The sequence below is a fragment of the Lactuca sativa genome, chromosome 9 (genome assembly GCF_002870075.4).
Source record: "Lactuca sativa cultivar Salinas chromosome 9, Lsat_Salinas_v11, whole genome shotgun sequence".
In the NCBI taxonomy this organism is placed as follows: domain Eukaryota; kingdom Viridiplantae; phylum Streptophyta; class Magnoliopsida; order Asterales; family Asteraceae; genus Lactuca; species Lactuca sativa.
Genome location: NC_056631.2, coordinates 102,085,920 through 102,158,008, shown reverse-complemented (window position 1 = coordinate 102,158,008; position 72,089 = coordinate 102,085,920). Strand labels below are relative to the sequence as shown.

Sequence of the window (72,089 nt, the reverse complement as noted above, 5' to 3'; positions counted from 1 at the left end):
GATGTTTCCGTTGACGTGACCTTGGTGTGATTATTACTAAGTCTTAGTCTGATATTCCTTATGACTAAAGATAATATAGATTCCTCAATAATCTCAATATTTACATTAAGATCTATTAAGTGAGGAATAACCAAGTAGGATCATATCGGAGGTAAGGTCCACTAGGTATACATAGTATACTATTTGGAAATCCTACTATAAACACCTCACTGAATCCAGACTAGACATTATCCTCGTAAGTAGATCAATTAGTATAATCACTTGGAATCACAGATAAATCTGATTTATAGGTTCATAATAATAACTATGAACATAAATATAAGTTACACTTGAAATAAAATGAGTGTAGCTGAACTTATAGAGATTTTAGCAAAAACCAGGAAATTACGCAGACAAAATCCCGTCCAAAAAACTTCTATTTCGTCGAACTCCTAGATAAGCTAGAGCCCCGATAAACTACCCGAGCAACCCAATAAAATAAAACTCAGGAAATATAGAGGTTACTGAGAGATTTTTGGGAGATTTTGGTGTGAAATGATTAAAAATCGGAACAAGTATTTATAGCTGCCAAGCGCGCGTCACGAAATCTTGTCATGCTGGCTACTCTCAGCCTTTGTCACGTGTCTCGCCCAAAACTTGGCATGTCATCTCTTCGAGAAGGTTTCCGCGTGTATTCTTTTTGTTGTTCCATGTGTCACGCCCACGTCATGCCACCTCACTCGGTCTCGCGAAAGGGTCAGCTACCCGACATGGCCACGTGGAGTACTTTGGTCCTGCCATGTCATTAGTCTTTCGGGCGACCATAACTTTCGCATACGAGCTTTGTTTTCTATGATACTTATATCCCCACAATCCTCTCTACAAGCTCTACAATTTTCAATAAGGTCTAATCATCTAATTCTTAATCTAACAAAAAGTCATATTTGGACCGGTTTAGACTGTTAAAGTATATGCATAATGTGTAACTCTATAATACGAAATCCATTCTCAATTGTCTTTATATCGACGGGTTCATATTCATGAGATGTTTAATTCTCGTTTAGATTGTTTTGGCCAACAATCCACCGATTTGAATATCGATTTCTATCCCCGCACTTCTGCATTGAAACTTCAAAAAATCATAACTTTCTCACACGAAGTAAGATTTAGACGTTCTCTATATTCCCATTCCCAGTTTTACAACTATTACGACTTTAGTTTGGATTACGCAGGCTAATAAGCAATCTATTAAAAATTCACTTTTTATGATATGTAGAGTCGTGTCGGTTTAGTCGTGAAACTTCAACGAATCATAACTTCTTCATACAAAGTTGGATTTCAGATTTCTTTATATCTATGGAATCATTGTCACATATACTATAACTTTGGGTAAGATTGGTTATCTTAAATAAAATTCTATTAAAATGTTATTTTTATCGATTATTATATTGTAATAGTCTAGACCGAATCTACGAGTGTTACTATTATCTTCCCTTAGGATGATTACGTCCCAGAGTCATCAGCAAAACAGGGTTGGATGATGATCCCGCAGGTAACTTTTTCATACTAAGTAATACTTGTAACTCCTTAAGTCTCTCCAAACGAGTATCAAGCTCTTGGATTTATTAGTTGTTGGTGGTGCTCAACCTTTCACCCGCTCTTCATTATATGTTGGACCTTAATCCTAACCTTCGAGTTTCAAACTTGATCCTTATTGTAAACTTCTGTTCAAACTCAAACGGGCTTGATTCATGAATAGGTATTTACTTTGACTATCATAATTGATCGATGGGCACACTGTAATAACCTTCCATCATATGATGTAATAGCTAGACTCATGTCTCTTTGATTCAGAAATTTTCATGCAGAATACATTCATTCAATTCTAAAACAGTATAACCACATTCTTGTAGGTGGTGTTTCTAGCTACTAGCTGCTTAGTCTTAATGCCTATTGTGATACTTCTATTGATCGCTTCGATATCCCTTCCCTTTAATCTCTTAACTAAAGTCGGATGCTACATCGAGTTTGGTTCTCGGAACCAACTATCTCACTTTGTAGCTTTTATCTTAATCAGACTTGATTTCCTATGACCACTAGCGTTGGAATAACACTCATCTTCTTAGTCATTTACCGAAACGATGGTAACGATAGACATGAACAAAATGAATTTAATTATTAGTGCCTTAGTAACCTTGTGACTCATCCTAATTCAAGTACAAATCATGTGCTTCTGGTAGTACGTGCCCATACTACCTTCTACACCAATTCATACTTATCACAAGAATTGCCTCGCAGTTATTAAGTCACTTCGCATAAAATTACATAATAACGTAACACATATTAATGTTTCCAAGAAATCATATACAACAAATTTCCTAGACTCCACTAGGATTTCTTCCATGTATATCTTCAACCGTAATTCCACTTCCTAATCCTTGGTATAAATTCTTTCTCGTGTAGTGTTATTTCTACAAGGCAGACTATACCATAATTTATTCTTAACTAACCTATTATGTTGATATCATAATTTCTTATTATCACAATGCAAACATTGTAACATAACTAGAAATTTTATAACTTCTAAAAACGGTTACAACATTTATAAATACTTCATGCCTCTTATATTAGGCTACACATCCTATTAATATATACATATCATGATTACTTTGAATCTTGAACTTTGGTGAAGTGGCTTCCTTCTTCCATCTTCCTTAGGCATCATCTGCTTATGCTTCCAAGATCATCTGGAATTCCCTCGCCTTTGGTGCATTCGATTTGGCAGCTCCATTCTTCTTTGAACATTCATCCTTGATATGTCCGATTTATGTGCATTGTCCAGCATGCTTCACCCTGCACTTTTCACACCACCTTGTTTCATTTTGATCCCCATACTTTCTATTTTTGGGGCACAATTTCGAGAATTTTCTCTTTTTTTGGAGTTTGGAGTCCTTCATTCTTTGTCTTCTCGCCAACTTCAATATTTCCGGCGGTTCTTTTCTTTATCATGTCTTCCACAAATCTTGAAGTCCAAATGGCTACTTCGAAAGTACGTGCTTGTTTAACTGGCACAACGTACTCCCATGGAAGTCCGTGACAACCTAAACCTTTTTCCATTATCGTTAGTCGATTCCGTTAAATAAATTTTGGATTTTTATTATGTTTCGTCAAATTCTTCTAGCTTGGAAAATAATTATTTTTTATAATTAAGTTTTATATACAAGATTCAGAACCAAAATCGCGCGAAAACTCAAGTTACTTCGAAAATCAGCGAAAAACTGGCCTGGCTGTTGTTCACGGCCGTGAACCCGATCACCGTCGTAAACCCATTCACGACATGTGGCCCCTACCACTAGCCATGAACCCAGTCTATAAATATGTACTCCTACCCCTCATTTACACTTTTATGGCCAAAAACACCCACATTCTCTCTCTAACCTTTCAACCGCAAACACAAAAATACCCTCTTTTCTTCTTAAAATCATCAAGAATCACCTTTCGGTGTTGTTGTGGAGCATCTAAAACACGTTTTTCATCGAATTCAGTATTGTTGTTCTTGAGTTCACGGCCATGAACTCATGAAATCTTCATAATTCACCAAGAACATGCAATGAACCCTTCAAACCTTCAAAAGCCGTAAACCCTTCAAGGGCAGTAAACCGTTCACAGCCAAGAACAGTTCACGACCGTAATCCCTTCACTGCCAAAAACAGCCCTACACCATGAATCTTGGCTGCAAACTCACTTTTCCACTTCGATCGAGTCTCGGTAACATTCCTAAACCAAAAGCAAGTGTTTTTCCGACACTATAATTAATGGTTTTGCTAATAAAATGCATATATGTTTCTAATTGTTATTAGGATCCCATTAAGTGTCGCGTACATCAACCCGAGGGTCTTCATTTCCAGTTTCGTTGTCTGACAGCTTCACGCAACTAACAGTGAGTTCATACCCTACGCTTTTATTATTTTAATGTTTTTAAGGGGGATACAAGCTAACCACAAATAGTTTTTATGAACTTTATACTCAGAACTTCTACACGACTAAAACTTTTGCAATTGATTAAATGAAAAGATCACCACTCTTTATAAAATATTCAGATATTTTATCCCTTTTGTAACATACTGAGCATAAGGGAAGTTTTACAACTCGCAACCACAATTACATAGTTTTCAGAAGAATACACGAACCAAGCACTTAATACACATGAAAACTATAATAGGTATAGTTTGGGATTTCAATACACAGTTTTTCCATTTCAGGATTATCCATTAACAATCAGTTAAACTATGAAAAACATAGTTTAGGGTATACATCACTACTTTCCGGATACTAGAGTACCATATTATATGATTATTTATGTATAATTATTATTACTTTGTAAAGTTTACATTCAAATTCAAGTACAAAAGAATGATACAAAACTACACGTAACCTAGTTAATACAAGGTTGTGAGGCACTACTTCAAATTAGTACACTTCGGGGTACGAAACTAAATCCTAACATAGTATAACCAGAGTCTCCTGGAGGGAGAGCGTGAGATTTATGGATAGATGTTTCGCGATTGAGAATCCCACACATGAACTGCTAGCTACAGTTAGGCAGGCATGCTTGAGGTGACAAATGTCATAATATCCGACAGTTGAAGAACGTCGTAAGCGTCACTAGGTCGCATCAAGTATGGTTATACGACTCAAAATAGTATAAACTAACCTTTGTTTTTGGGATTTCATTCTTCATTAGTTTTATTTTAATTAATAAAACCATTATACACTAAACTGGAGTACTCAAGGGGATAAAATACATAGTTTTATTTTAAGTAATAAAACTAATATACATTACTGGTGGTAACCAGGATTTTGAAACAAAATATTCTATACATTACTGGTAGTAACAAAGCATACAAACCAACATTTTTATATACCGCATCTGGATATAGAAACGAACATTCATTGTTAATTATATAACTCCTTAGTTTATGCACCCAGGTTATGCATGAAGAATATCCAATAGATTGTGGAATGTGTGGTTTCCGCCTCATTTCCTGTTCCTTGTTTAGTTGTGGGCTTGGGGCAGATCCACATAATCAACTGTTAGTCGATATTAGTTTATGTATAACTAGTATAAACTAAGTATTCATAGAAGGAACCGATATTATCACTCTTTATTTAAGAAAATATTGGATTTTTTTGGAAAATACAAACACTTTCATAGGTTCTATAACAGGTTTTCATTGTAAAAACATCGCTTATGAACTCACCAACTTAATGTTGATACTCTCTTTTCAAATCCGCTTGTATTCTCTAGATATCAGTAGGCAGGTACTCCCACAGCTTTTGAGAAGACAGAGCGTATAAAGTCACGTCTTTTATATTTTGTTATACTTTTGGTGTATACAAACTTTGTATCAAAAAGATGTAAATATTTTACTTATTCAATGTAATGGTGGTGTTTACTTTGATTACTATGATGCAATTGTTGTGATACTATACATGACGTCCTCCACCCCTGAACATTTCCGCCGTTTCGGTTTGGGGGTGTGACAAAGTTCCTTGGCATACCTATCGATCTTTGCTACTTCGTCTAGAAAAATACTTAGGGCGAACTCCATTTTATTAGTGAAAGCATTTGTATACTCATCAACAGACATACTCCCCTTCTTCAATTTTAGGAGTTGATTATTGAAACTTGAGACGTCATAACTGATATAAAACATAAGCATAACCATAATCTTTATAGGCCTTACTTAACTTATTGTACTATTGGCCTAAACTCCTCGAATCTCTTAGTGGAGTGTATCTTCCTATCGCTATCTGTGATACAAAGAAACTTAATGGGTCAGGCTTGGCATCCTGATGAGCACATATTATTTTCAACCCACAATATTGTAATTATGTAGTTTTCACAATACACAAATAATCCCGATTACCCATTTTCGCTATTTTTACTCTCTAATACTTCTTGCTACTCTTAAGAGACCTACCCTAAAGGATCTCTATGAGTAGAAAATACTGCTTCGGGGAATCCATAGCATTATGTGTCAACAAGGAAACCCTGAGGGGGATAGAGTATCCAGATGAACAATTTTCGTTTTCCCTGAAAAGTATGATCGTTAACACCTACAAGTAGCGAACCTACTAGTGTTCCACCGGACTACCTAGAATAGTAGTGGTCGTCACTTATGCTCTATTAGATGACTGGCATCGGTAATAAAATGTGTCACCTCTCACCATTATTTGTTTTTCCCAAAAACCCTTTACTACCCAAGCTATTATTCTATTTTTCCCAAAACCCTTCACTACCCAATGCGAATATGATAAAGTAATTTATATAAATATAATTTTATCATATTATAGCACAAATATCAAGTACACAGATAGCAAACACAAATAGAATTTAATAGACACTTCATATATATATGTAAGCTGAAAGTAAATATGCACTCACTTGTTAAAAGTGGATGTCTCGAAATTTGGGCAGCGTTTTGCCTTAGCACCTTAACGTTTCCCTTGACGTGACCTAGGTATGATTATTACTAAGTCTTAGTCTGATATTCCTTGTGACTAAAGATAGTCTAGCTTGCTCAACAATCTCAATGTTTACATCAAGATCTATCAAGTAAGGAATAACTAGGTAGGATCATATCGAAGGTACGTTCTGTTTGGTATAGCGAGTATACTGTTTCTAAATCGCACTTTAAACACCTCACTAAATCCAACCTAGACATTATCCCCGTAAGTAGATCAATCAGTATAATGACATGAAATCACTGATAAATCTTATTTATAAGTTTATAATAATGGCAATGAATATAAATATAAGTTATTGATTAGTATCAGAGCTCTTGTTTATAGTTAACTAAGTATACCGAACCTTACATGGTATACAACTATAAACACTAAATGGGCTGAAGCGCTCTTAAACTAAAGTATATGTTTAAAATATATGTCTTTTACAAGAAGTATACAAGTATACATACATACTCGAAGTTGTAACATAGTAAGAACTACATAAAAGTATACATACATACTCGAAGCTGTGACATGTAATCATATGTGGGGCCAATATAACCTGATTAACTATATTTGTCCAAGATATGACCAACATGTGTTTGAGAGTGACTATGGTGTTGTGACAAATCTAAAACTCACCAATTCCAATACTAACAAAGCACGTAGTTAAAATACGATAGGAGTATTTTATAACACTATCTCACTACACAGCGTCGTTACAAGTAGTACAAATCCTTATAAATGAAAGATCTACAATTCCTTGTTTTTGTTAGTACACCTTTATTGTAGATCTCTATTGTCGCTGTAAGGTTAAGATATATCTTTCTTGAAAATATCCGATTCATGATCCATGTAGGAGGCTTATCGTCATTTTCCCCTTGTATCATTTAGAGAAAGATGCCTCCCAGGAAGAGACCCAACAGAAAGAACAACAACCCTCCCACGGATCCGACGCCACCACTTGCTCAGTTCAATCGTGTTATGTTCCAAGCAGCATTTACAACCGCTGTGGCTGCCGCGATGTCGCAGATTAATTCTGGCGGCTCTAGCGGATCGGGAAGTGGTACCCATCCCCTTAATCTTGATGGCGGTCAGGGACACCAGAAGGAGTGTTCATGCAAAGACTTTATGAACGCAAAACCCAAATCCTTTGACGGCAATGGAGGTGTCATTTCCCTCATGCGATGGTTCGAGAATATCGAATCAATTTTCGAGATTTGTTTGTGTTCCGAGGCAAGCAAGGTGAAGTTTGCTTCCTGCACCTTCACCGATAGCGCACTGACTTGGTGGAATAGCCGAGTCAAATTCCTAACTCTGTCGGTAGCCAGTGCCATGGGTTGGGAGAATTTGAAAGAGCTAATATTGGCGGAGTATTGCCCAAGGAGCGAGATGCAAAACTTAGAGCACGAGCTCTGGAACCTGAAGATGAAGGGTTCCGACATTGCTGCATACACTGATAGGTTCTGCGACCTGGCTCTTCTATGTACCGAGATGGTCACCCCGGAAAGTAAGAAAATCGAGAGGTACATATGGGGATTAACACCCCCAACTCAAGGGAAAATATTGGCTGCAAAACCTCCCACGTTTGGCAGCGCCAAGTGCATGGTGTAGACTCTAATAGATCACGGGTTGATCATGAAAGTGTAGCAGCCATTCCCGAACCACCAAAGGCGAGTGGTGGAAAGAAATTTTTTTGGAACAAGCGGAAGGGCCAGTCTTCGCAAGATCCCTCCAAAAAGCAACAAACAGTGGCAGTCCACGCTGCTACTACCCCTGCTGCTGTTCCAACCGCCCAAGAACTTGCCAATAGATATGTTGGTTCTCTCCCAAGGTGCGACAAGTGCAATTTTCACCATCACAGAACCTGTCATGATTTGCAATGCATGAAATGTGGAAAAAAGGGGCACGCGTCTCGTTTCTGCAAGACACCAGTCCAACCAACTAATCAGGCTCCCGGAGTTGGAGTGGGTCAAGACTGTTATGGTTATGGAGAAACCAGGCACTTCAAGAGGAATTTCCCAAAGTAAACAGTTGGCCACACAGGAAGAGTGTTGGCCATGGACCAGGAGGAAGTAGTCGCTGATCCTACCGTAGTTACGGGTATGTTCCTCCTTGACAACTCTTATGCGTGCATTCTTTTCGATAGTGGTGCGGAGAGGGGCTTTGTTAGTCATGCATTTAAACATCTACTCAAACATAAATCCCAACCTTTAACCAAAACATTTATCGTCGAGATGGTTATGGTAAAAAAAGAGAGCACTAACGATGTATCCATAGGTTGTACCCTTACCCTAAATGAGCATTCTTTTCCAATCGACCTTATGCCAGTTTCCATAAAAAGATTCGATGTCATCGTTGGCATGGATTGATTGAGCCCCAATCGTACTGATATCCTTTGTTATGAGAAATCCATTCATCTCAACCTGCCATCTGGCGAAGCCCTCATTATCTATGGTGATAAACTCAACTCAATCCATCGTATTATTTCCTGCATCGAAGCCCAGAAATATCTGCGAAAGGAGTGCCATGCATTCCTATCCTATGTCGTTAATGAGAAACAGGAAGTTAAAGACCTCGAGAGCATCCCCGAAGTCTGCAATTTTCCTGATGTTTTCCCTGAAGATCTTCCTTGAATCCCTCCCAAGCGCCAAGTCAAGTTCTGAATCAACTTAATTCCCGAAGCTACCCCCGTAGCCAAATTCCCCTACCGTCTAGTGCCGACATAAATGCAAGAGTTATCCAGCCATCTCAATGAACTACTCAGCATGGGATTCATCAGACCAAGTTCCTCACCATGGGGAGCCCTGGTCTTGTTTGTGAAAAACAAAGATGGGTCCTTTCGAATGTGCATAGATTAGGATGAACTGAACAAGCTTACCATCAAAAACTGTTGCCCTCTTCCCCGAATTGACGACCTCTTCGATCAACTTAAAGGAGCCAACTACTTCTCGAAGATAGACCTGAGATCAGGGTACCATCAGTTACGAGTCCATGAGGGTGATGTTCCTAAGACAACATTTTGGACTCCGTATGGTCAATACGAATTTGTAGTGATGCCCTTTGGTCTAACCAACGCATCGGCGGTATTCATGGATCTAATGAATCGGGTGTGCCACCCCTTCCTAGACAAGTTCGTAATATTATTCATTGATGATATACTTGTCAATTCATAGAGTGAGGGATATCATAGATAGTACTTGAGGCTAGTGCTTGATACTTTAAGGGCGGAGAAGCTATATGTGAAATTCTCTAAGTGTGAATTTTGAATCTTTCCTTGGTCACGTGGTTAGCAAGGAAGGCATACATGTGGAACATTCCAAAATCAAGGCAATTTAGAACTGGTCAACACCGAAGACGCCCACAGAAATCCGTAAATTCTTGGGACTTGTTGGCTATTATCGCAGGTTTATCCAGGATTGCTAAGCCTCTAACCGTCTTGACTCAAAAAGGTGTAGCCTTTAGTTGCGGAGAAAATCAATACACTGCGTTCCAAAAATTGAAGCATGCCTTATGCAGCACACCTATCTTGTCTCTGCCAGAAGGGGCGGAAGACTTTGTTGTGTACTACGATGCATCTAATCAGGGCCTAGGCTGTGTGCTCATGCAGCGAGGAAAGGTTATTGCCTATGCCTCGAGACAGATGAAGGTACACGAAGTCAATTATACAACTCACCACCTGGAGTTGGGAGCAGTGGTCTTCGCACTAAAAATTTGGATATATTATCTCTACAGAACCAAGTGTACTGTCTTTATTGACCGCAAGAGCCGACAACACATTTTCGATCAGAAAGAGTTAAACATGAGGCCACGGCGATGGGTAGAGCTACTCAACAATTATGAGTGTGAAATACGCTATCATCCCAGCAAGGCCAATGTGGTAGCAGATTCCCTCAGCCAGAAGGAGTATTCAGGTCGCAGAGTGAAGGCACTTACAATGACCATCCATTCCCATCTATCCACACAAATCAGAAAGGCTCAGCTGGACGCCTTAAAACTATAGAATCTGATGGATGAAGCTTTGAGGGGAATGGAAAAGAACTTAGAGATCATGGGAGACAGAGTCTATTGTATCATGAACCGGATCTGGACCCCAAAGTTCGGTGGGTACAGAGAGGTTGTCATGAGCGAAGCTCACAAGACTAGATACTCCATTCACCCAGGTTCGGATAAGATGTATCTGGATCTCAAAAAGCTCTATTGGTGCCAAACATGAAAGCAGAGATCGCTACCTTTGTGGGCAAGTGTCTAATTTGCGCCAAGGTGAAGGTGGAATCAAAATCCCTCAGGTCTACTTCAGCAACTAGAAATACCGGAGTGGAAGTGGGAAGGAATAACGATGGATTTCATCACTAAACTGCCCAAGACTCTAAGTGGCCATGACATTATCTGGGTAATTGTCGACAAATTGACTAAATCCGCGCACTTCCTGCCAATCAAAGAAACATTCAAAATAGATAACTGACACGAATCTACATCCAAGAGATAGTTCGTCTGCATGGTGTGCCTGTGTCCATTATCTCCGATCGGGATAGCAGATTCACCTCGAGATTTTGGCAATCACTGTAGAAGGCTCTTGGAACTAAGCTGGATATGAGCACAACTTACCATCCGAAGACCAATGGTCAGAGTGAGAGGACCATTCAAACCTTAGAAAACATGCTGAGAGTGTGCATTATCGACTTCGGTAAGTCGTGGGATACCTATTTGCCATTGGCCGAGTTCTCCTACAACAACAGTTATCACACTAACATCAAGGTTGCGCCGTTTGAAGCCCTCTATGGCCATAAGTGTAGATCTCCTCTGTGTTGGGCTGAGGTGGGTGACACACAACTAATTAGAGGTCAAGTCCCTGATAGCACTCTCACTGGCCCAGAAATCATCTGTGAAACCACATAAAAGATCATACAAATTCCAGAACGATTAAAAGCTTCAAGAGATAGAAAAAAGAGCTACGCTGATAAGAGATGAAAACCTTTGGAGTTCCAGGTTGGTGACCATGTTTTATTGAAGGTCTTACCTTGGAAAGGCATGATACGCTTTGGAAAGCATGGAAAGCTGAATCTGAGATACACTGGGCCATTCGAAATCCTTATTAGGATCAACCTCGTAGCTTACAAACTTCGTTTACCCTAAGAACTTAGCAACATTCATCCTATCTTCCATGTGTCGAACCTTAAAAAGTGTTTATCCGACGAAACCCTTGTGATCCCTCTTGATGAGATCGAGATCAACGAGAAGTTTAACTTCGTGGAAGAACCAGTCGAAATCATGGATCGGGAGATCAAACGAACGAAACAAACTCGCATACTGATAGTGAAGGTTCGATGGAATGCCAAGTGGGGACCTGAATTCACTTCGGAGCAAGAAGATTCAATGCAACAGAAATACCCGAATCTTTTCCATGTCCATGATTGTATGTCTATGTTAGAATTTCGGGATGAAATTCCCTCTATCGGGGGGATGATGTGACAACCCGAACCTTTTTCCATTATCGTTAGCCAATTCCGTTAAATAAATTTTGGATTTTTATTTTGTTCCGTCAAATTCTTATAGCTCGGAAAATCATTAATTTTTATAATTATGTTTTATATATAAGAGTCGGAACCAAAATCGCGCGAAAACCCGAGTTACTTCAAAAACCAGTAAAATATCGGCCTGACCGGTGTTCACGGCCGTGAACCTGATCACGGTCGTAAACCCGTTCACAACTGGTGGCCCCCACCACTAACCATGAACCTAGACTATAAATATGTACTCCTACACCTCATTTACACTTTTCTGGCCGAAAACTCCCCCATTCTCTCTCTAACCTCTCAACCGCAAACACAAAAATACCCTCTTTTCTTCCGAAAATCATCACGAATCAACTTGGGTGTTTTTGTAGAGCATCTAAAATGCGTTTTTCATTGAATCCAATGTTGTTGTTCTTGAGTTCATGGCTGTGAACCCTTCAAATCTTAATAATTCACCAAGAACAGGCCGTGAACCCTTCAAACCTTCAAAAGTCGTAAACCCTTCAAGGGCAGACTGGTAGTAAACCGTTCACGGCCGAGAACAGTTCACGACCGAGAACAGTTCATGGCCGTAATCCCTTCACAGCCGTAAACAACCCCCCATCGTGAATCTTGGCTGCAAACTCACTTTTCCACTTCGATCGAGTCTCGGTAACATTCTTAAAACAAAAGCAAGTGTTTTTCCGGCACTATAATTAATGGTTTCGCTAATAAAATGCATATATGTATCTAATTGTTATTAGGATCCCGTTAAGTGTCACGTAGATCAATCCGAGGGTCTTAATTTCCAGTTTCGTTGTCTGACACCTTCACGCAACTAACAGTGAGTTTATACCCCTACGCTTTTATTATTTTAATGTTTTTAGGGGGGATACAAGCCAAACACAAATAGTTTTTATAACCTTTATACACAGAACTTCTACACGACTAAAACTTATGCAATTGATACAATCAAAAGATCACCAATCTTTATAAAATATTTAGATATTTTATCCCTTTTGTAAGATGCTTAGCATAAGCGAAGTTTTACAACTCGTAACCACAATAGCATAGTTTTCAGAACAATACACGAACCAAACACTTAATATACATGAAAACTATAATAGGTATAGTTTGTGATTTCAATACACAGTTTTGCCATTTCAGGATTAGACATTAACAATAAGTTAAACTATGACAAACATAGTTTAGGGTATACATCACTACTTTCCAAATACTAGAGTACATTACTAAATGATTGTTTATGTATAATTATTATTACTCTGTAAAGTTTACATTTGAATTCAAGTACAAAAGAACAAAACTACACGTAAACTAGTTAATACAAGGTTGTGAGGCACTACTTCCAATTAGTACAATTCGGGGTACGAAACTAAATCCTAACATAGTATAACCATAGTCTTCTGGAGGGAGAGCGTGAGATTTGTGGATAGATGTATTCGGGACTAACAATCCCACACATGAACTGCTAGCTACAGTTAGGCAGGCATGCTTGAGGTGACAAATGTCATAATATCCGACACTTGAAGAACGTCGTAAGCGTCACTAGGTCGCATCAAGTATGGTTATACGACTCACAATAGTATAAACTAACCTTTGTTTATGGGATTTCATTCTTCATTAGTTTTAGTTTAAATAATAGAATCATTATACACTAAACTGGAGTACTCCAGGGGATAAAATACATAGTTTTATTTTAAGTAATAAAACTAATATACATTACTGGTGGTAACCAGGATTTTCAACCAAAATATTCTATACATTACTGGTAGTAACGAAGCATACAAACCAACATTTTTATATGCCTCATCAGGATAGAGAAACAAACATTCATTGTTAATTCTACAACTCCTTAGTTTATGCACCCAGGTTATGTATGAAGAATATCCAATAGATTGTGTAATGTGTGGTTTCCGCCTCATTTCGTGTTCCTTGTTTAGTTGTGGGCTTGGGGCAGATCCACATAATCAACTGTTAGTCGGTATTAGTTTATGCATAACTAGTATAAACTAACTATCCATAGAAGGAACCGATATTATCACTCATTATTCAATAAAATATTGGATTTTTTTGGAAACATACAAACACTTTCATAGGTTCTGTAACAGGTTTTCATTATAAAAACATCGCTTATGAACTCACTAACTTAATGTTGATACTCTCTTTTCAAATCCGCTTGTATTCTCAAGAAATCAGTAGGCAGGTACTCCCATAACTTTTGAGAAGACAGAGCGTATAAAGTCACGTCTTTTATAGTTTGTTATACTTTTGGTGTATACAAACTTTGTATCAAAAAGATGTAAATATTTTACTTATTCAATGTAATGGTGGTGTTTACTTTGATTACTATGATGCAATTGTTGTGATACTATACATGACGTCCTCCACCCCTGAACATTTCCGCCGTTTCGGTTTGGGGGTGTGACAAAGTTCCTTGGCATACCTATCGATCTTTGCTACTTCGTCTAGAAAAATACTTAGGGCGAACTCCATTTTATTAGTGAAAGCATTTGTATACTCATCAACAGACATACTCCCCTTCTTCAATTTTAGGAGTTGATTATTGAAACTTGAGACGTCATAACTGATATAAAACATAAGCATAACCATAATCTTTATAGGCCTTACTTAACTTATTGTACTATTGGCCTAAACTCCTCGAATCTCTTAGTGGAGTGTATCTTCCTATCGCTATCTGTGATACAAAGAAACTTATTGGGTCAGGCTTGGCAGCCTAATGAGCACATATGATTTCCAACCCACAATATTGTAATTATGTAGTTTTCACAATACACAAATAATCCCGATTACCCATTTTCGCTATTTTTACTCTCTAATCCTTCATGCTACTCTTAAGAGACCTACCCTAAAGGATCTCTATGAATAGAAAATACCGCTTTGGGGAATCCGTAGCACTATGTGTCAACAAGGCAACCCTGAGGGGGATAGAGTATCCAGATGAACAATTTTCGTTTTCCCTGAAAAGTATGATCGTTAACACCTACAAGTAGCGAACCTACTAGTGTTCCACCGGACTACCTAGAATAGTAGTGGTCGTCACCTATGCTCTATTAGATGACTGGCATCGGTAATAAAATGTGTCACCTCTCACCATTATTTGTTTTTCCCAAAAACCCTTTACTACCCAAGCTATTATTCTATTTTTCCCAAAACCCTTCACTACCCAATGCGAATATGATAAAGTAATTTATATAAATATAATTTTATCATATTATAGCACAAATATCAAGTACACAGATAGCAAACACAAATAGAATTTAATAGACACTTCATATATATATGTAAGCTGAAAGTAAATATGCACTCACTTGTTAAAAGTGGATGTCTCGAAATTTGGGCAGCGTTTTGCCTTAGCACCTTAACGTTTCCCTTGACGTGACCTAGGTATGATTATTACTAAGTCTTAGTCTGATATTCCTTATGACTAAAGATAGTCTAGCTTGCTCAACAATCTCGATGTTTACATCAAAATCTATCAAGTAAGGAAATACTAGGTAGGATCATATCGAAGGTACAGTCTGTTTGGTATAGCGAGTATACTGTTTGGAAATCCCACTTTAAACGTCTCACTAAATCCAACCTATACATTATCCCCGTAAGTAGATCAATCAGTATAATAACATGAAATCACTGATAAATCTATTTATAAGTTTATAATATTGGCGGTGAATATAAATATCAGTTACACTTCAAATAAAATCAATGTAGGTTAATTTACAAAGATTTTAGCGAAAAACGGGAAATTACGCGAACAGAATCCCCACCCAAAAGCTTCTATTTCGTTAGACTCCTATATATGCTAGAGCCCCGCTAAATTACCCAAGAAACCCAATAAAACCGGACTCGGGAAATCTAAAAGTTATTGAGAGAGTTTTGGGAGATTTTGGTGTGAAATGAATGAAAATTGGAAGTCATATTTATAGCTGCCGCGCCGTGCACTGATAAGAGGCGCTCCACACACTCTTGTGCTGGATCATCTCAGCCTTTGTCACGTGTCTCGCCCAAAACATTCCACGTCATCTGTTCTAGAAGGTTGCCACATGTCTTCTTTTTGTGATGCCATGTGTCAAGCCCACATCGTGCCACATCACTCGATCTCGCGAAAGGGTACTCCGACATGGCCACGTGGCACACTCCGATGCTGTCATATCATCAATCTAGTGTACTTCTCGTAGAATTTGAGGTATGTGTCAAGTGGCTTACTGAAAAATGAGTTGCACAAGGAGTTATTGTTTACTAGAACTCATACACCGATATATGTGGACATTTTCATACTTGTGTATATGTGGACATTATTCGTTTATCACTTTTATAGATGATCATTATATTATGTGTATTTGTATTTATTAATAATCACTTGACATGTTTAAAGCCTAGAAGGCGAAGGTTGAGAATACATTCAACCGTAACATAAAGGTAATAAGATTAGATAAATGAGGTGGATATTATGGTAGACACACTGATCTTGATTAGGCTCATGGTCCATTTTTCGACTTTTGCAAGGGAACAAAAAGGACGCATAAAGACGTGGTTAAAAATATGTTAGCAAATACCATATTACCTCGATTCTTATGGACCATGGCCATAAAGACATATGTCTATATACTAAATAATATTCTTTTTAAATTTGTTCATATGACATGTGAAATTTAGACTAGAGAGAATCGAGTTTGAGATATTTGGAAAATAAAGGGCTGCCCAGCCAAAGCTAAGCTCTACACACTGAACAAAGAAAGTGTAACATACATATTCATGGCTAGAATTTTTGTCTATTTTTATATAAAAAATAGAATTTGAGGAAAATAAAATAAATTAAAAATAAATAATTAAAATATTTATAATAAACAGATAAAGCCATTAAAATAAAATTTAATAAGATTTATGGCTTAAACATTTAATTTGGGCCTTCGTTAGAAAGTAAATAAATTATGAAAGTGTCAAAGGGAAAACTTGTTATGTCTTGTTTTGACTTGGTTTAACTAATCATTTTGTTAAACTATTTTTTGGGTTTTAGTAATTAATTTTTAAATTTTAACTAAGACCACTCACAACGGATTGCAAATTGAACATGCAAATGGAAATGAAAAGCCAGTATAACAAATCTCTTACAAATGGAATGTCCGTACGTTGTACAGAAACACCTATATAGTTGAAGTATTTTTAAATATATATATATATATATATATATATATATATATATATTTAATACACCAATAACGTTGTTATTAAATTTGATATAATAATTCGTATACTATATTGATATAATTTATTGATTATTTTGAATTATATGATAATATATATATATATATATATATATATATATATATATATATATATATATATATATATATATATATATATATATATATATACACACACACACATCTATTATAACTGCATAATCTCAGTCATTTAAATGACTTCTACACACGAGTTACATATAAATAAAATTAAATATAATATATGGTTTAATGTTATTTATAGTTGTTGTTATTGTTAATTAATATTTTAAATTTATTTTCTTAATTTTTAATTTTTATCATTATAATTATTTAAAACATCAAACATTGTTTTTTGATTTTAAAGGTAACAATGTAATCATTTATATAGAGTTAATTTTAACTATTGTTATTGTAAGTTATTTTAAGCTACTTATTTGAAAAAATTTAATGATTATAAAAATATATTTATGAAATATTTTAGTTAAATTGAGATTACAATTTAGTTTTTGCATTTATCACTACAATTTATCACTTTTAACTATTAACAAAATATTCTTTGGTTTTATAAGTGAAATATGTTAAAAGCTTTAAACTGATAATGGTTTACATACAATAAGATATTAAATCTAATAAATTAACTATAATATGTTAAAAGTTAAATGCATAACTTTATAAGTAGAAGTAAATATATTATTTTAAAATTAAAATTTAGTATATTTAAGATTATACTTTAGGTTTGATAGTTATTTAACCTTATTAACCAACTTATAATCATTATTAGAAAAACACTACAATTAATCACTTTTAATTATTTATAAAATATTCTCTAGGTTGTTTAAGTTAAAATAAAATTTATATTTAAGTTGACCATTTAATGTTATATTCAAATAAATAACTTAAGTATTTTATACAAATTGTTCCAAAATTGTTTAAAATGATAATTGTTTACATCCAACAATACATTAAAACTAATAAATTAAGTATAATATGTTAAAAGTTAAAAAAAAATCACTTAATAAGAAGAAATAAAGATATTATTTTAATATTGAAATTTAGTTTATATGCGATTACACTTTAGGTTTGATATTTATTTAACCTTATTAACCAACTTATAATTATTATTAAAAAAAATTAAAAAGTCATAAGAGTTTCAAATGAATGTGGTGAAAGAAAAAGTGGTTCCTTTACAATATATATATATATATATATATATATATATATATATATATATATATATATATATATATATATATATATATAGGTTCATTTGAGACCAAGTTAATTTTGTGAGACTGTGAGAAAAAATATATAAATAATTTTAAAATGAAAAATCCAAAAATCATTTTTTTAATTATTATTTTCGTCATTTTCTTTACCTAAAAAAATTACAAAAAATAAAAAGAAATTACCGGTTTTTTTATTTTTGAAAAATACGTGAAATAGTAAATATTTCAATGTGATTTTTAGAATGTTAAAATATTCTAGTATAGTAGTAGATTTGTCAGATATGTAAAAACATTCTAATATTCTATTAGAATATTACAAAGATGTTTCAAAAAATTGTAATTTTATTATTTTATTTTTTAATTTTTTAAAAACTTTTTTTGGATAAAAAAGTGAGGAACATAATATTTAAAAAAAAATGTTCGAAAATTCTCAATTATTTTGCATTTTAAAAATGTTTTTTTATATACAAAATGAATGGCTAGGAGTGCGTCTCCCCATCTCACAAAATATAGTGGTCTCATATTAACCTAACCTTATATATATATATATATATATATATATATATATATATATATATATATATATATATATATATATATATATATATATATATAGGGGACGGCTCCCTTGAGATTAAAAAAAAAAAATAGAGATCTTGAGATTGAACCTCAGCCACATATTTCTTACTTGCCGCTCTAACGCTCCATCATACCGACAACAGCGGACTATGCCTAATCATAAATGATTATATGGCAGAGAGATATAATCATATATGATTATGCATGTTTATACATATATGTTTATTCATAAACTAGAAGCGATCCCCCCGCGTTGCAGGGGTTGGAAGGTATCGCTTTTGTGTGAAAGCATAATACATTGCCTTAATTGGTAGCCACAGTAAAGTATGTTGCTATTCTCTGCAATTCATCCATTTATAAATGCATAATAGTCAAAGTACAATGGCAAGGAAATTTTTTTCTTATAGTAAGTCAAAGTTTTTAATAAATATATATATATATATATATATATATATATATATATATATATATATATATATATATATATATATATCGACACCGTTTTTGGTTACACATAGATACGCTTTTCTCAAAAGGAGCGGATTGAAATTCTTGATCAATGCTTCTAGCACTTTTGAGAAACCTATAAATTAGAGGAAAAGTGTTGTTGTTGATAATAAGAATAATAATAATTATAAGAATATATACTTTAAGTACATTGCTATTTCTTACAAAATGCAAAACAAAAATCATATAAAAATTGAATTTTTGCTTACATAAGGTCAGCATTACATAGTCCCTTTTCTATAGAACATTGTACATGACCTACTTTCCATGAGTAAATCCTTTAGTAGCAGCCTAGTTTTCCGGTTGTTATAACATCCTACCTTTTTAAGAAACAAAATGATTAATGAATGATAGCCACCAACATCCATCACAACTTACAATTACATGGCCATTGAAAGCAAAACAAATAAAAACCACCTATAAATAATAAAATCCTTATTTTCCTTTTTAGTAAATACATCTACACGTATATTAATCCTACCGTACCAGGGCAGCATGCAATAACTAAAATTGTAGTTTCATTTTTTTTATCATACCATTTTACTTTTAGTTAATAACTTCCAAGTTTTTTCTTATTAACCTATACAAAATCTAGCCTTTTCAACTGCCTCATATAATGACAAACAAATATAATAACATTAGAATGGAAGAGAAGTTGGTTTTTAAGCGACCTTAAAAAAAATAGGGTTATGGATTCTATGATTAATCATGTTGAGTACACATATAAATCCTGCTAACCTCAATCATATATTATAATTTTACATAGAACACCCCTGATCATATTTTGCAACTTTAAAAACTTTTATCAATAAAAAAGAAAAGTTGTTTAATACCTTCTTACATAAATCCTTAACTGTTACTCTTTTAGTGAAAAAAAAAAGAAAAATAAAATAACATTACATGAAAAATTAAGAGGAATCATCCCTGTTACTCTTTTATTTTTTTTTAAATCAAATTTTAGTAAAAGACTAAACATACATGAAAACAACATACACAAATATATCAGCATTACTGTATGAGTTAATGTCTCAACAAAAAAAATCGTCCATGTTACTCATTTACTGGAAAAAAAAAGTTTGAAAAAAAATTTATTATTTTTGTTATTTTGGACCAAAATACCCTTGTGTTTCAAACATTCCAGAACTGCTTCAATCTTATTCAAATTTTATTAAAAGCATTTCCGTAGTTATACAAAAGGATTCCAGTGTCTACAATGAGTGAAAAAATGTTACAAAACTGTCAAATGGTTGTTTATGGTAATCTTGATGGGGATGATAGTCATGGGCATTCACATGGTTGTATGTGGTAATAGGTTGCTGAATTTGAAAAATCCCATGAATTTTGTTCTTACAATAAATTAGAAAACTAAATTTTTTTTATCTATTTTTACTTAATGATTAATTTAGAAATAGACGGTTGTACATAATTATCTTATTTAGCATGTAGTTTTAGTCAAGCATGGACTCTTATTTTCATGTGTTTTTACGACCTTTTTGGAAGATTTATGCTTCTAGATACCAATTTCGTTTTTAATGGGAGCAAGGACCTCATTCTTTTGAAAGATTTAGGCACCTCGATGTCTGCTTCTTCTTTTCTTAGCTGGAAATAAAAACATTAAAAAATGCATGACATAGAGGTTAGGCAAGATAAAATCATAATATATGCACGTCAGGTGAAATACAATCACCGAAACAACTTTTCATATAATCCAATCTAAAAGCAAAAAATCCATGCTATTCACCAGTGTATTTCCTCATACATAATTTCTTATCAATCTTCTAAGTTGATACTTCTATTAACAAAAAAGGATTAAGAAGAAACCCAACTGTCTTCTAATCTGAAGAAGCCGACTATGTCATCAACACCAAACTACAAAAAGATTACCCAAGCTTATTGAAAACTATAAAAAGATTAAAAAGAAGGTGTTTAGTTGTAAGTATGGATAGCTAAATCATTATTGATCAGTTTCTTAGTTTCTTACCAACAACTTGTTTGATTACACCTACATGTAAATGGAAGTCACTTCCTTTTTTATAATAAAAGAGGAAAAAAAGTGCTACTGACCTTTGGGGGAGTGATGGGGTAGAAAACGAAAAGCCAATTGACTGCTTTGATAATTGTAAATAACAATTATGTGGATGCCTTCTCTCTCAAGCATTTTATCAAACATGTAATATGCATCATAAAGTCATTGTAAAAGATGACACTTCTGTATATGATTTCTTCACCCAAACAACTTTTCATATAATCTAATCTGAAAGCAAAAAGACAGAAAATGAATGTGATCCATTAAAAAACACCCTTTAAAACCCCAAATGAAAACAATATAAGACACATGGGGAAGAGAAAATGATTGACCTGGACCTTGACAGTTTAGCGCAACAGAGTGTGACAACGGGAATCAAACGTGCAAAACACAATCTGTTCCTAACTGAAATTCGATGAAGGTGAAAGGTGAACTCCATCTCTGTTAATTGATTCTTTATCTCGGACTGAAATCCTAACCAAGATACGAAGACGAAGATGAAGACAATCGCGTGTCGTTATCGATCTATAATGGTGGTGGTGTTTGGAAGAACTCGTTGTGACTTATCGCAGTCCCGACCATCTGCTAAATTTGCGAATTGAATCGGTGGTCACCGATCATATCCAAAAGATAGAAAGGTCATAGCGATTTGGAAATCAAACAAAATTGGATTTAAATGATGAAGGTATCTAGGTAAGGCGGTTGATCGGTGGAGGGTCAAACTAACTCTTGTGGAGAGAACTAATCTGATTGATAGTATATTCTAGTATGAGAGAACGGGAAGAACCCGATGATAGATAAGATGAAGGCGGTGGGTTTTCTGAATGGTTGATATTTGGAGAAAAATAATTGGTTGCAGTTGCGGTGATAAAGTAACGTAACACGTGTGTTGTGTCTAGGACATTAATCCGGACAACGAAACACCATTTACAAGACATGTGGAAAAAAAACAAAAAAACAAAAATTGGAAGCTTAATTAGAAACGGAATTGACCATACATCAATAAATAAGGGGTCATTTTTGCCAAAACATTAAGAAGATTACTGTTGCTAAGGTTGGACATTTTTAATATATATATATATATATATATATATATATATATATATATATATATATATATATATATATATATATATATAATTACATGCAGTTGATATCATTTTTATTCCTTTTGTGTATGTGAGAGGCAAGTTGACTCACATGTGTAGCTCTTCATATAAGACCAAGATTCATTACAATATTTTCTCAAAAGCGTTTTACACATTCCAGATTCAATCAATCTTGTTAGTGGTACAACCAAACAAACGACTCATGTGCAGGTCTTCATATAAGACCAAGATTTGTTGCAATATTTTGTCAAATGCCTTTTATATCTTTCACATTCAATCAATCTTGTTAGTAGTACAACTAAATAAACGCAAAGCCCAAACTAGTTCCAATGTTCCATGTTCGGTGATGATATTATAATTAAATATGCGTGGGGACAAAACGAAGATCTAATCAACCAAAGGAAATTTCCAAATATTTGATATGCGAGAAGATTACAAAGCTTATCTGAAATGTTTTATATGATTTCTTCTTAATTTTCATTTTAAAGTGTACACCATTTAATAAAAAAATCACTGTCATAAAATGTTTTTAGAAAGTAGTTCTAAACATATATTTTATACTAGGTATGAGACCCGTATATTACACGGGTTGATATTAAAAAAATTAAACATTAAATTAAAGTGTAAATAAAAAATATTTTTTAATATACAACTTTAAAATAAGAAAGGAATAAACGTATTTATTGCAATTTAATATCATATATATAATATTTAATACTTTACATATATAAGTATATGACTTTAATTTTAAAAATTGAAACAAACCAAAAATTGACAAGTGGATAATATTTATTTCAAAAATACCACAAAATGACAAGTGTCAAAATTAATGAGAGATTGATATGTAACAAAAAAAAATATTCATTTATTAAGAAGGATATATATATTTTTCTAATAATATAGTTCTTTAGAAAATATATGATGCTTAATAAAAAAAACAAAGAAATCATATATAAAAAGACTTTGAAATGAAAATATCGGTTGATGGAAGCTTTATTCTATATTAAATACTATTGACGGTCATTTTGTTAACTACATACCAGTAGGGGTGCAAACGAGTCGAGACAAGCCCGAGCTTGGTCAGGCTCGACTCGGGATCGTTTAAGTTATACAAGGCTCGAGCTCGAGCTCGGCTCGATTCGAGCTTTCTTGTACCGAGTTCGGCTCGAGCTCGTAAATAATTATACAAGCTCGGTTCGGGCTCGGGCTCGACTCGTTTTTTGTTCGACGTGCCTAAATAAGCTTAAGCTCGACTCGAGCTTGTTAAGAAGCTCGTTTATTAATACCATAAATTCCTAATTTCCAAAATATATTTTTATTTTAATATATAAAAATAATAATAAATTATATTATATAAAAGCTCGTTTAGACTTGCAAGCCTAATCGAGCTTAGTAACATAGGCTCGAGCTCGAACTCGTTTAATAAACGAGCTTAATATTAAGCTCGAGCTCGGCTTTGGCTTGTTTAAAATCGGTTTCGAGTCGAGCTTTTAACGAGCCGATCTTGAGTAGCTCACAAGTAGCTTGGCTCGTTTGCACCCCTACATACCAGTCAAATATGCATGCATTGAAATTAATAAAACATTAGCTATAAAATAATAACGCTTAGACTACCTTTGATATATAAATTTATAATGATTTTGAACAATATTATGAAATATAAATATATCAAATTTATATTATTTAATAATATTTACCAGTTGATTGTATTTAAATAAAACTAAACATGATTTTCGATTTATTAATGTAACAATTGAAGGTTATGATTGATTAATTTACAAATTATTTATTTATTGATTTTTTTTTTAAAAATTTCGATCGTGATGGTTAATTGATATATGAATCATTCTTTGTAAATTAATACAATGTGATTTTTCTACAAATAATTAAAAACCACTTATTTGGAAAAAATTGAAATTATAATAAAAATATTTTTTATATATTCTTTATTTAATTTTATTTGACATTTTACATTTACAATATTTGAACATTTAGCTATTTTGAAAAATAGTATTTTAATATATTTTTAGGTCTATTTTGTATGTTGAATTATGTTTTGGATTTTACATAATATTTAAATTAATTATATAAAAAAGGTTTCCAATTGAAGAGTACTTACTGTTGATTGGACCATCATTATTTTTTTTTGCCTAGTGGGTTTTTTCTTTTTTCTTTTCCACGCGTCCTTCTATTTCTCCACCCACTTGTGAACCCAACACACGTGGTGGCTACTTCCCACTCCTTCCAATGAAATACGGGCAACTGATAACCCACCGCCTCTCCTTATCTGGGTTCTTCTCCACGGACTTTTCGTCTTATATTCACCTACCAGGGAGTTCATTCTTGCATTTATCCCTTCCACCATCTTTCTTTTCCATCACCGACTTCCACTACACCACAAACCACCGACGCCTCGATCAACTACGACCTTCCAGTTTCTTCCTTCGCTCCTCATCCAACCCTTCTCATCTCTTTAGTTTGAAATCGAAACACAGACCGCCTCTGCCCATGAGCCGATAAGTGGCGAAGACGGATTGAAGCGAGTAGAAAAGCCTCCGACAAGGTCGTTTTATTTCTTGCAATAGGTATTCGATTTCATTTTCAAAACTTCACACTCTATCTCGATTTTTTTATAGTATTGTGTTGTTCAGAAGTCCACCTTCAAGATTCCTTCTCAGGACTATCGATGTGTTAAAGGTGATAATCAGTTCGTTGATTTTTCGTCTCCTCTGTATTTGTATGAGTCATTTTTTGGTAAATTTAGGGCTACCTTTGCTTTCTATAGATGTTGGATTTAATCATTGAATTTCATCGGATTATACATATGTTTGGATTGCAGTCATGCAGCGGACCGATTGAATGCACGCCATGTGTTTGATGAAAGTCTAATAATGATGATCTTGCAACTAGCGGTCACCACGCATCTCATCAGGTAATAATCAAGTTCTAAATTAGAATTAACAATCATTACATTTTTATTTAATCTGTAAACTCTTTAATAGTGTATAATTTGTCCTTCATATCATCTTCCTCTATTTTGGTTGTTAGATGTGATATGGCTACTATAACTTCTTTCAGATGAGTTGCTCACTTGGGTTGGGAAGTTTGTATTAAAACTAAATTTCGCATCTTTTATACTTTGCCAAAGTAATCCTTTAAACAAAAATATATTTTCATTGGAGAGAAACCGCTAATACAATTACAAGTGCATACAGGCCAGATTATGATATCCAAATTTTTTGAATTTAAATTAATCCAAAAAAATCTGAACCGAATTTCATCAATATTCTGATAGTATTTCTTTAGATTTAGACCAAAAATGTTAGATACATTATAACCGGATTTTTGAATCAACTATTCACTATATACACTTTTTATTTTTATTTTTACAAAAAAATATAGTTATATCTAGCATTTTATATGATAGTGACTAGGTAAATATCCAACATATTAAATTTTTTACTTTTTTTAAATTTTACGTTTACATATAATAAACATCCATTTATTTGATTGATAGTATTTCTCTAGATTTAGACCAAAAATGTTAGATACAATATAACCGGATTTTTAAAATTTTATGGTTACATTTAATAAACATCCATTTATTTGAATTGTATTTGATTCATAAATCTCAAATGGATCTTCAAGCAATGGATAAATGTCACAGAATTAGGCATGTGTACAAGCTTGCAGCTGCTCTATCTGTGTACAAACTTTCTTCGATAAGCGGAACATGTTAATAAGAATTTTCTTTTAGGAGTTTTATTTGATGGATGTAATGGAATTGGTTGGTGATTACATGTGCTGCTTTGTGCTTGACATCCATTTAGATAACCTTTGTATATTAATCAAATACAACCCAAAAACATTCCACATTTACCCTTCGGTTTATACTATACAATCAATCGAAGGGGTGGTTAAACAAAAGGGGAAACAAGTTTCTTTTAGAATTTTTATAAATTTAGAAAAAAAGGATGTTGTTGAAGATACTCTTAAGGCTCTTGAGTGGGATAAAGTCTATGATTTGGTTGCTTCATTTGCGGGTATACAGTTTTCTAAAGTTTGTGCTCTGTTAAAACCGTTTTAAATATATATTTTTTCTAATTAGAGCATTGTACTTTAAAAGTACAATGCTATGACCATGTACAAAGATAACCACAAGTTTAAGTACAGTGAGTTAAGTGACACCCTTTTTCTTATCTGCATTTAACGTTTTTTCCCCTTTTGGTCCTGCTTTTATAGGTGAGGCCCAATGTTTAGTGTGTCTTTACATGTATGGACAAAATAATTAAGGCCAGGAAAGGAACAGTCGGGTAGGATTGAGTGAGAAAATGACATTAGAAGTGATGATATACCATTCTACTTTGACTACTCCGGTATGAACTTTTTTTTTTCCGCATGTTTCACTTGAATTTGTTTCTTCATTGGATCCAAAACACTAACAATCTTCTTGGTTATTTTTCAGATATGGTTGAGATTCTTGCTTTCAATACCTACGCAAAATCAAAATCCAAGCCTCTATTCAAAGTGAAACCGTGGTGGCTCCTTAAAGCTTGAAATTGTTTTGGCATTATACAAGGGTTCACTATTTTTTTTTTTCATATTTTACTGGTAATTTATTTTATTTATGGTTGATATTTTGATATTCCGCTTTTGAATAAAGAGGATATGCTTCTACTGTGTTGTGTGGGTATATTACATTCTTAGACAATTTTTCCCTTCAAGGTAAAGATTTGTGATAGAAATGAACCTGACATGAGTTCTATAATTGATTGGTGGTTGACAACAGTCTAGAACTCCATGGTTGCTATGTTTTACAACCGCACACCTTCTAACCCCCGCAAAGCGGGGGTCCTTCCCTAGTTTAAATAAACAAATAAGTGTATTATAATAATCATTTTAAAAGTCTTCAAATAATTATTTTTCAATTAATAATATATTTTAAATTAATAGATTAATTATATTAAGATGGAAATTGAAAGTTTATGGATGTTTCAAATGCATATGGTTATAAGAAAAATGTCTCATTTATAGTATAACTAGTCGAATGTCCGCGCGTTGTGCAAAAACACATATATAGTTGAAATCTTCACAAATATATGTTTTCTTAAATATAATAATAATATTGTTTTTTAATTTGATATAATAATTCATATACTAAGTTGATATAATTTATTGATTAAATTGAATTATATGATAATATATACAACTATTAAAATTGCATAATCTCAATCGTTTTATATTTTTATTTGCTTAATGTTTGAAATTATATCATTGTAATTATTTAAAACATCAAAAATTGTTTGTTTTTAAAGGTAACAATATAATCATTTATATAGTTATTTTTAACTATTTTTATGGTAAGTTATATTAAACTACTTATTTGAAATCTTTTAATTATTATAAAAATATCTTTAGGAAATATTTTAGTTAAATTGAAATTACAAATTAGTTTTTGCATTTAACACTACAATTTATCAGTTTTAACTATTCACAAAATACTCTTTGGGTTTTTTATGTGAAACTTCAATTTATGTTTAAGTTAACCATGTAATTTTTTATGTAAATTAAAAATTTAAGTATTTTATCCAAACTTTTCAAAAGTTGTAACTTTAACTGAAAATGGTTAAATACAACAACATATTAAATCTAATATATTAAGTATAATATGTTAAATATTAAAGACATAACTTTATAAATAGAAGTAAATATATTATTTTAATATTGAAATTTAGTTTAGTTATGATTACACTTTAGGTTTGATATTTACTTAACCTTATTAACCAACTTATAATCATTATTAGAAAAGAAATTGAAAAGTCGTGGGAGTTCCAAATGAATGTGGTGAAAGGAAAAATAATTGGAAGTTTCAAATTGATGTGGTTAGAGGAAAAACGTTTCCTTTATATTATAGTATGATATGATATGATGATGATGTGAATCTTATAATAAGTTGGTATAAACGTTGCATGTTTTGAATTATATGATAATGTAGACATCTTTTAAAATTCAATAATCTCAATTGTCTTAATGGACTCTACCTGCGGGTTACTCATAAATAAAATTAAAACATTAAACACTGTTTAATATATATATATATATATATATATATATATATATATATATATATATATATATATATATATATATATATATATATGATTAACTAATTTTAAAAAAACTTATTTGCTTATGATTTTAATTTCTATCATTGTAATTATTTAAAACATTAAACATTGTTTTTGTTTTTAAAGGCAACGATATAATTTTTGTACATAATGTTACTTTTAACTATTGTTTTTGTAAGTTATTTTAAAAAACATATTTGGAAACTCTTAATTATTTTAATTTGGTTTAAAAAATTTAAGTTTTTTAAAATTTATTTGATTAATATTTTTAGTTTCTTTGATTGTAACTAGTTAAAATAAGAAACATTGTTCTTGTTTTTAAAGATAAAATCATAATTTTTTATACAATATTACTTTTAACTATTTTTATTGTAAATTATTATTAAGCTAATTATTTGAAAATTCTTAATGATTATAACAAATAGTTTCAAGGTTTTTTTTTTGTTAATTTAGGATTACAATTTAGACGTAACACTATAATTTATAACTTTTAACTATTTATAGATTAGTCTATCAAACTTTTTTTCAAGTTTAACTGAATTTTTGATTTAAGTTAACCGTTTAACATTATATTAAATTTAATAATTTATCTATTATGCACAAAATCATAAATTATACAAAAGTTGCAATTTTAAAAGTTAAAGTCATAATATTATAAATAGAAGTAAAATAAAATATTTTAATATTGTAGTTTAGTTAATTTATGATTGGAATTTAGTTGTTGTGTTAATTTAACATTATTAACCAATTTATAATTATTAGAAAGAAATTGAAAAGTCATGGAGGTTTCAAATTCATGTGGTTCAAGTAATAATGCCTCATTAATAAGTATAGTAGGCTGCCTGCATGTTGCACAAAAATATCTGTATAGCTGAAATCATTACAAATATATGTTTTTTTAAATATAACAATAATGTTGTTGTTAAATTTGATATAATAATTTGTATACTAAGTTGATATAATATATTGATTATTTTGAATTATATGATAATATATATATTTATTAAAACTACATAATAGTAATGTTTTAAATGACATCTACCCCGTGGGTTACTCATGAATAAAGTTAAACATAATATATGGTTTAATGTTATTTATAGTTGTTGTTATTGTTATTAATTTTTAAAATTTATTAGCTTAACGTTTTAATTTCTATCATTGTAATTATTTAAAACATTAAATTTTTTTTTTTTTTTGATTTTAAAGGTAACAATATAATCATTTATATAGAGTTATTTTTTACTATTGTTATTGTAAGTTATTTTAAACTACTTATTTGATAACTTTTAACGATTATAAAAATATCCTTAAGAAATATTTTAGTTAAATTGATATTACAATTTAGTTTTTACATTTAGTACTACAATTTATCACTTTTAACTATTCACAAAATATTCTTTAGATTTTTTCAGTGGAACTGAAATTTATATTAAAGTTTGTTACGTTATATTTTGTCACACCCCCAAACCAAGGATGGCGGAAACGTCCGGAGGTGGAGGACTTCATGTAGAGTATCACAACAACGAGTATAATAGTGCTCAAAGTAAATACAACCATCATAAATATAATTGAAAAAGTTACACTAAAGTATATGTTTACATCATTCGAATCAATTACATTATGAAACAAAATGAACTGTTTGACGATTTATCGTCCCATCCTCAAAACGTTGTTGATTTCCTGTTTTCACTGAATTCCTGAGAATACAAGTAGTTTTGAAAAGTGTCAACACAAAGGTTGGTGAGTTCATAAGTTTTTTTTTGTATATAATTATGAAAAAGCTCGTCATGTAATTGTATAGTTGTTCCAGAAAAATCCGATATTTTCCTTAAAATGAATAATGTAGCCTTGTATCCAAAGACTGAAATGTATGAGTAATCTTCCTTATTTGCAGAAAATAATGTGTGTTTATTTTAATACAAACGCGTACGATATTAGTGAAACTCTCGTAAATTCTTAAGTTTGTTAATACTTTCTGTGAGCTATTATAACCATACTATGACCTAGGTGGCCTGAAAACGACGTTCTTCGGGCGTCGTAGAACTGAAATGACACTTGTCACCACAGACCTGCCGGTCTAGCTGTTGCGAGCAGCTCTGGTGCGGGTTGTCAAGCCCAATATAGATCTACATACAACTATCACGCTCTCCTTCCAGGAGACTCTGGTTACAATACAGGACTTATGATTTATGTGAAGAGGATGTCTCACAAAGTTATTAACGAATTTACACTTAATCATAATGAAAGTTTCCTTTTTGTAATGTATGCATTTTGAAATCCATCGTAAACTATACCTATTATAGTTTATCAAAACGAAGGTAGTAACAGTAAAGTACGTAATTTTTACTTAACATAGTTTATTTAACGTTTGTGTGTAATGGGTTTACTTCAATAATAACGCTTTGTGTAATCTATGCTTTATCTAGTAAAAATCCATTTGTTAACAGGTTTATGTCTAGATACTAACACAAGAATGTCATATATTGCAAATATACATGAACACGTAATAATATACACCTTGCTCAACATGTTACAAGGTGTTATGAAAATTATATGATGTTAACTAAATTAGACCTTCCTGCACTGTTTTAGAAAAGCCATAGAAAAATCATACGAAGTCGAAAACTAAATCTGTAAATTCTGAGAGTTCCCAAAATGTGTCTAGTTTACTCATAATTTTTATCATGATTTTTAATGACCTCCAACTTGGGTGAAAAAGTCCATAATCACAGACTGGTCCGGATTGGTGCTTGGAATGATAGGCAGTTTTGTAAAAATCACCATAAATTGTAGAAAAATCGTATGGAGATGTGCAAGTAGTCATTTTAAAGCTAAGAAGTGGAACTATATGCACCTAAAACAGTTTTGAAAACAAAAATGTTTAAGATGTCCAAAACAGTCCGTGAATGGAGTTGAACTTTTCTGATGAAAGCTGTTAGAAAAATGTAGTTATGTTCTTAATGTTTCAACTTGTATTCCCCCCCCCCCCCCCCCCCCCCCCCTAAAAACTTGAGAAAACATGAAAATGTAGGGGTATGAACTCACCTTGTGTGATTTCAGTAGCTAAGTGTTGAAGAAGAGAAGTGTTCAACCCAAGAACACTTGAAGAATCCCTTGAAGATTCGAAGTTCTAACACAATATAATGGAGTTTGTGTAAGATATCCATGATTTGAGTGAAAATACTTGAGATAATCATAAAGGAAATGGATTATGCTTACCAAATGTGGAGGAAAAACTTCAAGCTCAGCCCTTGAATCTCGAATTTCTAGAGAGAGAAAGTGAGAGAGAAAAGAGTTTGATCTTGTTGTGAAATGAGAGCAAATGAGAGAAAATGAGGAGAGAGGATAAATATCCAGCTCTCAAAAACGTGGGAAGGAGTGATGATTGAGTGGAAAGGACATTGATGTGACCTAGGTAAGGTGGGGAGGTATGGCTGGTCATAGAGTGGGTGTGGGAGTGGTTGCTTGTGTCATAAAGTAAAGCAAAGTCAACACTCCACCTATTTGTACTTTTACCCACTTGCTTTTATTATTTAAATAGAGATTTTTATGAATTTATGATTAAATTGTGAATATTTAGGGTTTATTATGTTAAAATATGATTTTGGGTGAAAACCCCGCGTTAAAATAATTAAAAACGGGCTAAAAACGCAAATTTGGTTGAAAACCGGGAGAAAAAGGCTTCCCAGCGAGGCCTCTCGGTCATAGGCCGAGGTTCGGTCCCTAGGCCGAGGTTCGGTCAGGAGAATGCTGATTCGGAGGCGAGAGGCGCGAGCCAGAGGCGAGAAGCGAAGGGACGAGGGTTCGGTCCGAAGGCTAGGTCCGAAGGCTCGGTCCGAAGTCAGAAGGGAAGCTTCGGTCCTCGGTCTGGAGATAAGAGGCTAGAATGTCAAAACCGAACGAACTGTAGTGAACAGTAATGAACAGTACCTTCGGTTCGGTTAGTGAACAGTACCTTCGGTTCGGATCAGCAGCCTTCTTCATCAGGAGGGTTTCGGTTCCTAAGAGGGGTTTCGGTTCCTAAGGTCCGTTTTTCGCGTAGACTTCCGTTTTTGGGCTGATTTCGCCAAATTCGAGGGTCGGGATGCCCCGAGTGATTATAGAAAGTTGGGAGAGATTTCGAGAGAGATTTTGAGAGAGATTCCACATACTCAGAGAGATTTGGGAGAGATTTGACATACTTGGGGAGATTTCACATACAAAGAGATATTTGGAAGAGATTTCACATTCTTAGAGAGTTTTGGGAGAGATTTGACATTCTTGGAGAGATTTCTCATTCAGAGAGAGATTTGGGAGAGATTTCACGTACTTAGAGAGATTTGACATTTTTGGAGAGATTTCTCATACAAAGAGATATGTGGGAGAGATTTCACATACTTAGAGAGATTTGGGAGAGATTTGACATTCTTGGAGAGATTTCACATACAAAGAGATATTTGAGAGAGATTTCACATACTTACTGAGATTTGGGAGAGATTTGACATACTTGGAGAGATTTCACATACAAAGAGATATTTGAGAGAGATTTCACATACTTAGAGAGATTTGGGAGAGATTTGACATACTTGGAGAGATAGAGTGAAAATGATTAAGAGTGTTTTCGTGTGTGATGAATGAGAGTGTCCGGCTTCGCAATGCAAGGTCCTTAGACCCCGTTGTGCCATGTTTTGGGATCTTACATACTCCCTATGAGTATGCAACATTGTCTTATTGTTTTTGTTCATTGTTTAGCACTAAGGTTACAGAAATTCAAACACACGAACTTTCCAAGTGATGTTTTCTCATTAAAATAGTGAGTTATATAGTAATTACATAATATAAACCCTATCTTACAAGGTCTAATTGAGTTGACCGGTTTGACTCGTTGACCTTGTCCGGCTTAGACTTGACCCGAATTTGACTATTGTCACATCATCCCCCCGTTAGAGGGAATTTCGTCCCGAAATTTACGCTTTGGCCAGGGCTTTAAGGGTTTAGGAAAAGGTGCGGGTACTTTTGTTTCATTTGGTCTTCGCGCTCCCAGGTGAACTCAGGTCCTCGTTTAGCGTTCCATCGAACCTTCATGATGGGAATACGACTTTGTTTCGTTCTTTTGACCTCCCGATCCATAATCTCTACTGGCTCCTCTACGAAGTGGAGATTTTTGTCAACTTCGATCTCTTCGAGAGGTATTACAAGTGTCTCGTCGGACAGACACTTCTTCAGGTTCGATACATGAAAGGTGGGATGTACCTTATCGAGTTCTTGAGGTAATCGAAGTTTGTACGCCACGGGACCAGTCCTGGCGAGGATTTCGAACGGTCCAATGTACCTCGGGTTTAGTTTCCCACGTTTGCCGAAACGTATCATTCCTTTCCAAGGGGTATCACTACGGACTTGCAGCGTCCGCATCGAATTTGGAGGGTTGTCCTCGGACATCCTTTTTCCAATACTCGCGACTGGTGATATTCAGATCTCAGGTCTGATTCCTAAAGGGTACCTCGTTCCTTGTGGTTGGTCGGCCTATTCGTTTATGTGAGGCAGATAGTAAAGGTTTCTACTGGAGATATTGTCAGGGCCTCTGAAGTTAATGGAACTATGAGCAATTTGCCTTTCTATATGAAGAATAAGAACAGAGCTTTCCAGGGTGAAAAGCTTGGTTCTTCAATTTTATTGTTGAGTAGTTCGACAAGTTTGACCTAAGAGTTCTTGTAGCTCGGTAGAAAGCATGTGGGTTTGGTTTACACGATTAGGCCTTCTTAGATGGTAGGACATTTACTCGCCCTCCTGGGCAACCTTGGCCCGAAGTTCATGGCAGGACTTGTACCATATCTTTCCCAAGCTTTTGTGCTTGGACCTTGTCTGCTACATGCGTGACATTCCCAAAGGTCTCCTGTAAGCACTTGTGGTAAGGTTTCGGGAAGTATAACACTCCTCTGATGCGTGTTTTGGGGTTCCATAGCAAAAGATGATCCGGAGGTCCGTGCTGGATGTTTATGAGAGACAAAGGTTTCGATGTTTGGAGGGGTTAGGTGAAAGGTCCTTTTGTAGACGTTAAATCGGGAAGATGAGGGCTATATCAATGAAAATTGGATGACGACAGCAATATCTTTTTAGATAAAACTAGCTAAGCTGAATTCGCAAGAAGAGATCACCAGAGTGATAGAGTATCTTGTGTTTCTTTTTAGGGTGATAAACTTTGTTTGATGTTATCATTATCGTAGATGATTCACACCATAGTGTCTCCTGACAGGTCTCCCTATGATCGAACGGTATATAAACGTCGTATGTGATCTGATGTTGGGGAATCGTCGAGTGGGTGGCCCCACTCAATTCTTACTACTAGACACAGATTAGGAGTCGGGATGAATTTATTTGCTTCAAGACTTCAGTATTTTGATTATAATTAACCCCGAAGTATGCACAAAGTCATCCCATCTTACAGGTAATGATTCTAAGATCATATATGAATGACTTTGGTTTGATTTGGACGAGGGAGTATTTTAACTACTTTTTTTAAAAAGTCATGGATTTTAGTAAGCATATAAAAATTCATTACAAACATATGATAGTTAAATGTTTTTGTCGTTGGAAACATTACAAAAGTCCTAATATGGTTTCCTACTGATCCTGCCGGTTCGTTTGTTATGCTCCTCCGCTTTCCCCGTCATTCCTCTCAGTTGGACAGTTTCTCTTGAAGTGTCCCGTTTCACCACATAGGAAGCACACTGGAATTACTTTGGTAATGGGGGTTGGTGTGATGTACTGAGTCGGGGTCCTACAGAAACGGGCGGTATGTCCTTCCCTGTAGCAGTTATCACATTGTAAAATTCGGCAAGCTCCTGTGTGATGGTAATTACACTTGTTACACTTCGGGAGTGACCCCTTATATGGTCTGGCCGACGTTTGGGTGGCAGACCCCATGGCTAGTGTTGAGGCATGTGTCGTGACTGCTGTTGTGATGGTGGGGGTGGCCATAGGTTGTTGTCTTTTAGTGGATCTTTGAGATTGGTGGCGCTCTTTCATGTTCCAAAACTTTCTCTTTTTGCTCGTAGGTTTGTGGCCGGAGGTATTTTCGCTGGCAGGCACCTGCTGGTGCTCCTGATTGTTACCACAATCTGTATTGTCAGTACCGCTTCCATTTCTGCTGGCGTTGTTAGCATTGAACTGTGCCATGACGGCTGCCACGGCTGCCGTGACTGCCGCCTGAAAAGTAGCAGCGTCTATCTGTAGAGTTGGCGCCTTGCTAGTTGGTTGGTTGCCTCTTGGTGAAGACATAGCTCTGTTTCACGATGGAAAAACATCTTCGTTAGTGGAAATGATTATCTTAAGTGCATCCTAACGATTTATATTTACGCATATAAATTTTTGCACGTTACTGTACTATTCCTAGTGTTTCCGCTAACATTCTTGAAATGGAGTTACAGCAGTGGGTAGGGGTAGGTTTCATACGGGCGTCAAGCTTTACCTACCTTAGGATCATGTGTGTCCAAACACGCTTGGCTGGGGAGTTTTGATGGGACCCAGTGCATTAGTGTTGGTATGGTCGCACCCCTAAGTCTATGATGAAGGAACTTCTCAACAAAATGTTTAAGGGTGAGATGATAATGAGTTTTTAGAATGGCTATACGTCGTGAGTTTCTAACCAAGTTTTATCTTATATCGATTTGTAACGTAATTTGGTCGTTAAGGGCGTTCTGAAAACAATTCATAACGGGAGTCTTTATATGGTAACCCATGAATTTTTAGTAGTTCTGCATCCAAGTAGAGCCTTATAGTTGACCCAGGCTAGGTCCTTATTATGACCAATTGGAGCATGTTCTCGAAGATTTGACCTGCATCCCTATGATGCAGTCCTAATACAGAGTAGGAGTAAGTTCAGGTGGTGATCTTTTGATGTTTGTTGTTTGAAACCGAGTTCCATTGGTTGGTGAATAACATGATCCAACCTTGGAGAGAAGATCAGGAACGATTCCGGAGCTAGATTACTCTAGTCTTACAACTTGAATAGAATGAGTTTTAGGTAGGCTCCTATGGCAGCATGATGGGAGTGTTTGAACAAAAAGGTGACACAGAATTCGGCTGATTGATACGTCATTGATGTTTAAGATGTAACAAATTAGGGAAAATTAACCTTGTAGAGGGTCTTATATCATATCGAAGCAGGGGTGTCTTGGCCGCCTAAAGGCCTCACTAAAGGTACCTACAGTACAAGATAGTTTCATAGGGAATGCCACATAGGGCATAGATAGGAAAAACGATTCCTTTTTAACATGAATTGAAGCAAGGCATCTACTACTGGCGGCGGTCATTTTTCTTGTGATCTCTCAGTTCAGCTAGCTGCCGCTCCATATCAAGCACGTGCCTTTCATACACCCTCTGGCGTACTCGGAGTTTTATGACATCGGTTCGTGTTTCAGCCAGGGCTTGCAGCAGGGTTTCATAGTCTTCCTCAGACTTTTCCCGAGTGCTCAAGGCAATTGGTGCGGATTGTATGTATTCTTGCATTTGCATCAACCTCTGCGATACTATGGAGGGTTGTTCTGCCCTGAATCTCGTCTCGGGCAACTCTACGGACCAGGATTGGAAAAATTTTATCTGCTGGGGTTCCTTCGTTTACGTTGTAGAAGCTTCGATCTCCATCGAACGACATAGGTTGGTCTTGCTCTTCGCTCCAGATTTCCAAGCACTCTACCCAAGGAGGCATCGGGCCTTGAAAAGTCGGTCGAGGATTGGGATTGGGAACACGGGTCATCGAGGATAGGTTCACCATTTCAGGTTCGGAGTCGGAACCGTCAGCAAGGCCTTCAGCTTGGTGACCATCCACAGGGATTGGGTGATCATTCTCTGGCTCCTCTCCGAGCCATTCAGTATTGTTGTGGTTAGGGTAGTACGGGTCGTCGTGGGGATGAAATCCGGCCATGATATCTTCGCGAGAAATGGGGATATAAGAAGAAATAACTAGGTAGATGTACTAATTAGATAATTATAAGATGATCTTTATCAGGTACTTCAATACATTGTTTAGTGCATACCAGTCATATGTATTTGGGACATGATAGACCTTCGAGTAAGCGATCCTAACTCTAAATCCCCAATCCAACGAGAACAGGAAGTAAAGCAAAGATCCACAGATTCTAAGTCTATGACGTCCTGGATACATATAATTTTAATGTATCCACTAAGCAATTATTGACCTATTGATAAAAATCTATTTAGTTCTCAAATAAGTAATTATAATAACACCAAATACCCCTATGGTATTTCATTGTGGTAGTGTTGGTAAGTTTTTAGACTTGTTGCCATATCACAACCATTCTTGGGCATGTGCTAATCACTCCTCGGACGAGCATAGTTGATCAGGCTATGCCACTCCCAAGACTGACCATACATCCCCGAGCTTACCTGTGATATCCAACAATCATTACTTTTGTTTTGTTCTAGAACGACGTGACCCTAGTATGTATGCATGCGGGTATACTTTTATTAAGAAACTACTTATTTCTAAAAGTATAGTTGTTTTTAAAAACATAAAATCAGAGACTCTAGTCCCAATGCATTTATAGTTTGTATATCTTATGTGGTTCGATATACTGAGTTCACTATAAACAATGCTCTGATACCAATCTGTCACACCCCCAAACCAAGGATGGCGGAAACGTCCGGGGGTGGAGGACTTCATGTAGAGTATCACAACAACGAGTATAATAGTGCTCAAAGTAAATACAACCATCATAAATATAATTGAAAAAGTTACACCAAAGTATATGTTTACATGATTCGAATCAATTACATTATGAAACAAAATGAACTGTTTGACGATTTATCGCCCCATCCTCAAAACGTTGTTGATTTCCTGTTTTCACTGAATTCCTGAGAATACAAGTAGTTTTGAAAAGTGTCAACACAAAGGTTGGTGAGTTCATAAGTTTTTTTTGTATATAATTATGAAAAAGCTCGTCATGTAATTGTATAGTTGTTCCAGAAAAATCCGATATTTTCCTTAAAATGAATAATGTAGCCTTGTATCCAAAGACTGAAATGTATGAGTAATCTTCCTTATTTGCAGAAAATAATGTGTGTTTATTTTAATACAAACGCGTACGATATTACTGAAACTCTCGTAAATTCTTAAGTTTGTTAATACTTTCTGTGAGCTATTATAACCATACTATGACCTAGGTGGCCTGAAAACGACGTTCTTCGGGCGTCGTAGAACTGAAATGACACTTGTCACCACAGACCTGCCGGTCTAGCTGTTGCGAACAGCTCTGGTGCGGGTTGTCAAGCCCAATATAGATCTACATACAACTATCACGCTCTCCTTCTAGGAGACTCTGGTTACAATACAGGACTTATGATTTATGTGAAGAGGATGTCTCACAAAGTTATTAACGAATTTACACTTAATCATAATGAAAGTTTCCTTTTTGTAATGTATGCATTTTGAAATCCATCGTAAACTATACCTATTATAGTTTATCAAAACGAAGGTAGTAACAGTAAAGTACGTAATTTTTACTTAACATAGTTTATTTAACGTTTGTGTGTAATGGGTTTACTTCAATAATAACGCTTTGTGTAATCTATGCTTTATCTAGTAAAAATCCATTTGTTAACAGGTTTATGTCTAGATACTAACACAAGAATGTCATATATTGCAAATATACATGAACACGTAATAATATACACCTTGCTCAACATGTTACAAGGTGTTATGAAAATTATATGATGTTAACTAAATTAGACCTTCCTGCACTGTTTTAGAAAAGCCATAGAAAAATCATACGAAGTCGAAAACTAAATCCGTAAATTCTGAGAGTTCCCAAAATGTGTCTAGTTTACTCATAATTTTTATCATGATTTTTAATGACCTCCAACTTGGGTGAAAAAGTCCATAATCACAGACTGGTCCGGATTGGTGCTTGGAATGATAGGCAGTTTTGTAAAAATCACAATAAATTGTAGAAAAATCGTATGGAGATGTGCAAGTAGTCATTTTAAAGCTAAGAAGTGGAACTATATGCACCTAAAATAGTTTTGAAAACAAAAATGTTTAAGATGTCCAAAACAGTCCGTGAATGGAGTTGAACTTTTCTGATGAAAGTTGTTAGAAAAATGTAGTTATGTTCTTAATGTTTTAACTTGTATTCCCCCCCCCCCCCCCCCCTAAAAACTTGAGAAAACATGAAAATGTAGGGGTATGAACTCACCTTGTGTGATTTCAGTAGCTAAGTGTTGAAGAAGAGAAGTGTTCAACCCAAGAACACTTGAAGAATCCCTTGAAGATTCGAAGTTCTAACACAATATAATGGAGTTTGTGTAAGATATCCATGATTTGAGTGAAAATACTTGAGATAATCATAAAGGAAATGGATTATGCTTACCAAATGTGGAGGAAAAACTTCAAGATCAGCCCTTGAATCTCGAATTTCTAGAGAGAGAAAGTGAGAGAGAAAAGAGTTTGATCTTGTTGTGAAATGAGAGCAAATGAGAGAAAATGAGGAGAGAGGATAAATATCCAGCTCTCAAAAACGTGGGAAGGAGTGATGATTGAGTGAAAAGGACATTGATGTGACCTAGGTAAGGTGGGGAGGTATGGCTGGTCATAGAGTGGGTGTGGGAGTGGTTGCTTGTGTCATAAAGTAAAGCAAAGTCAACACTCCACCTATTTGTACTTTTACCCACTTGCTTTTATTATTTAAATAGAGATTTTTATGAATTTATGATTAAATTGTGAATATTTAGGGTTTATTATGTTAAAATATGATTTTGGGTGAAAACCCCGCGTTAAAATAATTAAAAACGGGCTAAAAACGCAAATTTGGTTGAAAACCGGGAGAAAAAGGCTTCCCAGCGACGCCTCTCGGTCCTAGGCCGAAGTTCGGTCCCTAGGCCGAGGTTCGGTCAGGAGAATGCTGATTCGGAGGCGAGAGGCGCGAGCCAGAGGCGAGAAGCGAAGGGACGAGGGTTCGGTCCGAAGGCTAGGTCCGAAGGCTCGGTCCGAAGTCAGAAGGGAAGCTTCGGTCCTCGGTCTGGAGATAAGAGGCTAGAATGTCAAAACCGAACGAACTGTAGTGAACAGTAATGAACAGTACCTTCGGTTCGGTTAGTGAACAGTACCTTCGGTTCGGATCAGCAGCCTTCTTCATCAGGAGGGTTTCGGTTCCTAAGAGGGGTTTCGGTTCCTAAGGTCCGTTTTTCGCGTAGACTTCCGTTTTTGGGCTGATTTCGCCAAATTCGAGGGTCGGGATGCCCCGAGTGATTATAGAAAGTTGGGAGAGATTTCGAGAGAGATTTTGAGAGAGATTCCACATACTCAGAGAGATTTGGGAGAGATTTGACATACTTGGGGAGATTTCACATACAAAGAGATATTTGGAAGAGATTTCACATTCTTAGAGTTTTGGGAGAGATTTGACATTCTTGGAGAGATTTCTCATTCAGAGGGAGATTTGGGAGAGATTTCACATACTTAGAGAGATTTGGGAGAGATTTGACATTTTTGGAGAGATTTCTCATACAAAGAGATATGTGGGAGAGATTTCACATACTTAGAGAGATTTGGGAGAGATTTGACATTCTTGGAGAGATTTCACCTACAGAGAGATATGTGGGAGAGATTTCACATACTTAGAGAGATTTGGGAGAGATTTGACATTCTTGGAGAGATTTCACATACAAAGAGATATGTGGGAGAGATTTCACATACTTAGAGAGATTTGGGAGAGATTTGACATTCTTGGAGAGATTTCACATACAAAGAGATATGTGGGAGAGATTTCACATACTTAGAGAGATTTGGGAGAGATTTGACATTCTTGGAGAGATTTCACATACAGAGAGATATGTGGGAGAGATTTCACATACTTAGAGAGATTTGGGAGAGATTTGACATTCTTGGAGAGATTTCACATACAAAGAGATATTTGAGAGAGATTTCACATACTTAGAGAGATTTGGGAGAGATTTGACATACTTGGAGAGATTTCACATATAAAGAGATATTTGAGAGAGATTTCACATACTTAGAGAGATTTGGGAGAGATTTGACATACTTGGAGAGATAGAGTGAAAATGATTAAGAGTGTTTTCGTGTGTGATGAATGAGAGTGTCCGGCTTCGCAATGCAAGGTCCTTAGACCCCGTTGTGCCATGTTTTGGGATCTTACATACTCCCTATGAGTATGCAACATTGTCTTATTGTTTTTGTTCATTGTTTAGCACTAAGGTTACAGAAATTCAAACACACGAACTTTCCAAGTGATGTTTTCTCATTAAAATAGTGAGTTATATAGTAATTACATAATATAAACCCTATCTTACAAGGTCTAATTGAGTTGACCGGTTTGACTCGTTGACCTTGTCCGGCTTAGACTTGACCCGAATTTGACTATTGTCACATATTTAAATTAACAATTTACATATTTTTTCCAAATTGCTCAAAAGTTCTAGCTTTAAACTGATAATGGTTTACATACAACAACATATTAAATATAATAAATTAAGTATAATATCTTAAAAGTTAAAGACATAACTTTATAAGTAGAAGCAAAAATATTATTTTAATATTGAAAATTAGTTTATTTATGATTACACTTTAGGTTTGATACTTATTTAACCTTATCAACCAACTTATAATCATTATTAGAAAGACACTACAATTTATCACGTTTAACTATTAACAAAATATTCTTTGGGTTGTTTAAGTTGAACTAAAATTTATATTTAAGTTGATCACGTAAGGTTATATTTAAATTAACAATTTAAGTGTTTTATACAAATTGTTCAAAAGCTGTAGTTTTAAAATGATAATGGTTTACATACAACAACATATTAAACATAATAAATTGAGTAGTATATGTTAAATGTTAAAAAAAAACATAAATTTATAAGTAGAAGAAAGTATATTCTTTTAATATTAAAATTTAGTTTATATATGATTACACTTTAGGTTTTATATTTAGTTAACCTTATTAACAAACTTATAATCATTATTAGAAAGAAATTGAAAAATCATAGGTTTTTTAAATGAATGTGGTGAAAGGAAAAATGAATGGGAGTTTCAAACAAATGTGGTGAAAGAAAAAAATGCTTCATTTATAGTATATAATGATAATGAAATGAAATGATAATGACTAGACGAATGGCTGCGCGTTGCGTAGAAACACCTATATAGCTGAAGTATTTACAAATATATGTTTTTTTTTTAAATATAGCAATAACATTGTTGTTAAATTTGATATAATAATTCATATATACTAAATTGATATAATATGTTGATTATTTTGAACTATATGATAATATATACATCAATTATAACTGCATAATCTCAATCGCTTGAATGACTTTTATCCGCGAGTTACACATAAAAAAATTGAATATAATATATAGTTTAATGTTATTTATAGTTGTTGTTCTTGTTAATTAATTTTTTAAATTTTATTTGCTTAATGTTTTAATTTCTATCATTATAATTATTTAAAACATCAAACATTGTTTATTGATTTTAAAGGTAAAAATATAATCATTTATATAGAGTTATTTTTGACTATTGTTATTGTAATTTATTATATGCTACTTATTTGAAAAAATTTAACGATTAAAAAAATATATTTAGAAAATATTTCAGTTAAATTGATATTACAATTTAGTTTTTGCATTTATCACTACAATTTATAACTTTTAACTATTTACAAAATGTTCTTTGATTTTTAAGTGAAATTGAAATTTATATATTAATTGACATTGTAATTTTATATTTATATTAAAAATTTAAGTATTTTGTTCAAATTGTTCGAAAGTTGTAGGTTTAAACTGAAAATGGTCTACATACAACAACATATTAAATCTAATAAATTAAGTATAATATTTTAAAAGTTAAAGACATAACATTATAAGTAAAAGTAAAGATATTATTTTAAAAATGAAAGACACTACAATTGATCACTTCTAACAATTTATAAAATATTATTTGAGTTGTTTAAGTTAAACTAAAACTTATATTTAAGTTGATCCTGTAATGTTATATTCAAATTAATAATTTAAATATTTTATACAAATTGTTCCAAAATTGTGTCTTTAAAATGATAATGATTTTCATCCAACAATATATTAAAACTAATAAATTAAGTATAATATGTTAAAAGTTAACAAAACATAACTTTATAAGTAGAAGTAAAGATATTATTTTAATATTAAAATTTAGTTTATATATGATTATACTTTAGGTTTGATATTTATTTAACCTTAACTTTTAATTATTATTAGAAAGAAATTGAAAAGTCAAAGGAGTTTCAACTGAATGTGATAAAAACAAAAATGCATGAGAGTTTCAAATGAATGTGATGAAAGGAAAAATGTTTCCTTTATAATATAGTATGATTGATGCTAGTAATGTTATTTAGTTCGTTTTAATTGAGTTTCGGCTTATCGAGTTGGATCTATCGGAGGTTTTTAACAGTTCTAACAAATCATAATCAAATACGGTTAAGTGTTGGGAATTTGATACTAATAGACATTTTTTTGGGGGAAATTTCAAAATATAGACACAAAAAAATCAAATTTCCAGGTATAGACATGGATTCAATGGAGGTGAGCTCCGAGAGCTCCGCGGAATCAACTTAATCTCCGAGGAATCAATGTAGAAAAAAAAACTGAAGATTCTTTCCATGGAGCTACGTCTGAGGAACGAACTCATTCCGCGGAGGTAGCTCCGAGGAATGGATCTTCAAAAAAAATCCACCTCCCATGGTTTTTTTATGCAAAGATCTCCAATTAAAAGACCACTTTTTTTCCACTTCACATTCATTCGAAACATTGTCAAGAAAATTTCACATCATCATAATCTTTTCTTGAAAACAACTAGTTGAAGAATGAGTATAAGCCCCGAAGAATCAATGTGAAAAAAAATCTCACGATCCATTCCCCAGAGCTACCTCTGCGGAATGACTTCATTTCTCGGAGGTAACTCCGCGGAATGGATCTTGAACTTTTTTCTTATGCCACATTGATTGCTCGGAGATTAAGTTGATTCTGCGGAGCCCTCAGAGCCAACCTCCGCGGAATCCATGTCTATTTCTGAAAAAATGATTTTTTGTGTATATTTTTTGAAATTGCCCCCCAAAAAATGTCTATTAATGGCAATTTCCCTTAATATTTATAATTTTGTTCGGATAATGGGTAAAAGTTCGGTTAACCAGGTAAAATAAATAAAATTTTCATACTAAAGTCTTTCTTTGGATAAATTACACATGAAATAACGAGAAATGTGTATACCCTGTAACATTGCATTAGTATATCTGACATTATGACATTTAAAAAGTAAAAGTCAATTTAATTTTACAACTTTTGGTATGTTTTAACATTAAACATAAGTAAATACCATACAAGTTTTTACATCCGGGTTGAAGAATAGAATAAGATAAATGATATGAATGATGGAGACTTCTTAGAACCATGTGCAAATTTCTTTGGAAAAAGAAGTACAAAAATTTATCAATTTGTCAAAGAATCACAACCATGGAATATAGAGCCTCGTAAGAATCCTTCCAAGAATAACACAAATTATGGCCCTAGCAAGAAAAAAATTCAGGAAATTTTTGTTTGTTATGCTTGTGGAAAACATGGACATAAAGGAAAGAATTGCCAACACATCAAGGTCCAAGAAGGAAATAACGAATGGAATATTTGAGGAAATACCAGAGGAAGTGTTGGAGCCGAAAATGTTAGAGGAGTGATTGGTGGAAAATATGATCAACTTAATGTTGTCGAATTATGTTGGAGTTATTCAAACCAAAATATTTAGAAAATTCTATAGTAGGATAGATTGAAAACTAGACCCATAAGACACGTCTGTTTTCATAATTCAATTTTTTAAAGCGACGACTTTCAAAAATATTGCGGCATATATCGAAGAATGAGTCAAAACTAAATTAAATCTAATCTAAATCAACAAAAATTACAACCTTAAGTAAATTGATAGAATACAAAGTTGTCACATGTGATTGAGAGATTGAGTGTGACAAATATGCCCTTAGAAACAAATTTTATTAAATGTGTGATGGTCGTATGTATTTTAAACCATAAAAAATTTAATTTGGACATGTTTGGTGCTATGTAATTGGCTCATGTCTATGATTTGAGTTAGCATCTTTTGATGAGGGACATTGTTGTTATAAGAGTAGATGACATGGGGTTTCTCTTAGATCTATATCGTGCATTTCATCCATTTACGTTCTTTTCCTTATGATATTATTGAGTATTTTTTTTTAAAGAGAATTTCTCTAACGAGGATTCTAAGTCATCTTTCACGTACCGACTAATCCCTCGCTACAAACATGAAGCTACACCTCATGCCCTGTACTCACCGCATAAGAATCTTCATGATCACATGAGTTGAATAGTGCGAGGATTTGAACATGAGTCAATAATTTATCCATCAAATCTACCACATGTCTTACCAACTCAACACAACCCAATTGAACCTCCATGTTATTGTCTTTTTATTTATTATAACCATGAACTCTTTTGTCAAATGATGTTTCATGAATATCTAAGTTACATTTAACCTAATGAGTTTAAAATGTTTTGATGGTATTTTTACATTGTGTATGAATTTTTTACATTGTGTATGGATTTTGAAATTATCCACATGCACTAGGAAACTTTTGTCCTTGATAACGCTCACTAGGATCCCCAACACTAACCTATTATGTTTATTTTTGTTCTGATTAGGAATTATAACAGTGAACAAAATAATAAAGAGGATGAGGGAATTTACAAAGGCACTTATGATATAATTGTTGAAATAATATTAATTTTTCTTTTGTCTCTTGGTTGCTTTGTTACATTAGTTGAAACTAAACGTATGATGAGTGTTTTAATATCTTTATACACATTATTTGAAACAAAACATATGATGTGTGTTACCTTATTTGCATCGTTTGTTAAAAGAACTATTTTAAAGTATCTTAATACGTTTATATACACCATTTGAAGCTAACATATGAGGGGTATTTCATTTATACACATTATGTATCATGTAACACCCCGGTTTTCATGTATTTTCAAATCCATCCATTGGTTGTTAATTATGTCTTTTTGGTTCTTGGATTGGAAGGAAGTGGCGATGGGAAGCCCTAGTGGCAAGTTTGTAATTTGGGTGTGACAGGGGTACGTTGAGCATACATATGAGTACGCTACGTGTACTAGGGTGTACCCTAGTATGTTGGGTGTACATACATGTACTTAAGCATTCTTATGGTCATTTATCCCCATCTTTTCAGCCTCCAAAGTCTTCGAACCCTAAGTTTTATGGTTTGTGGGGTATTTAAGCATTCTTATGGTCATTTATCCCCATCTTTTCAGCCTCCAAAGTCTTAGAACCATTCTTGCAAGACCCTAACCCTATAGAGTGTGATTATGAGCCTTAAAGTGCATTCTTGGCGATTTAGAGGAAGGAGAAGTGCATCAAGGAGCTTGGAAGCTTGAAACAAGGATTTGATCTAAAAGTTTGAGCCTCTTCTATATCATTTAAAGGTATAAGGGTCATCCCTTTGTGGTTTATTTGTTAGATCTCATATTTGGGTCTTTTTATGCTTCTTCTTAGTCTCTAATGATCCATCTTGAGCATGACATGTTCTGGACATTTTTAGATGTCCTTTTAGACCCTAGGAAGGGTTGTTAGTCATAAAAATGAGGTCCCTTAAGCTACTTTGGCTCCATGTTCTTTGTTGAAGGTCTTAATGGATTAAGACCATGTATTAAGGACTTTTTGGACAACCAAAGTCTTAAAGTTTAAGACTTTATGGTTCTGGAACACTTTTGAGTCATGCATCTGGCTTAAGTGCTTAAGCCATTAAGCACACATTGGCCTTTTCTAGTTGCGAGGGTACGCCCCGCATAGGGAGGAGTACGCCCCGCATACTTTCTCGGCCTCCCCGTATCTTGGTCAATGTGAGGTCTCGTGTACACTGAGTGTACCTCCGGTGTACGCCCCACCTACGTGACTATAGTGGGCTTCATTGTTTTGGACATCTGTTATGGACTCGGTTTGCCTTGGGTTATGTTGGGCCATCTGGATTTTATGGTTTGGGATTTTGTCTTGTTGGATTTTCTTAAGTGAAGGCCATTAAAAGGATTAGGCCCAATTTGGAAAATTGGGCCCTAATTGGGCCTTAGAGGCTTATTTTTGGATCTTTGGCTTTTGGTCTTTTAGTTTGGGCCTTTGTCTTGGGCCATGTTTGAGGAGGGGTAAAAAGGTATTTTTCCCTAAATGGTATGTGAATCAGAAGCTAGTTATTGATGGATAGTCATTTGTGGTATTTGATAGCGCGGACTCCAGTGGTTCTGCAGTCAAAGATCATTCAAGGGAGCAGCTGTTGATGGAGTGTTGGCTTAGTATTTGCAGCCAGGGATCATCTGTATGAGTCGGAAGTGTGAGGTGAGTTTTCCTCACTATAATTGCGGGTCGAAGGCACCAGTGCCAGCCCAGTGGATTGATATCTTGTTTTGCATGTTCTCGTGCTGTTATGGTCTGTTAGATCGGTATCCTGGTAGATAGGATGATGATATGCTTAGTGATCTATTAGATCTGTCTGACTGGCTGTAGACTCTAATATTATTATTTGCTATATATGCATATGTTTGATTGGTGGTTGAGGCTTCTCTGCTTTGTGCGTAAGTCATTAGGTTAGGGTATTCCAACCCGATGGTTAATTGGACCCATAGTACGCTGGCACTCCAAACCGATGGTTAAGGGCCTGGGGTATTCCAACCCGATGGTTGATTGGACCCATAGTATGCTGTTTTATATATGTGCTATTGTTTGTGTGTTGGTACTTTGGGGGAACTCACTAAGCTTCATGCTTACAATTTTGGTTTATGGTTCAGGTACTTCAGTGGATCGTGGCAAGGTGAAGGCGTGACCATATACATCCTCATGTTTTTGGAACTTATGGTTTCTTGGATACTATGATAACGTGAATGTTTTTGACAAATATGTGTAAATGATTCCAGTTTTAAATAAATGTTTTGGAAACAATGATTTTGTAAACACCTCTTTAGTAAATGAGTTGTTTTGAAAGGTTTAAATTTTATTGAAAATTTATGGATGTTACAAGTTGGTATCAGAGCCTTGGTTTGAGTGAATTGGAGGAACACTCATGTAAATCCAGTCTCAAACTAAGGAAAAATGTTTTTAAAATAATTTTCAAATGCTTTTCAAAATAAACAAGGAGGATGTGATGTGTACGATCAGTCGGAGCCAATAAGTTGACCCCAAATTACCACACAGTTATTTGAGATTATATCATGATATGTTATGTTTGAACAACATGCTAGTAATAGCCTAGAGATCTTCAGGAACTGCATGATTATATGATGCCAGATAGACTAGGATTCATTTGTATATGAAATTGATATCATTATCATAGTTTCTTAGTGTATGCATCATAGACGTACATTGCTAAGATTCTATAGCATGAGAATGTTTGGTTTGGCCTTACTTCCTATTCTTGTTTGATGAAGGGCTTATGGTAGGATCTAGTATTCGACTGTCTATAGGATCCAATGTGACGTATGGCTTGCATACACGAGTGCTGTAGGGTTGGTGGAAGTGTCATGAGTAGACACGATGTTTAGTGGGTCAGCACGAGGTAGGATTAGCCACTCTAAGGAGAGTGAGAGCATGGCGAAGGTGCATCAGTGGCATTGGGAGTTTGAGATGGAGGATTTCGTATGGGTATCTTCCTGACTTTATTGCATTTTAGTCCCATTTGGCTCCTCTGCATGAATGTTGCTTGCTTTATGATTTGTGGAACTCATGAGTGATGTGAGTTAGCTATTAAGCAAATATGTCAATTCACCTGTGAAAATGGTTGGATAATATCAGAGTGACAGATTTGACCCTGATGCGCAGCTCTTATATGAGTCCAACTATTGTAGGGATGAGTTTGTTACATGAAGGATTTTCTAAGCTTTGTTACATGTGATTGTATTCATGACATTGCTAATTGACACTGTGAGGAGTTCTTTAGCAGCTGATGGCAGAGAAGTTTGGGACCCTAGGATAGCCTAGGAGTATTTTGTGTGGTTGTTTCGTTGTTGAGCAGGTTTCAAGAGTATTTTATGACTAGGTCTTGGAGGACCTGAGATGATTCTTAAGGAAAGTATGGATAAGTGTGGAATGTAGTATTGGGCCAGTACTACTAGAAGCACAGGATCCATACTCGAATCGAGGAAAATATCAAGGATTCTAAGGGATGGTCAGGGAAGATAGCATGGTTGGATACCATGATTCACGACAGTGGTTCTATTCTTGTCAATCTTTTGGTTATTGCTACTCATCCATGGTGATGGGCTTGGTATGTGTTGTGAGCCCAGTGGCGTTATCGATTCGAGTTGTTTTGTGCAGACCTATTGATTTTGGTTTGAGGCCTCAGGAGTTTTACTCGAGGCTGGGAATGCGGGTCGTGGGACTCAGGAAGGGAGTGAGGATTATGATCATCTTGAGTAGATGGAAGTAGAATGGTTGATTAATGGATTGGAAAGTCGTTTTCTAGAGCAAGCGTTATGCTCTTCTAGTTTTTCAAGTTCTAAGGAGTGATTAGGCTTGTGACCTCCAAGTTCAGGTTGTAATTTCAGCTCGGGGTCTGTTGGTCGCAATGATTGGCGACAATATGTCAACGCCAGTGTGTGCAGGTGGATCGATGTGGCATGAGTATCTTGTGATGCAAGAACGGGCCCATATTCTCGGGAAATAGGAAGGCCAGGTGACGAATTGTTGTTTGGATTGCAAGCATGAAAAGTATGTTTGGGTCATAGATTGGTAGTTGTCTATGCTTGTAAGCGGTTATTGTTGGGTTTTGAGTAATATAACACTCCTATAGTGCACATACAACCCTAATAGCTTTGGATCTAAGTTTTCTCTAATTATACATGCAACAAAAATTTCCAAAGCTTGAAACCTACAACTAGCATACCATTTGACATATGAATCATAAAAGTAAGTTAGAAGATTACCTCTTTGTTGTAGCTTGTAGGAATTGGTATTTCAAGAGCCTAGCACCTCAAGTGTGATGCCTCAAATGTGTTATAACAAACCAAGAACAAGAGGAGGAATTAGAGAGAGAGGTTTGGACACACAAAAATCCTTTTTGGCTTCTAAGAACACTTAGTGCATGATTTTGGCTTTAGAGGAATACATATATAGCATAGAATTCCAAGAGTCATAAGCAAACCCTAATTCATACACTTAGGCTTATGATCCATAATTCATATGGACTAATATTTCATGGACTTTCACATAAGCTTAGTCCATCATGGTTCAATAGCCCTAACCATATGTATCACTGATTTACATAATCAGTCTCCGTTAATTTAATTAGTCTCTTTTGATCATTAAATTAATACGAAATTAATTTTTGATCAATACTAATTAAGTAATATGATTTATTACTTAATATGTTATACTTATAATATATTAATAAATCACAATAACCTATTTCTAAAATATTCATCCTATCAAATTATTCCAGAGTGTTACAACCCAAATGGACCATGTTGTATCGGGTCAAGTACATACCAATTATAGTTATGGGCTTAGACACATAATCCAACAGTCTCCCACTTGGATAAGTCTAATAACTATAATTGCAAGTACGACTTCAAACTCCAATTGGCAATCGTAGCTCTTAAAAAGACCATTGACGAACTCTGATCTTATTAGTAATGCATCCATAAGATAAGGGATCATATATTCCTCCATTCTAGATATTGTATGAACTGAGACACGGATTATAATCATTCTCTCTGTTCATGTGTTGTTTCCCGATTTCGAATTTATGACGACCGACTGATTGAACAAATCAAATCAGTCGAAGCATGGCCTAGCGCTTAGGGTTGTCATCCCTAAATCACCAAGGGGCCTACAGATATCGCTTTTATCCCACGTTGGGTAAAAGGAATGGATAAAAATCGACCCATATGCTTGCTCTATTTACTCATAAAATCACACACAATAATACGTTTTATAACACCGAGTTACAAGTGCGTTTACATATCATCAATGTGTAACTGACTTGTAAAATACAACTCACATGTTTTGGTTTCAAGAATGTAAGATATTATTGTCTCATGATCACTGATGATAAAATCCACGAAGTGATTCAAATGAGCGTGGGTTGAGTCCAATACTCAAATGTTATTACAAGAGTACTCATGAATACTGCAGCAAACTTGTGCTATGTCTAAACACCTTTAGACAATCTACATACCGATTCATGATAGTCTAGCTTCAATACCTACTTCCAAAGTATGATCGACTGTGGATAGTTTGAATAATCTTATTATTCGGGAAGTCAAAACATCTAAGGTGAAACAAAAGTATAATCGAACCAATATGGTCTCAAAACTTTTGAATAAAAATAAAACACCTTTTATTTAATCACCATATTGATTACACATTATATATAAATAATGTTTCGATTTATCAACTTAATACTTGAATTAAAACAATATTTATCCCATGCTCCAAGCATGAACACTATGTTTATTTAGGGTCCTTACTATGTGAAATAGATCAATTGAAAACATTTTACTGATGCTCATTTCACAATTCCAAATCCTTACTGCAAGTGTAAGAATACCAAATTCTTGCCTCTATTAGAATGTGTTAGGTTCTAACCTTTATGCAATGATCCTTTTGTAATGTCAATGCACCAAAGCCACAGAGACTTGGCCAACGAAATTACAAAGTATTCCACTGGAGATTGATAACAAAACAATTCCATGGAAGCGAAGTCTCAAATTCAAAGTACATTCCTTTGAACATCTTTCTTGCATAAAAGTTTCTAGCCTACACATATATTCTTAATATTCAACTCCCATTATGGAAACATTTCCATATTTTCCATATGACAAGTCATTATTAATAGAATCTTATCTATTCATAATAATATCACTATGGTCCATCCATTACAATACTTCCAATTGTCTACAAGCAACCAATCTTTGGCGAACCTTAGATTGTTCTTTAGCAATTGTTTAACAACTTTAGTCATATTTGGTTCTAGTCCTATTTCCCTCTTAATACCCTTGACATTCAAAAAATTTAAAACATATTAATATTATAGCATATGTAATCCATCCTATACTCGAAGCATATGGGATACGATTCACAATGTCTTACATAAAGACATGATACTTGACCATTCTTTTGCTATAATATTTCCATACATAGAATTTCCAATGTTGAAGCATTCCAACATGATATTCATATATATATATATATATATATATATATATATATATATATATATATACATACATACATATACTTGACTAAATTTGATTAAAATATCAATCTAAGCTTTTAGATTTGAAATGTAGTATGAGTTCCTCTCCCTTAATTATAGCAAAACAAATTTTCAAACTTTGGAACTTTGCGACTTGAAACTTTTATTTTCTATAATTAACATTGCTAACATGCAACACTTAGCATAATGATTGTGCTCCCACTAGCATAACAATCATTTCTTTAATAACATAAGACTTATGCTCCCACTAACTTTGACATGTACCTAAAAATAAGTTAGACTTCTAGAAAACAATGCTTATTGACTTTCTTACCAAAGTTCAGATTTCTGATACGAGATGCTTTGATAAGTCTTTATCCAAGCTCATACACCTTTTATAAGAAAGCTCATATGTGTGTCTAAACTATTTTAGAACTTACAACAATAAGTCACAAATGTTCAAACTATTTTCCATTTCTCACAATTCGAACTTTGAAGAGGGATGCCATCATAATCGAATTTGAGAACGCAATTACCACAACTGCTATCTCCTTAAAATCTACTGGAAGTGTTTCCTCACAATCATTTTCATGAATTGGGGAGAAACCTTATGACACTTAAACTTTATGGTGTATGTGTTCCTATCCATGTGAAGCTGTCATTCCAACCATTACCATTAGATAAGGTATATGTCATATTCAAACTCATATGGACTGAACTTGTTCAATCTAAATTTCTTGCCACTTAGTAGCACAAGGGCCTACCATGTCTTCCAAGTTGTTGAGCAGATCACCCTTACTGATCAATGAACTTTCACTACTCTAGGTGCTTTGCCTTATGCAAACAATTGAGAACACATAGAACTCACATGCATAGTCAACTTTAACTGGAATGGGAACATAAACAAGAATATGTCAACACGATAGGTTATAAACCTTAAGTCGAGTGCTAGTGATAAACAATAGGTTTATTCTTGATTAGTTAGTGAAAATTTTCAAGGTCTTTAAGACTCCCACTGACTTCTTAACATATAAGATTCTCTTGTCAAGAAACATTCCTTGACAAACAAATATTCATAAGTTAGTGTGGATTCTTATCAAGAATGACACTTCATATAATCGGTCTTAATTGGTCTTTGTCTTATCCAAGACATCACAACTACCAATTATAAATGTGTTATAAACCTACTTAAGATATATCACTCAAGTTACAATATTGGAGAATGACTCTAAGACTCAATTTTGGAACGAAGTATGACTCTCCTAAATTGATTTAACCATTTCAACAATTCCCGATACCACTTCTTAGCCATATAAATGTAATAAGGTGTCCTTAGAGGATCAATTGGGATATGGTTTTCATAATCATTAAGATGATCATAAAACACGATACTAAAATACTCTATTTTCCTTTCAAATTGGAGAAACTTTTATCTTTCTGCCTAATTTGATTCTTCTAATTTGTTCTGCTATACATTGAAACTTTTCCAATGATTCAAAATTACACTTAATCTTGTAAGTATAACCATATTTACTAAACTTTTATTAAATCATAACGAATAGTGTTATTGTTCTTTGTGGTGGACCTGACCAGTGCACAAGCAAGTGTACTCGATCCCCTAGTCCTTCACTTGCCTCACATATACATGTGAATTAGGAATTAGTCTTAATTTCCCAAAGATGAAAGTTCTCATTCATCACACAACACAAGTTTCTATCCAATTGAAACTTGGACGATGAGAATCTTTCCTTATTTGGTAAATTTTGACACTAACACAAACAAAAGAGTCAAATCCATTTTCCAATATTGCTAACAATAGAAATATACAAGCATCAATTTTCACAAATGCCATTGCAAGGATAAATATAAAATAAGACAAAAATTAAATTTTTTTCTTTATTTATAAAAAGTAGAAAAGTTTTCCTTACAATGCAATTACAAATCAAAACTATGTTACTACATATTCCTAAGCAACCTATCATAACTCCTAGTAGCAGCTCACAAATCTGATCATCGAACCATGCGATCAAAATCATCTCTGCGCGACCAGACTCAACTTACTCTTCCTTTAAGCTTCCTTTTTCTTCGATCCTACAAAACATCAAAATGTAATCTTAGCACATCATGTATTAATAATCTCCAAATAGGAACTTAACAGAGTTAGATAATGGACCTTTAGGTAGATTCGGCAGCTTCGCAACCAATGCCACTTCTCTTGGCAATAGAAGCAAACAGACTCTTTCAGAATGCTACACGAGACAATCTATGACTTAGCCTTTCCCTTTCCCTTGGAAAGATAAATATTTTCTGGACTTCTAATGTTTTCATTGTCATTGTCCATGGAAGTTTGGGAAGTAGATCTTCCAATAAAATTTGCTTTACCAGTGCGCCAAAGCATTGTTGATTCAGCAACAATTAGCAAATAGGTAAGATCGATAAGGGACATGTCGCGGTCTGTCATATAATAATCTTTAAGGAACTCATTATTTGAGTTAGGGAGTGACTGAAGAACCAATTCAATAGCCAACTTCCTCGACACAACGACTCCCAACAATCCCAGCATGTCAATGTGTGACTTCATCTCCAAGACATGTGCACACACAGACCTTCCATCTTGGTGTTTCCTTACCAATAGGGTTTGAGTGACCTTGAAATTTTCATGTCTTCGAAAATGTGGGTTAGGGAGAACTATTGGAGGAGGTGGAGGAAGTGAAATATGATTTTTGGGAACATCATCTTCATGAGGAAAGCTTTTTCCAAAAGATTTGGGAAGACCATAGTTGTCTGAACAAGACATCTACAAGTGCGAAATTCAAGTTTAGTTGATTTAAGTCCTTAATATAACACCCAAATGAAATAGTAAGGCTAAGACCCATCACAATAATTTACAATTCGGAAGAGGGATGCCGTAATCCAATTACAAATTATTTGAAGGTAGGTAAATGACGATTTACGAATTTCCATTATGACAAATGAAAATGAATTTTAGGTTTTAAATGAATTGAAATTCCTAGATTCATTGAACTTTTCATTGGCATGTTTAATCTCGATTATGCCCTCTCAAGTTTGCGACTGGGATGCCGAGGATCACAAACAAGGTGTGAATAACCATGCAAATTAGTTTGGTACTTTGGATGTTACCTATCACATAATCAATGTGTCGGTTAACCACTCACACTCTATTGATCCATGATTAACATCAAGCTACCCTTTTACACACATTGTCAGTCCCAAATTAGTGTGACCGTTAACCACACACACTCCGCTAATGACTTAACAAGGTGCAAAGTGCAATTTCATGGAATAGCACCATTTTCACATTTTTCCTAAGTAACTAAGATTGGGAATTTATAAGTTTTTAGTTACTTAGTATTTTCATTATACTTTTAATGGAAGTTTGTGTCCTATCCTACCCATTTGGCTAACGACCCTCCACCAGTTAAGTAAGCAGTGGGTGAGAGTGGACACCCATTAAACAACCATTTTATAGGCAGTAACCTTATACCCCCTTTATAGACCAACTTCGTGAATGAGGCCTACTAACGGTAAGACTGACCTTTTACTTATACATATATAATATATTAAACTTTTAATTATATAGTATAAGGGTGTATTTTAAACTTTTAAAATACTTGATGGTTTAATCTATTAATAAATTATACTCTTAATTTAATTAAACTTAAACCATATGGTTATGGACTTATTAATACTCTTTTAATTAAACATTCAATTAACTATAAATAAAGTCCATAAGAGTTAATTGAACTATTAAAAAAAAACATCAAGATGCTAAATCAAATTAAAACAATTTAATAAATTATAAGTTATCAACCCATGAGTTACATTTTTGAAAACTTTTCAAATTACTAGGGTTTCTATGAATTCAATGCTTCTTAATTGACACTTTTCAACTTTTAAAACTTGAGGACAAGTTTTGTAATTCTTGAAAAACTTTTGAACTTCATAACTTAATGAGCTAATTTGTTTTATGAAGATGAGACTTTTCAAGTTTCATAACTTATTGAACTCTTCAAAAACATTAAGATCAATTTATTTGTAACTCCTTAAAAACACTTTTGAGTTCCAAATTTGATGACAAAATTTGTAACTCCTTAAAAAACTTTTGAGTTCCAAATTTTGATGACAAAATTTGTAACTCCTTAAAAACATTTAGATCAAATTATAAACTAACAAAATAACCGTTTTTATCTTTTACCAATTTGATTATAATACAATTCTTGTAGTAAGATTATTTCAAATAAAAAATTAAAAATAATTAGCTTTATCACATAAACTAGTAATTACCTTCAAATCTGACAATTTATCTTTTAATTGGATGAGAATAATCACTACCATATTAGAAAAAATAGATTTTATGATACAAAACAGTTTGTGGTAATGATTCTAATCAAACTGAGGCCAAAAAACCCGAAAAACTGCCAATAGATGATCCAACTCGTTGAGTCGGATAATAGACTCGACGAGTTCATCACTTATGAGCATGGACTCGACGAGTTCATGTATGGACTCGTCGAGTCCTCCTGTCAGAGTGTAGGTTTTTGACTTTTTCCAACTTTGAACAATTAGCTATGCATCTATATAATAGAAAACTACCCATGGCTCTAATACCGCTGTTAGGTTTTGAGTACTATAACACTCCTATAGTGCATATACAACCCTAATAGCTTTAGATCTAATTTTTCTCTAGTTATACATGCAACAAAAATTTCCAAAGCTTGAAACCTACAACTAGCATACAATTTGACATATGAATCATAAAAGTAAGTTAGAAGATTACCTCTTTGTTGTAGCTTGTAGGAATTGGTCTTTCAAGAGCCTAGCACCTCAATTGTGATGCCTCAAATGTCTTATGACAAACCAAGAACAAGAGGAGGAATTTGAGAGAGAGGTTTGGAGACACAAAAATCGTTTTTGGCTTCTAAGAACACTTAGTGCATGATTTTGGCTTTAGAGGAATACATATATGGTGTAGAATTTCAAGAGTCATAAGCAAAACCTAATTCATACACTTAGGTATGAACCATAATTGATATGAACTAATATTTTATGGACTTTCAGATAAGCTTCATCCATCATGGATCAATAGCCCAAACCGTATGTATCAATGATTTACATAATCAGTCCCCGTTAATTTAGTTAGTCTCTTTTGATCACTAAATTAATGCCGAAATAATTATTGATCAATTCTAATTAAATAATATGATTTCTTACTTAATATATTATACTTATAATATATTAATAAATCACAATAACCTCTTTCTCAAATATCCATCCGATCAAATTGTTCCAGAGTGTTACAACCAAAATGGATCATGCTGTATCGGGTCAAGTACACACCAATTATAGTTATGGGCTTAGAAACATAATCCAACATTTATAAGTGGGGATTTCAGAGTTTTTCAGCTGAAATTTAAGTTTCTCTTGGGATTCAATTGATCCATTCATGGTTGATCGTTCTATGTATGTTATTCATTACATGGTCAGGAATGACCGTACCGAGTTGAGTCGGTTTGAGTTATGAGTTGTTTTCAAACCAATGGGTGGTAGTTAGAACCCTAAGTGGGGGAGAACTAAGATTCTTGAGTTTGTATCAGTCGTTGAGGGATTTTCAGTTCGTGTTGGATTGCTGTTCTCAGATTTGTTCCGGGCAGATGATGATCTGTAAATCATTTCCAGAAGCGGATATGCTCAATTATGAGTGGGTTTGATTCTCTGGAGTAAGTTTTAGGCGTTCTCAACATTTGGTTCATTGAGTTCTCATTCAGTAGGTGTCATCCGAAAGATTCAAGGAGTGGTGGTTAGAGTCCAAGGGATGTGTCAGCCTATCATCAAGTTCAGTATCCTTTATGTCCCATTGGCCTCGGGTATGATTACCCGCTTCGGGGGTGTGAAATCTTGGTTTTCAACAGGCTCAGGTTTTGGTACCATTCGGGAAGCCTTCGGGAGCTAGATGCATATTGTTGGAATCTATTCAGTCTCGATCAAGGTATGAAGTCTTATTCCAATAGTTCATGGAGATGTTTTCCGGTTATGCTGAGAATTGTTTTTTTGTTGGAACCCTGGAAATTCTTTTTGGGATGATTGAGGTTATGGGTTTTCTTAGGGTTTGCATTGTAATAGGTTCAGGTTATGATGCCAAGTGGGTTTTTTATGGGTTGTGGGCCCAGAAGTCATGATTTTTCATTTCTCCTCCGGGTGGTACTTTCAGGATTGGCATAAAAGGAATTTGGGAAATCTCTTAATCAACTTCTTTAGATAATGGGAGTAGTAAGGGTTGTGAGGAGTATCCGAAAGTATTTATGGGAAGTATGCATATTATTTTCGTTGGTTCGCAAGTTGTCAAGATTTTGGAATTCAAGTTGGGGATTGGTCGGGAGGTTTTGATAGGAATAAATCCTTAATGATCAAATAGATTAAAACAGGTAAACAGAACATGATATGATCAAACTTGTGCTGAATGATTAATAGTCACGCCTCAGAAGAACTCGATGAAGAATTGCTTCTGTAGAGGCGTAAAGTAGGGTTACAAAGATAATTATGAGAGTTAACTAACATACGTAGCATGCATGCACCTTATATACTATAACCCTAGCAATAAATACGAGTGGACAGGCCCAACTCGTTTATACAAAATGGACTAGAAAAAACAGGCCCAATGACGCAACAATAAATCTTCAACAATCTTCCCCTTTACGTCAATTGAGACCATAGCCATTTAGTTCTTTATTCGCTTCTGCACTTCGTAGACCTTGGGAATGAAGCTTAATAGCAGCTTGTGAACTTGAATATACCAAGTGACCAGATTAGTGAAACACTTCACGTCATCCTTGTTGTCGCCCTTAAACCTTACAACCAGCTCCCAAATAAACTCCATACAGGAAGTAGCAAATAAGTGTTTGTCTTCGAGATGAAAAAATAACTTGCTTCAATCTATTCCTGGACGATCTCTAGACGTGTACACCATAAACCATCCTTCCTTGAAAATTTTTCCTGGCTTGAGCTTCTCGAAGTCTTTTGGAGCTTCCTTCGGAACAACACTTGGTTTTTGCCTCAAAACAGTGGCAATCTCCACATCCATCATTCCAACTTCTTGAATATAAGACTTGATCAATAGTTGAAGATGGGACACCACACACTCGTACTTCTCCTTGTTTCTCATCAGAATATTGTATATCATCATCCAGTCATGAGGGTTCAAACAAGGCAGGTCTGTGAGAGTGAATTCGCAAGCTTGAGATGTTGATCCTCTCGCAACTTTAAACTTTGAATTAGGGAAGCTTTCGGTCTTGATCGGCTCAGTGACCTTCACATCAATAATCTTGCTCGCACTCCAAGTCCTGAGCTTCCTTCTTAGCTCTTTCTTTCTCTTCAACCTCTCTGACGATGCGAGCATGTTCATCAATCTCTGCCTCGCGAGCCTACCACCTTTTAAGCTCAGCTTCGTCATGCTCTTTGTCTTCACTATCATCAATAATAAGTTCTTCACTGAATAGCTTTTCTTTCTTCTTTGGTTCTTTCTTGATGACAGGAGGTTTAATTGGAGCTTTGGGGGTTTCTTTCGTTTGAACTTTGGAGCTACCTTCTCCCCCTTTTTTTGGAAAAGACATTGGCCTCGAAACACCCTCCAAACGAGGTAACATAGCATACGTCGGTCTTACCATTTTAGAAAAAAGGCTTCTTTATTGTTATGGAGATCATTGGATCACGAGTCTCAATGATATCAGAGAGCAGTCTAGTGACATCAGAGATACAAATGTGCGTGACTGCCTTCTCAGCTAGCAAATCATTGACCTGGTTTTGAGCGAAGTGAAGCTTGGTTTCCAACAACTTACACTTTTCCTCCTTCGCTAGATCCTCCTGAAGCTTTGTGATTTTCACGGTGATAGAAGACTAAAAAGCTTCATGATCAGAATGAAACGCCTTGCGAAGCTCAAAAAAGTACGTCTTTTCCATTTGGAACAAGGTACCAACATTCTGAATAGCCTAATTCGCAGTACTGTGCTAGAGTTGTAGATGTTCTTGTACTCCTCCATGAATGCTATTGTGTCAGCAATTAGTTTATCGAATTTTTCGGTCGTAGCCTTGCAGGCGTCAGTAGAGTCAGAAACGGCCTTGGACAAAGCAGAGACATTGGCAGAATGTTCCTTCGTAACTCGCTCAAGGATTGATTCAACAACAACTTTGAAGTAGCCTCGAAGGTGGAGACTTGGGATGCGAGAAGCAGCTGGTCAATCTTCTCATGAAGAGATTTGAGTTCCTCTTTCGTAGTAGAGACTTCGTCTTCATTGGCAATCCTTATTTGATAAGGACTGTAAGCGAATCCATCATCTTCATCATCTCCGAAAAGCATTTCAGAGTCATTTGTGCAAATGGCAGAGATGGGTGGTGTAACATGGATTGAAAAACCTGAAGTGTTAGCCCCCGTATTAGATACGTTGACTGAGCTTGTAGGTGTAGAAGAGGTTTGGTGCAAAATGGTGGATTCGGTGAAAATAGGGATGTAGACTGGAATAGTTATGGCTGGTTGAGATGATACTGGTGGTAGCATGGGTGCGATGGTGATTAGGATAGAAGTTGTTGTTTTTGGTGAGGGAGGTGGAGAAGGAACATAATCATTAAATGGTGGAGTTACCTTACGATTTGGAGATGGAGCCTCTATGCGAACAGGTGGTTCTTTGCAAACTTGTTTGACCTTCTCAATGCGAATAAATTCTTGTTCTTCAGTGGGAACAGGCTCCTCTTCTTCATTACGAACTCGTTGATCCTCCTCAATGCGACTGTCCGACTCAGTTTCAGAGTCAAAATTTTATTCTTCACTCTGAGATGGAGTAGGAGTGGGAGGCTTTCGCTTTCTAGCAGGTTGTTTCCTTCGCTTTGGTGCAACAGTGGAAGCAAGAGCCTTTCGCTTCTTAGAGAGTGGTTTCGTAGCCTCAGAAGGTCCTTCCTTCACAGTGTCTTTCTTGGTTGCTTTCTTAGACCCCTACCTCATTTCTTAGCTTTATCTGCCTCAGCCAAAATCCCTTGAAATTCGTTAGACAATGGACGAGGTCCTGAAGCTTTGTGATTTTAACGGTGATAGAAGACTGGAAAGCTTCATGATCAGACTGAAACGCCTTGCGAAGCTCAAAAAAAGTTCGCGTTTTCCGTTTGGAACAAGGTACTAATATTCTGAATAGCCTTGTTCGTAGTACTGTGTTGGCGTTGTAGATGTTCTTGTAATCCTCCATGAATGCTATTGTGTAAGCAATTAATTTATCAACTTTTTCGGTCGTAGCCTTGCAGGCGTCAGTAGAGTCAAAAACGACCTAGGACAAAGTAGAGAAATTGGCAGAATGTTCCTTCATAATTCGCTCAAGGATTGATTTAACAACAGCTTTGGAGTAAGCCTCAGAGGTGGAGACTTGGGATGCGAGAAGCAGCTGGTCAATCTTCTCATGAAGAGATTTGAGTTCCTCTTTCGTAGTAGAGACTTCATCTTCACTGGCAATCCTTATTTGAAAAGAACTGTAATCGAATCCGTCCAAATCATCATCTTCATCGTCTCCGAAAAGCATTTCAGAGTCATCAGTGCAAATGGGAGAGATGGGTGGTGTAACATGGCTTGAAAAACCTAAAGTGTTAGCCTACGTATTAGATATGTTGACTGAACTTGCAGGTTTAGTAGAGGTTTGGTGCGAATGGTGGATTCGGTGAAAATAGGGATGGAGGCTGGAATAGTTATGGATGGTTAGGATGATATTGGTCATGGCATGGGTGCGATGGTGATTAGGATAGAGGTAGTTGTTTTTGGTGAAGGAGGTGGAGAAGGAACATAATCATTAAGTGGTGAAGTTACCTCATGTTTTGGAGATGGAGCCTCTGTGCGAACAGGTGGTTCGTTGCGAACTTGTTCGACCTCCTCAATACGAACAAATTCTTGTTTTTCAGTACGAACGGGCTCATCTTCTTCATTACAAACTCGTGGATCGTCCTCAATGGGAATGTCCAACTCATTTTCGGAGTTAGAATTTTCTCCTTCACTCTGAGATGGAGTAGGAGTGAGAGGCTTTTGCTTTCTAGCAGGTTGTTTCCTTCGCTTTGGTGCAACAGTGGAAGCAGCAAGAGCCTTTCGCTTCTTAGAGAGAGGTTTCATAGCCTCAGAAGGTCCTTCCTTTGCAGTGTCTTTCTTGGTTGCTTTCTTAGACCCTCTGCCTCAGCCAAAATCGCTTGAAATTCGTCAGACAATGGACGAGGTCCTGAAGCTTTGTGATTTTAATGGTGATAGAAGACTAGAAGGCATCATTATCAGACTGAAACACCTTGCGAAGCTCAAAAAAGTTCGCATTTTCCATTTCGAACAAGGTACCAACATTCTGAATAGCCTTGTTCGCAGTCACTATGTTGGCGTTGTAGGTGTTCTTGTAATCCTCCATGAATGCTATTGTGTCAACAATTATTTTCACAACTTTTTTGATCGTAGCCTTGTAGGCATCAGTAGAGTCAGAAACGGCCTTGGACAAAGTAGAGACATCGGCAGAATGTTCCTTCGTAACTCGCTCAAGGATTGATTGAACAGCAGCTTTGGAGTAGGCCTCGGAGGTGGAGACTTGGGATGCGAGAAGCAGCTGGTCAATCTTCTCATGAAGATATTTGAGTTCCTCTTTCGTAGTAGAGACTTCATCTTCACTGGCAATCCTTATTTGAAAAGAACTGTAATCGAATCCGTCCAAATCATCATCTTCATCGTCTCCGAAAAGCATTTCAGAGTCATCAGTGCAAATGGGAGAGATGGGTGGTGTAACATGGATTGAAAAACCTAAAGTGTTAGCCCACATATTAGATATCTTGACTGAACTTGCAGGTGTAGTAGAGGTTTGGTGCGAAATGGTGGATTCGGTGAAAATAAGGATGGAGACTGGAATAGTTATGGATGGTTAGGATGATATTGGTCATGGCATGGGTGCGATGGTGATTGGGATAAAAGCAGTTGTTTTTGGTGAAGGAGGTGGAGAAGGAACATAATCATTTAGTGGTGAAGTTACCTCATGATTTGGAGATGGAGCCTCTGTGCGAACAGGTGGTTCGTTGCGAACTTGTTTGACCTCCTCAATGCGAACAAATTCTTGTTTTTCAGTACGAACGGGCTCATCTTCTTCATTACAAACTCGTGGATCGTCCTCAATGCGAATGTCCGACTCATTTTCGGAGTCAAAATTTTCTCCTTCACTCTGAGATGGAGTAGGAGCGGGAGGCTTTCGCTTTCTAGCAGGTTGTTTCCTTCAATTTGGTGCAACAGAGGAAGTAGCAAGAGCCTTTCGCTTCTTAGAGAGTGTTTTCGTAGCCTCAGAAGGTCCTTCCTTCGCAGTGTCTTTCGTGGTTGCTTTCTTAGACCCTCTGCCTTAGCCAAAATCGCTTGAAATTCGTCAGACAATGGACGAGGTCCTGAAGCTTTGTGTTTTTAACGGTGATAGAAGACTAGAATGCTTCATTATCAGAATGAAATGCCTTGCGAAGTTCAAAAAAGTTTGCCTTTTTCCGTTTGCAACAAGGTACCAACATTCTGAATAGCCTTGTTCGCAGTCACTATGTTGGCGTTATAAGTGTTCTTGTAATCCTCCATGAATGCTATTGTGTCAACAATTAGTTTATCGACTTTTTCAGTCATAGCCTTGCAGGCATCAGTAGAGTCAGAAACGACCTTAGACAAAGTAGAGACATCGGAAGAATGTTCCTTCGTAACTCGCTCAAGGATTGATTGAACAGTAGCTTTGGAGTAAGCCTCAGAGGTGGAGACTTGGGATGCGAGAAGCAACTGCTCAATCTTCTCATGAAGAGATTTGAGTTCCTCTTCTGTAGTAGAGACTTCATCTTCACTATCAATCCTTATTTGAAAAGGACTGTAAGCGAATCTGTCCAAATCATCATCTTCATCATCTCCGAAAAGCATTTCAGAGTCATCAGTGCAAATGGTAGAGATGGGTGGTGTAATATGGCTTGAAAAACCTGAAGTATTAGCCCCCCGTATTAGATATGTTAACTGAGCTTACAGGTGTAGCAGAGGTTTGGTGTGAAATGGTGGATTCGGTGAAAATAGTTATGGAGACTGGAATAGTTATGGATGGTTGAGATGACACTGGTCGTGGCATGGGTGCGATGGTGATTAGGATAGAAGCAATTGTTTTTCGTGAAGGAGGTGGAGAAGGAATAAAATCATTAAGTGGTGGAGTTACCTCATGATTTGGAAATGGAGCCTATGTGCGAACATGTGGTTCGTTGCGAACTTGTTCGACCTCCTCAATGCGAACAGATTATTGTTCTTCGGTGTGAACGAGCTCATCTTCTTCATTATGAACTGTTGGATCATCCTCAATGCGAATGTCCGACTCAGTTTCGGAGTCAGAATTTTCTCCTTCAGTCTGAGATGGAGTAGGAGTGTGAGGCTTTCGTTTTCTAGTAGGTTGTTTCCTTTGCTTTGGTACAGCAGTTGAAGCAGCAAGAGCCTTTCGCTTCTTATAGGGAGGTTTCACAGCCTCAGAAGGTTCTTCCTTCGCAGTGTCTTTCTTGGTTGCTTTCTTAGAACCTCTGCCTTATTTCTTGGCTGTATCTTCCTTAGCCAAAATCGCTTGAAATTCGTCAGACAATGAGCACGATAACCCTATAGAATTTTGCTGGTAAGAGGAACATCACGAAACATAACCTCCAGAATCGAGCCAATGAAGGAAAACTTTGACCTATCCGCCAAATGATACCAGTTGTATGGAGTGTTGTAATAGAAGTCATCAGTGCATCAGACATCACTGGAATGTTGAGTTGCTTGATTTCCCTATTGACGACGATGGTCCAAAATCTCGCATATGAGATCTCACTGTGACGAGTAGCAGAGTGAGTAATTTGGATCAGTTAAGCCCAAAGGATAGAACCACAATCAACATTTTGACCAGTATACAGGCCATACATCAGACCCATGAAAAGCTTGCTTGCACAGTCATTGCCAGTGAGCTTTTCAGAAAATGCTTTGAACAAGATAAGGAACAGGGCATTCCATGTAGGTGGAAGATTGGGTTTCTTGAACTTGGAAACATCAGTGAGATTTTCCTTGTACCCCATTTGATAAAACATTACAAGATAGCAACATTGGAGATGGTTTCTGGGTTGACCATGTTTTCAGACTGAGGAAACCCTAACAGATTGCAGAAGCGGGTTTTGGAAATTAAGGTTGTATGATTATGGATGTTGAAGTATATCCTTTGTTCTTCCTTGACATAGTTGGCAGTTGTGTATGCTTTGGAGAGAATTGTTAGTGGAACATTCTCAACTTGAGAAAAAGCAATGGTGAGAGAGGAGTATTTCAGGCACTCAATATGAGGTAATAGAAAGGGATCATATCTAACTGGATTAAGGTCGATGATGAGGTTTTGATGTTGCGTTACGGTCAGAAGAGTTGAATGAGCAGTTTGGTCTTGAATGGAAAGATTCTCAGATGAAGCCGCCATTGATGAAGCTTGATGTAGAAGATGAAAAATAGAGAGCTTTGTGATCACCAGAAATCGTTTAGAGATTTCGAAAATGGTAATGAGATATGGAACCGTCAAAATCTTTATATACGATTGGATTTAGTGAGGAAAATCTGGAGAGAGAGTATCTCGAATGATGAACCGTTGCCTGAAAAAGCGCGATTTGACAATTGTGATAAGTCAGAAGCGTACGTCACGCGTCATATCCGTCCGTTCAACTTTACACGTGCCCGTTTGAATTCTTATCTTTTAAAATTTTCCGCGTCAGCTCATCTCCTTTCGCAGTAAAGATAACACGTTGAATTCATACACCCGGGACGTTCAGTGTCACTAATCAAGAGAACAACTACGAACTTGAAAATTATTTGTAACTACGAACTAGACTTTTAGAAAATCACTAGGATCTTCGTGCAAGAGTGTCAAAGAAAAATAAATAAAATGAAGTTTATCTGTGGGATGTGTGATGTGTAACTAGAGACATAAGTCTATGGATCCCAGGCAAAGATCTCTTCCTTCATAGTCAAAGTGTTTTGTGTGGTGTCATGTTGAATACGATCAAATTTTTGATGAGAAACATTGAAAGGCATCTTTTAATAAGGCTTATAAAGGTGGTTCATCCTTCATCCAAACTATGAACTTGACATAGTGCAAAAGTTGGAAAAGGTTCTCGTGTGACCAGTGTATTCAGTTGAACGAGTAGGTTTGGAATGTATTTAAGTGACTTGGAAAAATATTGAAATCTCAAAAAAATAAACTAGATCCATTTGGAAGATATGTCTTGGGACGAGAACACTTCATTAGGATCTCTCAAAAGAAAAGAGATTTCTTGGTACTGACCACGAACATGGACTTTCGCTAATTCTTGGGTGAAAATACTAGAGCGTTTGATTATTCACCGTCAATTCATATAAGGTATTGAATATTGGGTTTCACTCAGTTCGTGGTAGAATGAAACTAAGATCATTAACACAGATGTTTGTGTAACCACAAACCTCAGTGGTAATTACTAAGAGTCTCAAGGGTTATATGTATGGATGCGAAAGTGATAGAGAAGTGAGTAGATGGCTACAAGAAGGTGAAAGTACCTCTGCAATGCGAAAGTGACCATGCAAACAACTCTTAACTCATTGTGAGAAGAGTAAGGTAGCTCATGACTAATGTGAATTTGCAACATGATTTGGAAGAATTGATTAGTGGTATTAACTCATTAAGGTTTCACAGTTGAGTCATTGAGGCTTGGGTCAACATGCAGCAACATACTTTTAGGAACACTTAGCTAATACATAAGTAACGAGATTTATACCTACCCCATCACAGAAGTTGACTAATTTTGCGAACATATTCGTCTATGATCTTGGTGTGAACCTATAATTTTTGCAATTTTTGATATTTTGTAAAAAGAAAATAATAAAAAAATACGCACAAATGAAAAATATTTTTGTGATTTTGATTTTTCTGAAAAACAAATAAATTATTTTTGGTTTTTGAAGATTTTCTGAACATGAAATAAAATTAAAAAAAAATAAAATATGCAAATTGAAAATAAAGATAAGCAAAGATATACAAAATGTACAAAAGGATATATAAAATACCAAAGCACGAGTGAACAGTGCTCTACGAACTACTGCGAACGTTCACATTGATTCGCATCCATAAAACAGACTATGAATAAACAGTTGACTGTGAAAGCCTGTGAACGTTCGCACCGATTCGCAATGAAGATTTTTTGAGTGCGAAAGTGGTTTTGGTACAGAATCATCTTCCATCATTCCTAGCCCTTGAAGGATTCTATTAAATGTTGCTTCAGGTAGGGACTTGGTAAATATGTCAGCAAATTGATCAGCAGCTCTTACAAAATGAATCTCTACATTTCCATCTTCCACATGATCATTGATAAAGTGATACCTTAGTGCTATATGTTTCGTCTTTGAGTGTTGCACTGGGTTGTGACAAATGCTAATGGCACTTTCAGAGTTACAATAGAGAGGAATTCTTTTCATACTTAAGCCATAATCGTGAAGTTGACTTTGAATCCAAATGACTTGTGATGTGCACGAAGCTGCAGCTATGTATTCAGCGTCAGCTATTGATAACGAAACACATGTTTGTTTCTTTGATTGCCAACTCACCAACTTGCCATCAAGAAATCGTTATCCACCAGTTGTGCTTTTTCTATCTAAACTGCAACCGCCTAGGTCAGCATCTGAAAATGCATGTACGAAAAAACCTGAGTTCACATGATACCAAATTCCAAGAGATGACGTTTGTTTTAGACACCAGAAGATATTATTGACAGCCACCATATGAAGTTTGTGAGGGTTGGGTTTAAACCTAGCACAATAACAAACTGAAAACATAGTATCTGGTTTGCTAGATGTTAGATACATGAGTGAACCTATCATTTGACGATAAAGTGTCAGATCAGCATCAAGTTTATCCAGCGAAGGAGTCAGTTTCTTTCCGAATGCCATTCGAACCTTTGTCTTTGAGTCTCCCAACATTCCAAACTTAGCAAGTAGGGTCTTCGTGTAAGCCTCCTGATTGATTAAAATTCCTTCCAGTGCCTGTCTAATGTTTAATCCAAGAAAAAACTTAATTTTACCCATTGAGATCATTTTAAACTTAGTTTCCATCAGCTTTCGAAACTCAACTGTTAAGCTGGGATTAGTAGATCCGAAGATGATGTCATCAACATAAATTTATACGATCATCAAGTGGTCACCCTCTTTCTTGCGAAAGAAGGTTGGGTCAACCAAACCTTGCTTGAATTTGGACATTTTAAGAAAACGAGTTAGTTCTTCATACCTGGCTCTTGGAGCTTGCTTTAAACCGTAAACTGCTTTGTCAAGAGTATAACAGTGGTTGAGATATTTTTCATTTACAAATCCCGGTGGTTGCTCGACATAAACAGTCTCTTCCCAGTCATCATTTAAGAATGCACATTTCACATCCATTTGAAAAACTTTAAAATTTTTGTGTGCTGCATATGCCAAGAAGATGCGAACGGATTCCAACCTTGCAACAGGTACGAAGGTCTCTTCGTAGTCAATCCCTTCTTCCTTGCAATAACCTTTGACCACAAGCCTAGATTTGTTCCTAATAACATTCCATTCTTTATCCATTTTATTCCGAAACACCCATTTTAAACCAACAACCGATGCATCTAGGGGAGTCAGAATTAGTCTCCAAACTTTATTTCGTTCGAACTCGTTGAGTTCATCTTGCATTACTCGCACCCAGTCAGAATGATCGAGAGTAGGGTTGACGGTTTTGGGATCAATCTTGAATATGAAGGAATTAAACATACAAAATTCAACTTTAGAGAATAATGCAGTTTGCTTCGCTTTCACTTGAGAACGGGTAAGGAAACCTGTAGAGGATTCACCAATAACATGGGATTTTGGGTGATCTCTTGTCCATTTGGTCATAGGAGGATAATTTGGATCTAAGGATGGATTTACCTCAACATTTACTTCCTTAATTTTAGACAGAACAGATTGAGCGCCCGAGTCATTGTTCGCTTCTTTATTCTCCCCCTCGAATGATGCGAACTTGTTAACCTCAGGACTTGAATCATCTCCTGCAAATGGAGGTTCGTGGGTCATCGTTGGTGAGGAATAACCTCCATCAGGAGGAGGTTTAGTAGAAATGGGTGATGCAAAAACCTCCCCCTATAAAGAGGCATTCATGGTTAGAGGTGTAGCATCCCCCCTGGAATTGTGTGTTAGACCCAAGAATCTTCCTCTGGAAAGTGGTGTGCGAGTCTCGACGGTCATTCGCAGTGGATGGCTGTTGAGGCATGTCTTTCACAACATCAATGATAATCTTCTTAAGTTTTTCGACTTTATTATCCGCTGCCTTAGCTTCAGATGTGATAGCTTTCTCAGGTTCATCAAAGAGTAACATGAACTCTTCATAAAGGTTGGACATAGGAATAACGGCTGCACAAGGTTTAGGAAAGATTTGCTTGATCTGACTTTCATTCGACTGAATTCACTTTAGATAATTGTCGTCAAACGTGACATAGTAGGTTTCTTCTAGCTTCTTTGAGCGTTTTTTGATAACCTTATATGCCTTGGATGTTAGTGAATATCCCAAGAATATACCTTCATGAGTTTTTACATCGAACTTGTTATGTTGTTCTTTGGAATTGAAGATGAAACACCTGGAGCCAAAATCGTGGAAAAGCTTAACGTTAGGTTTGCGATTGTTTATGATTTCATAAGGAGTTATAGAGAATCGCATATTTAGGATGGATCGATTTTGGGTGAAGCAAGCGGTAGTTATCGTTAGCATGGTTCGTGCAGCTTCACATAAGGAACGGTTTCGTCTTCCAACTATGCCATTCTGTTGTGGATTGTAGGGAGCAGAGAACTTGTGTGTGACTCCCTTTTCAGCAAGAAATTCTTCAAACGCTTGGTTTTTGAATTCTAGCGTGTTGTCGCTGCGAACGTTGCGAACCAGCTTTTGCAGTTGAAGTTCAATTTGCATGATAAAGTCTTTGAGCTTTGGCGTTGCTTCAAATTTCTGTCTAAGAATGAAGACCCAAGTGAAATGTGAAAAATCATCTACAATTACTAGAATATACTTACTACCACCAACGCTTTCAATGGCAGAGGGCCCACAAAGGTCGATGTGTAGCAGTTCCAAAGGTTCGATGATTTTCATGTTCACAATAGTAGGATGACTTTTTCTACTTTGCTTTCCCATCTCACAGGCTGCACACAATGATCCTTGAAGAATTTCAATAGAGTAAGTCCTCTCACATGATCACTAAGAGCGAGCTTGTTGATGTCTTTGAAGTTTAAGTGTGAAAGACGCCTATGCCATAACCAACTTTCATCTGAGTGAGCTTTTGTAAGTAGGCAAATGGCAGGCTTTCCTCGTATCAGATTTAGATTCAATGGATACATTTCACCCTTTTATTGTGATTTCAAAAGAACAGTCATGGATTTCTTTTCAACGATTTCTGATCCCTTATCGTCAAATGACACTTTCAATCCAGTTCCTACAACCAACTGCGAGACACTGATTAGGTTGTGCTGCAGGCCTTTAACATAAGCCACTTTACGAATAGAGAATTCCCCATTCGTTATCATGCGATAGCCTTATATTTTTCAAAAAGAATTATTCCCGTATTTTAAGTTGCCGGCATCCCTGAGAGCCCTAAACTCTCGTAGTTCCTCCTTTCTTCCTTTACATGTGACGCGAACTGCCATTGTTGATGTACCATTCAGTGTCGAACTGTTCATCACAGATAACCTACAAAATTTAAGCAGATTTAGGAACCCAAAGTTTCTTGGGTCCTTGTGAGCCTTTCATAGAACTAGGAAAAGTAATATCAAGATCAACCATATATGTTTGTTTTATAAGAATGGTTTCATCTTTTCGTTTGATAGTGAAAACTTTGATTTTGTTATCTTTTGAGTTAGTTTCTTTAGAATCAGAAGTTTTATTCTTATTATCAGCTTAATTCT

General features: G+C 35.3%; 2 long non-coding RNA genes across 4 annotated transcripts; one reads left to right on the top strand and one right to left on the bottom strand.

The window, feature by feature from the left end:
* Positions 1-19,386: 19,386 nt before the first annotated feature.
* Positions 19,387-22,481, bottom strand: LOC111920708 (uncharacterized). Of its 2 annotated transcripts, none has more exons than XR_008226289.1 (3): positions 21,625-22,481; positions 19,770-21,429; positions 19,387-19,636 (listed from the first exon to the last, which is right to left on the bottom strand). It is a non-coding gene; the product is annotated as an uncharacterized LOC111920708 (long non-coding RNA). The 2 variants fall into 2 exon arrangements; XR_006186741.2 differs by lacking the exon at positions 19,387-19,636 and having other exon boundaries at positions 21,234-21,429; positions 21,625-21,814; positions 21,919-22,451.
* A 2,413-nt stretch (positions 22,482-24,894) lies between these two features.
* On the top strand, positions 24,895-27,375 carry LOC111920709 (uncharacterized). Of its 2 annotated transcripts, XR_006186968.2 has the most exons (5): positions 24,895-25,258; positions 25,332-25,392; positions 25,535-25,627; positions 26,938-27,071; positions 27,161-27,375. It is a non-coding gene; the product is annotated as an uncharacterized LOC111920709 (long non-coding RNA). The 2 variants fall into 2 exon arrangements; XR_002859963.3 differs by having other exon boundaries at positions 24,899-25,392.
* Positions 27,376-72,089: the final 44,714 nt, after the last annotated feature.